The following is a 72,089-nucleotide window of genomic DNA, read 5'->3' on the forward strand; positions in this document are numbered from 1 at the left end:
TCCATATCAATTACATTACATGATGTCTATGTTTATAAAGGTCTTAGATAATTTCCCGAAACATTTAAATTCGCCGACATAGGATAAATAGACTTTTCTAGAACTATCTAAACATAAATGACTTCTAGAACTTTACAAACCTAAATATTAATTTGACCTAACCCTATTCAGTAATCCTCTTGGAATTTCTAGAATCCTCTATTATTCTTTTACAATTCATTTGAGGGGGGAATTACACATTCAACATTTTTTCAGACTATTATTTACCATTGAAATCAACACAAATTCACACTGATTTTTTAGTTGATAGGCTATTATAGGAGGGCATTTCATACTAAACTTGTCTATTCCTAGAAAACCACTTACCATTAATTGTATTCCATAAAAACTACTCATCGACAATATTAGTCCAACTTACTATGATATTTGAGATCTCCATCGATGGTATAATTGGCTAGCTCTCCACCTACCATATTAATTGATTTACTTAGATATGGAATTTTGGATATCTCCATATCTTTATATATTTGAAAAGATCTTGTACTGATCCTAAAATCTAGCTCATTCCCCATGAATAATATTTGATACGTTTCTGGCTGCTTGCATCTTCTATAAACATCCTTTGGAAATGGTGTAAACAATATTGTTACCACCATCATTATGAATAGCAAGTAGAATCTTGAAAAGCATAGTTGTTTTTTGAGCTGACATTTTCACGAAGAACTCCACAAATCAACCTCTCTTATATGTGAATACGTGAAGCAGTACTTCCAAGCCAAAGAAATATCAAAATTCTGTGGAATTGGGTCCCGACCAAGCAACTTGTCCCAATCTTCTTGCATTATGTCGAGGCAATATAGAGTCTGGATATTCCTCCTCTTTTGATGTGACTTCTTTCATCATACTGGAGATGGAGAAAGACGCTCTTTGAAGAAGCTTGATTCAAGCTCATGTGTACCACTGTAGTGAGTAATTCATTTCAGCAGCTTCTACCTAGTTCTATCATAAGAATATACACATTGATAATTTTCATAGGTGTTAGGTAGTTATATGGTGCACTGGCTCAAATTTATTTAAGTTGTGAGTACTGCAAGATGACTCATGTAAATTATATTTGAGTTTCATGCAAAACTTTGAACTTCAATTAGGATTATTCTTACCTCTTAGCAATCTAACATGTCGAGTGTCAGTTTTTGCACAAAATAATTTTAGATACATTCCTTAGCATATTCTTATATTTTCACCTTTCCTTAGATACATCGAATATTTTACACTCTTGGCTATTTGATAATATTTTATCTTTCATATCCATGAAAAAGTGCATGGATCTTACATTTACACATTTTTTAGAACCCAATACCAATCTGTATTTAAACATAACCATGGCTGGAAGAAGAAAGACACTAACAAAATTATTAAAACATGAAAAAACCCAAATCAAATCCAATTTTGATAGAGAGAATCAAATCTTATTTTGAATCATATCTTAGCAGATTTGGCAAATTAAAAAACCTTTAACCAAAACTAGTTTACGAGAACATGTTTTAGTGTCAGACAGGTTGTCAATATTTGTAAGTATTAGCGGAAGGATAGAAATGTAGTGGAAAAAATCCTTAGCTAATGGAATATGTTGAATGAATAATGATGGGATACATAAGAATGATCAATATTAAAATATTAAAATAGGACTTTGAATACATACATCAGTTGCCCACAATAGAAATTCCTACAACTGCCCAATATGCTGAAGTAAATCTCCTGCATTTTTTGAGACTTGTTCTATACTAGGAAAATTGCGTTGTAAAACAATAATAAGTAGAAGATATGTTTTACTAAAAGCATAGTGAGAAAGTACACATTATATTATCAGATAACTTTACCTCAATGTCAGTTTTTCCTGTACGATCGCTAGCAAATTTAAGAAATGTAGCCCTGCTCTGAAGAAAGGGAGCCCAGTTAGACAGCTTATCTATATTAGAGGAACTTGTGCTTGGAGTGTTCTGTGCATTATGTCAAGAGAATAAATAAAAGGTAATAAATAAGCAATAAAGATCTGTCATAGTTAAGATTGTTTGAAGAAAAAGGAAATGAAGTTTACAACCAATTACCAGTTGTTGTTGAATGGTGTTGATGAAATCGTCTACCTTATCAATGTTTGTATCTGCAAAGCTCTTGAAGACTTCTGCCAATGTTGGCGAGGTTGAGGATGTTCCACCTTCAAGCGAAGGATGTGAGGATGAAGATGATTGTTTTCCAATTTGAACTGATGGATCATCTGTTGTTGGTGGTGGAGGAGGGTCTGGATGCTTTGGCAGATGAGCAGCATCTGTCTTCTTCTTCTGCCAGTAGCAATAATAGCTCATTATTAATTACAGAAGTTTTCAATGCACAAAGTTTACTTGATATCCTCAAACAAGTTCACACTCTTGGAATATTATGGACTTTGAAATCCTAAAAAATCTCTATGCGAAGCATAAGACTTTAGATCCTAGTTGTTTTCGACTGCAGTTTTGAGTTTTTTTGTCAAATAGGAAAGAAACATAAGAATGATCAATATTAAAATATAAATATTACTCTTCATTAGGAAGAGATAAGATGAAGAATAGGATAAGGGTATAATACTAATGATAAAAAATAAGGATATATAATATATAATAACTAGAGCTCTTGAGATTCGAACGTGTGTTTAGTTTTAGATCTCAAAGTAAGTTACTACAATAAAATGGAGGGCTCTTAAAATTTTAATCTATAAGTTTGGTTGGGTGTAGTATTCAGCTAGTATTCAAATTGGTCTCAAATGCACTACCGTCATCATATTCCTCTTTGAAATACCATATCATGAATGCATCTTTGTCCTCATGCTCCATGTCTCACCCATGCTTTATAAACAAAAATAATAAAAACAAATTTAAATCTTTCAAACAACTCTAAATCTTCATAGATAATTTATTCATATCAGGCGAATCACTTAATTTTTAGCATATCTTGCTTTTCATATAAACCATAGCAAAATCAATAAACAAATTCCACGCACCTTACAATTTCCTTAATCCTTACAAAAATGGAAGCTGAACAAAAAATGTGTACCTTAGGCATCTTGATGCCAAATAACTATTTAGGGATTCTTTGTTAGGCATTCATTTGTGGTTAATATTTGTGGCAGATTTCTAACAGCATGGTATATTGGGGTCAATTTACTAGTTTCATGTATCGTTTGCCCCAAAAAATTATTACTCTTTGCACAGTATGACATGCACGACCAATAAATGTTTGAGGAAATTAGAGCAATTCAGCCAACATCTTTGACATTCATGACTCTCAATAAAACATGATGATGGACATGTAACTATAATCTTAAAGAAAAAATATAATAGAAATGTACAAAATTTAAATGTCTTAAATACATTATGACAATATCATATTTAAATATACATAGAAATATTTATATAGTTAAATAATATGTATTAGATATTTATTTCTTTTCTCAAAATGTTCTTATTCTTACATAATATGTACTTTATTTTTTATTTTTTATTATATTACAAAATAAAAAATTAACATACTAAAATATATACTTTTAAATAAATTTTATTCTATTTTATTTTTTCATTTAATATTTTTTTAAACATAATTTTTGAATTTTAATCTATTTTATTCTTGTTTCTATTTAGTAATAATTGTGATTGAACTATTGCACATTGTAAAAATAATTCAACTTTAAATCATTTGATTAATATACATTAAATTTTCAAAAGTACAGAATATACTACAACATAACAACAATAAATCAATGAACACCCATCTTTCACATTATCTTCTACTTTGAAATCTAGAGTCAAATAGCTTTTTGAAAATGGTATCATATTTTGATTGGGTGTTTGATTATCTTTAGGATTTTTCTATATGAATTCTCTTAAATCACTCTATAATTCCATGGTGTGAAATTTTGTAGTGAAAATAGAAGATACATCTACACAAGCTTAAAAGATCTACCAAGCAAACCACTAACTATAGTCAGTCATCTCGGCTCGAATTGGTTTGGCTAGTAGACACATGTAGAGCAATACTTTACATATTTATTCTATGCCATATGTCCAATAAGCATTACTTTGATCAAAGAGATTCCATGAAGCATTCCTAATATATTCTTAGTCGACATTTACTAATTAAGAATTTGGATGATCCCTATTGTAAATGGTTATGGATGGCTTGTAGTCCTCTTTTAAAATCTTAAATTTACTATAAATTCTCATGTTTTCCTATAAAATGTTTTTCTTTATAATGAATTTGATTTTCTATTTAGCACTAATTTCATAATTATATATGTTTTTGGTCAAAGAAGATTAAATGTAGTAAATTTGTATGAATCTTTTCCATGGTGAGCTTTCAAATATGATCAACTAGTTAAGATCCCTTACTGCACTATTCACACTTAGTGTCACGGATATTAAATGGGCACTATTTCAATGATTGTTCTCAAGTGACCTTCCAATTTAACTTTGTTTATATTTTTTTCATGTTTTACATTTCCCTTTATATTATACCAAAAACAATATATGTCTTGCAAACTATTTTATATAGACTCACTTTTTGTCACTATCGATGTACCCCTTGCTCCTCGGAATGCAAATGCTAGTTTGTAATAATTTTTTATATTTTTGATAATATATATACTATGAAAGGATGTCAATATCAAAAGTGATTACGAGCAATTTACCAGCTTCCCAAAAAAATAACGAGCTTTCATGCGGCCATTAACCACACACATCATTAATATTTTCTGTTCACAACATGCGATTCATTGAATATGTCGTACCAGAAAATAGGTGATCAATGCAAGGCAATAGTTGCTGTACGATCTGTAAATGATTTTCATAAGCAAACCTATCCTAAAAGGTTTGAGCTCATTGATTTCAAATATAATAAATAATAAATAAAAGAGGTATCCGGTTTGTGTATGTTAAATGATAATAACTATAGAAATGTAAGGGTAAAGATTTAATATGTATAGGTAACGGATGGGCTGTTAGTGTTTAAATGAATGTAGTTGATTTAATGTCTACTTTCTCATTTTTTATTTTGTAGTTATATTTATCAAAAATATTTATTATTGTTTGTTTAAGGTTTCTTATTTTTTCCTAATTTCTAACAAAAATATTTGAAGAAACTAAAATTCAGATAATTTTTTGTTGTTGACACAATCAAATTTTTTTTTAATATGATTAAATGAAAATTTTAAGAATAAGAAGTCAATTTTTACACAACTCATTAAGTCATATATGATATTGAAAATATAATAGAAAATAGATGTTTAGTGGAGTTAATTGAATTAATTTGGAGGGAAATGGAGTAATATAGATAAAGACATACTATCTATGCAATGTGAGAAAAAGACTTCTAAGAGTGAATATGATAATAGTTATTGATTTTAACATTCATACTTGTTGATTGAATATAATGCACTAATAGTTAGGACTTTGAAGGTGTTATAATACCTTTTTAGAAAAAAACTCCTTAAGAATAGAAAAATAGTTGATGAAGATTAAATTTAATAATATTTAGTTAATGCAATTGAGATATTTTATTCTATAATTATTAAAAGAGAATATAACATAAAAAGCTAATTTTAATACAACTATTTTGAACTCTTTTTTCCTTGATCTATAATAGGTCAGAGTAAAGATTAATCATTATCATTTGTGGAACTGAAAACTCACAAGTTGGCTAGTATTTTGATAATTTAATTTTTTAAATAAAATTTCAATATACTTTTAAAAGTTATTCTATACATATAATTTAGCATTATCATTTGTGAAACCCAAGACTCAAGATTGGCATTAAATACAACTATTTTGAACTCTCTCTTTTTCTTGATCTATAATAAGTCAAAGTAAAGATTAATCATTATCATTTACAGAACTGAAGACTCACAAGTTGGCTACTATTTTTGACAATTTGATTTTTTAAATAAAATTTCAATATACTTTAAAAAGTTACTCTACACATATAATTTAGCATTATCATTTGTGAAACCCAAGACTGAAGACTTACATTAAAGTTAAAATTTAATTTTTTAAATAAAATTTCAATATACTTTTAAAAGTTATTCTATACATATAATTTAACATCATCGTTTGTGAAATCAAGACTCATAACTTAAAAATATAATGAAAGCTGTTGCCTACTATTTTTTACAATTTAATTCTTCCATATATTTTTTAATAGAATTTTAATATACTTAAAAATGTTATTCTACATATATATTTTAATTGAACTCCATTAAACATCAAATCAAGATTCCTGTGATAAAACAAATTGAAATTAATTATCCATACTTTCTCATACCGACAAAATGCTTAAAATATAAAATATGTATCCTTAAAAAGGATTCCATTGTAAATAGTTTGAATCTATATTATAAGGGCTCATAATAAATTAAAAGTCACTCCTGCCATCCACAAAGAGCCTTGAGAATTGTTCAAATAAAAAACAAGAAGTTTGCTCAGCTGACATCATTAAATAATGTACCTCGTCAAAAGAAAGAAGCTGGCTTAGCATGCTCACACAGAAATAATCCATCCTAGAAATTATTAACAAATCTCTTACATGTTTACAAGTTGCACATTTAACCTGCAAAGGCACCAGCTCAATATTTTACCATATTCTTATCTGTAGATTATCAAATACAGTAGCCGTCAGAATTTGTTGTTTGGAATTGTAATCTATACAACCTTGACTTTAGTTCTAACTCATTTAGATAACAAATTGAATCATGAACAGTAGAATATATTATAAAATAGGATTCGAAAAATTGATCCTCAAAAAGCGTATCAAAATCATATTCTACACTGCCATCATCAGAAAGCTGAATGCAATCTAAACTGTTAAACCCAATCCAAACACCTTAAACGGACTCAATAACACAAGTTGAGAATTGTGGAGAAGTCAGAGAAAAGGAACGTTAAAGAGTTGACTTACATGCTAGTTTTGCAAGCTGTACTGTAGATAGATGGACACGCATTCCACTAATATAAATGCAACTGAGGACGAGTAATATGCAGAACTACTAGTTGTCCCAAGTGGAAGAAAAACTACGCGGAGAGATAGCGTAACAGAAAACTTGCTTCCAAAGATAAAGCCATAGAAAAGATGCACTCAATAGAACTGGGAACTATTATGATTACTAATGAAGTAATGGTAAAATTGTTTAAAGAGAGTGATTTGTTTTTGGATTTTATTGTGTTAAGAATTTTACCATCAATGTTTCGAACCACTTTATTTTTTATCTCTTGTTCTTCTCATCTTGATGATAGATCGGATAATATTAGAAACATTAATGATAAAAATCTTAAAACACAATCAAATCTAAAGCACTGTAGTAAAATTGCTTTTACGAAGAAGGCCATAATAATACTAAAGCTGTACATGAATGGTTCGAACGAGAAACAATGAACAAGAAGGATAACCAAATGAATTGAACGAGAACCTATCAAGTTACTCCAGAAATGAGCCTAATGAGAAGTGAAAAATATGGATAGTTATAAGCACCTTTTGAAAACATGAAATTTCCATCCAACAATGCAATTTCTTCTCAATACAAGCAAGAATAGTTTGTCAATGAGAAGTAGATGACTGGAAAGGATTCCAATAATCCTGATGATCTTCACCATGCTCAATCCATTTATAACCAAATAAGTTTTTGGTATGAAAGCTTGGGTAGGATAGATCAACAATAGCATTGGGTTTATTGTTGATGTACCTTAAATCTTAAAGCTAAATAAATCATCAACAAGCTGGCTATTAATATGTTGTTTGTTAGAATTGGAAAAGAAACCTTTGAAATATATTCAAGAAACAATTTTATCAAGTAAAGAGCCAGATCCTTCACAATAAGTACACAAGAAAGGCAAAAACATCAACCTTGTTAAACAAACTTTAGAAGGTCAATAGAGGAGGATTATTTTAAAAACATCAACCTTGTTAAACAAACTTTAGAAGGTCGATAGAGGAGGATTATTTAATATTAATGGTGACATAATTGAAGGCATCAACAAACAAATTAAAACAAAACAAAAGAAGCAAAAGACCAAACCATGGAACATGAAGCATAAACTAAAATGGACATATATTTAATATGATTACAAGCTTTGATAATATTATTGTTTATGCAAATGGCTTTGCTTATAAGAACAATGAGCCCACTCTATACCTTATCAAAATAACAATAGTATTATCCAAAAATATATGTTCTTGATAAATCTTACTTTCTCAAAGCAAATGATAAGAATCAAATATCATAAATATAAAGCAAAGTCTTTGTTAATAATTTTGTTAAAAATAATTCAGCAACACAAATATACATCAATGTAATATTTTTATATTATTTAATTTTTCCTCATTAATAATGCTACCCTTGAAAGAAAAACAATCATAAGCTTCCAAAAATACTTGGAAGATATCTAGACCAACATTATTGCATAAAGGTTAAAGAATTCCCAGATTAAGATACCCCAATCTAGACCTAGAGCTTTGTTTGTTGGTGAATAAAAACTACCTCTTAAATATCAACCTAATTTACAATTGGTTACAATAACCTACAATGAAGTTATATTCACATATGAAGAAAAGCCACCACTTCTATTACTAGGTTGATATCCCAAAAGGGAAACCTAATAGAGACCAATGATGAAAACTTAGAACAATGCAAAAGGCTAAAAACTTAAAAGATCATCCCATTTGCAAGACTACCAAGCATAAGCCATGTTAATCTTATAATAAAGAAGACTCGTCACTCATTATCAACCTATAATAAAACCAAAGGATCATAGCAAGAAAGAGGAACACATCCTTATATGTAATAATATGTTTATAATATAGAGAAGACACAAAATGAAGAAAAAGATGCATGTGCATGAGAAAGAGATACAAAGCTAGAAGTTAGATTAGCAAACGAATAAAATTATATGTGAGAGAAATATGAATAAAAAATGAGCAAGCATTAATATATTAATTAAATGGGTATATAATGATTTATACTAGCTACCATATAAGTATGATAAATGGTTAAATGTAGATATTTAAATTTGTTAGCCTTGTGTTCCACAACACTTCATGATCTTCCATCACACTAGTTCAGATGTTCCTTTGGACAATGATCATTGAAGTTTCCAATCACTATTTTCTTAGCTCTTCACTCTTTTCGTTCTTGCTATAGCAAATAATTAGATATGAAAATGTGAATACAAATGAATCTTGGAGGAGTTTTGCAAGCATGGAAGGGCATAGATGGGCCCCACATACTCTTAGGGTTTAAATAAAACAAAATAAATAATTTAAAATGTGTATTTTTAAGCATGTGCTACAAGTTGTCACCACAAGGGACACTTGGGCACCCCCTGAGACACTCAAGGGATGCATCTCAAGGCCCTCAAGATGTCCTAACACTCCTTATGTCAAGTGGAAAAATTTGTAGCACCATTGGGTACCTGGAAACACCATCCCCTTCTCGGAACACTTGGGACTTGGGGGCAAATGTATCCCCTTCTACTAAGTGGCCACACTTATGCATTGTTGAAGACATTCTCTTGCCTCCAAATATTTGAAGCCCTACTAGAAACAGTAGACAAAGGCCTAGATGATGTCAAGAAGCTCAATAATAAGTTAATGATCTCTAATATAATTTATTTTCTTGGAAGGATCATCACAAGCATATGAAGATTAAAAAATCCATCTCAAACAGTATCCTAAAATTTAAGCTAATGAAGGTGAGCTTCACGTTGAGGCCCTCAAAAAAATTCACTTATAATTTTGAATCCTAGTTAATCCTGGTTGTAGAATAAGTGAAAATAAATTCTCTTCTAGATCAACAAAGGTGTAGCCAAGTTCACAATAGGTGGCCCTACACAAACAAAGAAAAAACAATGGTTGATAACTATAGATGCAAAAACATTGAGTACAATCAACAACATCACCCCCCACCACTAAATTCAACCAATCTCATGCAAAGGACATGGTTTTGAGTTTATGTTGTATTTCAGCAAGAATGGACTAATGAATCAACAACAATTTGTTGATTAAAATATCCACCTTAAACATTGAGTACAATCCACAACATCACCCCTCACCACTAAATTCAACCAATCTCATACAAAGGACACGGATTTGAGTTTATGTTGCATTTGGGCAAGAATGGGCTAATTAATCAACAATAATTTGTTGATTAAAATATCCACCTTGGATGTAAAAACTTACCATTCAATACAAAAAAGGGGTAATTTCCAAAAAAGGTTGGATTAGAGACAATAAAGTAGTACTTAGCAGGTTAATCTAATTGCATAGGTTTTCCAAGTAACTTGAGAACATTCTCCACTCTAGGGCAAAGAATTATCCACTGTACAAAGAGAATTTAGGATAAAAATGGTTGCAAATGTGATTAAAATGCACCAATTTATTATGTGTGTAATATCAAGCTTCCCATTCACAAGTTATCTAGTGCATAGGGATTTTGTCATGTTCAATAGATGTTACCTCACTCATGAGTTAAAATAACTTACACAACCCCAGAAGTAATTGATAACAATCTTGTTGTCCAACTAAATATTAGATGCTTTAATGCCATCATTCGAAGAACATATGTTGATAACCCCAAAAAGAGGTTCTTAATGTTACAAACATATTTCCACTAAGAGACATAAATACCATCATTGCTACAAACTTACTTGTGATCATTATGAAATAGTAGCTAGGTCGTATGAATAATAATTTGACAGGAATGAAAACATCAAAAGTATATGTAATATTTTATTCTTGCAAATAAAGAAAATTGAATTTGGTAAGAATCTCATAAGATGTAATATCTTTTAAAGGCTATTAGACCACAGAAATTTGAAAGAAAAAACTCATGGAGGATGGAAATCATGTGACCTTATGTCATTGGCAAGCTTAATAAGAACTCAATAGTTTATTTTAACAAAAATCTTCCTCTTGTAATTCTTTCAAACAACTTATAGCTTCCTAGATAGAATGTTGGGTCATGGTATTAGCATGTGTCCCACTCAAAATCAACTTTCTTCACCCTATAAAACAAGACTACAAGACCTTCTAACATTTTCTCCTAGAGAAACTAGAGAAGAAACTCCCTAATTAACAATCTGAGAAGCCCAAACACTAGCTAGATAAGGTGATCTATTACAATATGGATTGTTCATCTCATTGATAGATCTATCAATATGTTATGAAACATGAACCTCTATATACTGTTTACAAGCTTAGACAATTTGAGAAGCTCAAACACTAGCTAGATAAGGTGATCTATTACAACAAGGCTTGTTTGCTGCTTTAATAGATCTATCAATATGTTACGAAGCATGAACCTCTATATATTATTTACAAGCTTGTAACCGATGAATTCATTTTGAAATCCACTTAAAAGCAAACTCTTCACTTTGTTGTTGTAATCCTAGTTAGAAAGCTCAATGGATTGACTACAGACTCATTAAGACTCGCAAAACATGTGGTTCAATGAGTCAACTCACCACAAACTCATAAGTCGAGTGCCTAGCAAGTCCAAGTCAAGGACTCATGGGTTTTAGAAAGGACTCCCAAGCTTTCAGGAAGTATTAGCAAAATTTTAAGAAACACGAAGAACAACCTTTTACCACATTTCATTTCATTTTGTTTCCAGTCTGAATTTTTTTATCCAGTCTCAAACCTGAATCCTTTTTAAACTATCAACATCCAAATTTTCAAAACTGTGATCCTCTCATCATAATAAAAAGATATAACTTCTCTCACCCTTTCGAAGAGCTTTTGAAAGATTCAAAACTGTGATCCTCTCATCATACATAAAATAAGATATAACTTCTCTCACTCTTTCGAAGAGCTTTTGAAAGACGTGGGATTGACTCAATGATTGACAAGATTTTCCCATATTTTTTCCCATTTAAAAAGATACCTATAGCATATGTTGCCTAGGTTGAGATACATGATTCTCTATCACCATTATGAGCAAGGTGAGATCCTTAAGATAGGCTGACCTCGACCAATCCATTTTCTTAAGCAAGCAAGCAAAGGGTAACCAGGAAACTCAATCTGGATTGGAAGTCGATGGTCGCGGTCTTAGGATCAAGAAAACCTAGAATCCAAATAAAACAACAAACAAAAATGTAAAACCTTTATAAATTTTACCAGCAAAACAAGAAATGGTTCTTGTTGAGTTCTTGAACAATTATATCCATACAAGCAAATACCATCAGAAACTCGGGTGAAATCAACCCAACTTGAATATAATTTCGAAAGAAGTTCAACTAACAAAATATCATACTGATGTAAAACTTTCAAAACTGTCTGCACGTATTGTCAGAATCAGCCAATGGCACTATAATTTAAGCATAGAAGATTTATCATACCTTATCGTCAAACCAGTAATCTCACTAACAGCTGATGGGCCACCATGTCTGATGACCATCTATGAAAGAAGAAATCACCTGAAGGCTGAAAGCAACAAAACAAAAAATTCATAAAGACCGAAACAAAATGGTCGACTTAAAAATAACATTTATACTGGTAACTTGTATCCCTGCAGTCAGAAAAAGTACGTGGGTAGCGAATAACTTGAGTAACCAATGATGACTGCAAACGCTCAGAAGCCCAAATGATATATCTGCATGAACAGCATTAACCTTGCAAGAGAAATATTCTATATCATAGCAGACAGTTTAACATTGTTGCAAAAAATAGCATATGTTCATCATGTTGTACAGCTGGAAAAAATGTACAGGAACCGAACTATGGTTGATTTGGACATATCTAAGACCCTGGTCCGTCCTTCATGGAAAGGCCAAAACACGTACTTAAATCTGGGAAAATAGTACTGTTCAAAATTCATCCTGCAGCAATGAAGCCAAATCAATCTTTGAAATTGATTAACAACATAATTAAGAGAATCTATCCAACTAAGAATGTAGAAAAAAAAAGCCATCAAGAAATCACGGTCAGAAACAAAGATTTTTGCCTCCGAAACAACTGTTGCAGCAACAACAAAGCTCAGTAGGAAACTTTTCTTTCGCCACTGTTGAAGCACCAACAAAAGCTCGAACCTAAAACCCATAACGACAGTTAAAACATGTTCAATGATCCTAAGAATCTAAAATATTTTTCAAAAGCTAGCAATTACAAAGGAATGGTCACCTTAGAAAGATCCTTCGTATACAGCACACCAGACTTTCTATTTTAGCCATTTATTGCCGATGCAGCATCATCAAGATTCTCTCCTTGAAGCTCAAGCAATTGGGTATTCAAAAACCAGAAACACATGTCAAGAATCTGAAAACCTATTTTATTTTCTCAAACTACTCCACCTCAAACAACATTAGTTGAATCAGTTCAGTACCTCATATTTTAAAAGTGAAAATACCCTTGGAGGGAAAAAGCGAACCAAAAAGAACCCTAGAAACAGTAATAATCGACCCCAGTTCGAATCCAAACACAAACTAAACATTCATTAAACAGAAAGAGATAAACCCATTTTGCAGAATCTAAGCTGTTTGCTTGCAGAGTGAATCTTGATGACGCCGCAGCTGCAACTACCGGCTGACATACCCACATTAACAAACACCATGATTGTGCTTTCAATTGCTTGAATGGGAGCATAACCAAGGAAAAGGGGTATTTGAGGAATCACTTCAGGGGAGATTTATATAATTTCCCGAGACCCTAAAAAAGCAAAGGAGTGTATAAAATATATGGCAGTGAGATGGGCCGGTGAATCTCGGATAAAAGCGAATGAGATGAATGATTCTTCTGGTGGAGAAACAACCCATCTGCAGAAAGTAGGTAACTCTCATGGTAAAGCAAAGAGTGTGGAGTCCATCTAGTGGCGGAATCCAAAAAAGAATGTGATGTGGTTGAGGAGAAGATGCGAGATATTCGATTTAAAAGGTTATGAAATGGAGGTCGGTCAATTTAGGTATCAAGAAGAGGAAACTATTGGAGGAACTCTGCCTGCACGAAAGATGTGCACCAGTAATCCAGTTCATCATGTGTCCTGAGCTGCTGCTGAGAATATTTGCACATGGAGGCTTTCCCATACGTACATCAGAGTTAGTGTGGAAATTCAATACTTTTCGTGTTTTGGGCCCATTTTTCCTTAAAGTATCTTTTTATGAAAGTGTTAGTTTGCTTGATGATAATACTTTATATACAATTTATGGAAAACTATTCTTAAATGATAATCATAATTTTAGGACTTTCGTTTTTGTACTAGGAGTAGATTTGTCGATTTAGACTTGATTGAAGGGTTTTCTTGTGGTCGTAGAGAGATAAATTTTGGAAAACTATTATTAAATGATCATAATTTTTTGGACTTTTGTTTTTGTACTAGGAGTAGATTTGTGAATTTAGACTTGATTGAAGGGTTTACTAATAGTCATATATACATAAATTTTCAATAAAATCATCATAGTCTATAGACTTTTTATTGTTCTTCTTAGTTTTGATTTGTGGATGTACACTTCACTAAAGAGTCATGTAGTCATAGGTTTAAATCTTAAGTTGATAATTAAATCTAGAATAAAATCATCATAGTCTTTAAACATTTTTTTTTTTTCTAGTTTTAAGTTGTGAATGTATACTTCACTAGAGATTCATGTAGACAAAGGTTTGAATCTTAGTTGATTATGTTATTTTTTAGTTAGAATTTATGAAAAAAAATCTTAAAGGATAATCATAACTCTTGGACTTTTTGCTTTTTTACTTCAATTAGATTTGTAGATATAATTATACTCCATTGAGGGGTTTGCGTAGTCATAGATTTAAGTCTTCAATAAAATCATCCTAGCCTTACATGTTTATTTTTATTCTTAGTTTTGATCTATGGATGTAGGCTTCACTAGAGATTCATGTAGACATTGGTTTAAATCTAAGTTGATAATTAAATCTTCCATAAAATCAACATAGCCTTTAGACATCTTATTTTTCGTTTTAGTTTTGATTTGTGGATGTACACTTCATTGGAGATTCATGTAGACATAGGTCCAAATCTTAGTTGATAATAGTATTGTTTATTGAGAATTTATGATTATTTTTCTTTTAAGGATAATTATAACTCTTGGTTTGCTTTTCTACTAGAAGTAGATTTGTAGATTTATACTTCATTGAGGGGGTTGTGTAGTCATAGATTTAAATCTATATTTTATTTGTTTTCTTAATTTTGATTTGTTGATGTATACTTCACTAGAGATTCATGTAGACATAAGTTTAAATCTTAGTTGATAATTAAATCTCCCATTAAATCATCATAGCCTTTAGATGTTTTCTTTTTCTTTTTAGTTTTGATTAGTGGATGTACAACTTCACTAGAGATCCGTGTAGACACAGATTTGAATCTTAGTTGATTATATTATTTTATTTAGAATTTATGACATTTTTTTCTTAAAGAATAATCATAACTCTTGGACTTTTTGCTTTTCTACTTGATTTAGATTTGTAGATTTAGACTTTATTGAGGGGTTTGTGTAGTCATAGATTTTGGTCTCCAATAAAATCATCATAGTCTTTAGACATTTTTAATTTTCTTCTTAGATTTGATTTGTCGATGTACACTTCACTCAAGGAGATTTCTCTATACATAGATTTAAATATTAGTTGTCATTATCATAATCTTACAATCTTTTATTTTTCTTTTTAGATTTCTTGTGGGGATGTAGACTGAAGGATTTGATTTTTAAAGAGAGCATCTTAGTTTGCTTTATCATTATATTTACACCATTTATTTATCTTTTTGAATTCAATGTATGGATGTAGACTTAAGAATTTAATTTTAGCAGGAGAGGAAAAGTGACTAGTGAGTTTGGGCACTTATACTCTAGGAACTACGAAGAAATACTTTGGCATAGAGAAAACTAATATATTGGGCTTCGTTAAGCTCCATGAGAACTTATATCAAAAAGAATTCAAAGCTATTCAGACTCTAAAAAAGTTGTAGTTGGGATTGGTTATTTTTGATGTATGGTTTGGTTTTGTATTTTGTTGTTTCATTGTAGGTAAAATTTATGTTGTTGGTTGGTTGTGATTATCCTATTAGACAATGTGTTGTCAGCTTTTGGGGTCCCTTCAAGATTTGCTTTACCTTTAATTAAAAAAACCCCAAGGCTCTCAATTTTATGTCAACTCTCTCATATTTATTTTTGTGAGCCAACTTAGCATAGATTTATGATGATTTATGTGAGATATTGTTGTATTTTGAAGACGTTTATTTTGAAACCATAAAAAAATCCTAAGATCATTGTCACATAATATTTTTTGTGAGATTATTACCAACAATATATCATCTTAGATCTATTGTTTGCTTGCTTATCTTCCTTGTAATCACCTATTTTTTATCTAGTAAAATTTAAGCCCCCAATCTAGAATAATCAAATTAAATTAAATACTAGACCCTATTATGTATCAAATCAAATTTTCATAATTAAATTAATCATTAAATCTTTAATCTTCTCATTGAATAATCATTAATTTGGTTATATCTAAAGTTTCATCGCCTAATCTTAAGTTGCTTTTAATTAAATAAATTAAATCCTATATTCTAAAGTGCACATCAAAATCAATTTCTAAATAAAAAGCCACTTAAGTGCACACTTTTGGGGAACTTCCAAAATGAAGAGTGCAGAGATCACCAAACATTAAATCTCCACTATTGCTCACTACTCCATCTCAACCTTTCATTCATTTCTACAATCTCTAAAAGGGGACATATTCCTCATTTCAAAGGATTCCAACTTTGTGCTACTGCTATGTTGCTATTTTTAATAGTGATTTTTATGAGCATCTTAGGGCTTTCTAGCATTTAGTTTGCTATGCATTTCTTGCATGCTAGATTAAACAACATAGATTAACTAGGATGAATTATAATACTTCATCTTTGTTAGTTTAGTCTTGCACATCTTGCTTAGATTTTTATCATTTTTCTCATGCATACATTTATAGAATTCATAGGGTTCTTGTTAGCCATTTTGCCCGCTACCCCACCACCCCCCACCTTGTTTTTTTCAATATTGCCAAATCTCATGAAAATCCAAGGTGACTAACATGTCTATTGTATACAAGAAAACCTAACCTATCAATAGCATGCATAAACAAGAAAAGTTAGTTGTACATGTATATCAAACATTTAAATGAGATTGAAATACAACTATCTATACTTGATTTTTACAACTTGATGCAACCAAAATGAAAAGTTCTCATGCAACCTCAAAGTAGCTCAACAAGGGCACCCATAAGAGGCCTTATTGGTGTGCTTTAGATTGGAGGGATGTGGATGTGCTCTCCCCAAACACAACTATGAATGAATCCCTTCAGATTGATACAATGAATGCAAGTATGCAAATGTGAAGCTACACTAAAATGTATGTGAAATGCCTTCAAGCAATGACTATAAGCAAGCCACCCTCAAAGGATTCCATGGATGTGAATGTGGATGGAATCTAATGGAGAAAGAAACCTAACAATATCTTACTACCATGAATCTAATGCAAAATCTAGAAATCTAACTAATGAATACAACTACCAAAGGTTAGCTCTAAGCATAAAATATCTAAAAACTCAAAAGCTAAACTAGCATGATATCAATGCAAATGAGGGAGATGTCAAATGCTTGGGACAAGGGCTTTATTTATAGGTTTGAGAGAGGCCTTGGGGAGGTGGCATCTATGTTCTATCCACATAGGTGCCACAAGGGAGACACATGGGCTAAAGGACAAGCAATGCAAAAGTCAAAAGGAGCCTTTATGGTTGAGAGGCTCAAGGTGTGTTCACACATGTGTGAGCAACCTTGGGGAGAGGAGTGGGGGGACAAAGGTGTAAGAGGTGCAAATAAAGTGGAAGCTTTATTGGATTATGAGCTTCTCACATGTGTGAGCAAACACTTGGAAGCTAAAAGGTGTTTACTTGATAAATAAGTAGGATTAAGTAGTGGGTAGGCTTAGAAGAATGAGAGTGATGGATGTAGACTAGATTTTAGGATGGGATTAGGATTAAATTAAATAAGATTTAACTTAATCACAGGATTAAAGAAATTAATTAAGTGGAGGGAATTAAATAAATTAGAATTTATTTAAAAGGGGATTTATGGAGCACTATGTATTCAATAAGTTTAATACATTAGAGGGGATGTATTCAAATTAATTTAAATACATTAGGGAAACGAACCTATTTAACTAAATAAATTTAATTAAATAAGTAAAAGAATATGACAAATGTAATTAATTAATTAATTAATAATTATAATGTCAAAAGAAATATTAAATCAATTAATATAGTGTTTAGGACAATTTTAAGTGTCTACATCTACATCCTTTGAATTATTCATTAATTGCCATGCAAGTCTAATAGGGATATGTAAAACTTTGAATTTTCTCCTTATATCCCTAAGTCTTATAAATTTTGATATCGAATAAAATTTCAAATTGCGATCATGCGACAACCTTTCATCACTTTATCACTTTGGTTTGTTACTTAACTATCAAGTACGTCGTGATTGTGCAATGCAGTCAGGTTCACAGTTGACACGACTTTGCAGCAGTTAAGTGCTAACATCAAGTTCTAGATTCGAAGGTCAAAAGGTACCTACAATTATTCCTCCCAATCGTCAGATCTTGGTAGATTTATGGTTGGCATATTACCACTTTCTTGAAATGCACAAAGTTTACCTAAAGTGGGAATATGAGCAATTGACACATGCCCCTACAGGCCCCTTTCTGGTTTTCAAACGATGTAGATTCCTCAACCATCGGCTCTTGTTAGATCAATGATTGGCATTTCCTCGCTTTTCAAAGGTGCAGGAGATTTAGCGAAAGAAAGCAAGCAACCAACTACCATGTGGAGCTAGTGGGTCTACGCCTATTTATGGGCCACAAGAAAGGAAGTAAGTCAACCTAGGGCCTAGGTGGCATGATTCTATTGGTTGTATGTACTAGGTCTGATGAAGAATTGATATTTTTCATGAAGCTGTTTGATCTTGTTTGATCTGTAGTTGACATTTTCTGGCATTTTGAAAGTGATCAAAGTTTAACGAATGCAAGGAAATGAGGTGATGACATGTAGACTTGGTGGGACCTGACACAACTATGGGTCGCAAAAGAAAGGTGTCAAAATGATTTGGCATAAAGGCATGCTCTAATTGTTTAGAGGTACTGACATGAAAATAGGTTTTTAGCTTCATGGTAGCCACCTGATCTTGTTTGATCAGTGATCGACATTTTCCTACATTTTAAAAGTGTTCAAGGTTTAACGAAAGTGGGCAAGCGAGTGCTCACCACATGGACGTATGGGACCAGATTTAATATGTAGGCCGCAAAAGGGATGTGTTAGATCAATGACAAATTAGCAACATCTGATTGGTCAAGGATGATGAGTATGCCAGAGGATTTCAATTATATATCGCAATCGTCAGATCTCGGTAGATCTATGGTTTGCATATTCTCGCTTTTCAAAAATGTACAAAATTTAACAAATGCAAGAAAGCGAGCATGCGACGTGTGTCAAGGTCAAACAGTCACAGTCAAGTTCATGGTTATCACAATATCTCAATAGTTAGTAAGCTGAGGAGATATTAGGTTGTAAAGCAACGATAAAACATAAAGTGGGAGGTTGCAGTTTCGCAAGACCAAGCAGCTAGATAAGAAAATAAATTACAAAACTACGAACAAAGGTAGTTAGCATGTCATCCTAATAGAAAGAATGTTGGGAAAGGTGATAGAATGTTTAAATCATATTGGGCCACATAGCGAGGGTGAATGGTCAAATTTAGTTGACTTGCTAACTTGGTTGATTTGGCATTTATGAACGCGGTATTAAGCAACTCCTTAAATCACAAATTGATTCTTTGATCATTTGCAATGACCTTTTGGTGTTCTTTATGCTTGTTAAATGTAGATTTATTCATTTCATTGCCTTGGGTTATCCATTTATCTAGCCATGCAATTATGACTGTTGTTTTTGTCTCTTCAAGGCTAGAATCACACATAAGATCTAATTTCTGCATATGGAAGTGTACCCTGATCAAATCTTTTTGGGATTGGTAATGATTGTTCTCTACAAACTTAATGGCAGTAGTTGAGTTTTGGCTTTCATTATAAATTTTCTCAATTATGCTTGAGCTATAAAAAGCAAGTTTTGTAACCCTTCTAAGTGTTGGTCTTTTCTTTGATTCTATAGCAGTTGTATTGCATGCTTTGCTACTATAATTTCCTTTTTCCTTTGAATGAATGTATTTCTCTATTGTACCTCTTTCTCCATTAATATATTGTGCAATATCTTCTTGCCTTATGTTGATGTATTGCCTCCATTCTTCAACTATATGATTGTACCTATTTGGCCTATGAATGATATAGAGTGAAGTTCCTTCCTTATAGAATCTTATTGGTCTCTAGTCTTCATATGGTGTTGAGTTAAGAAAGGATTGAATCAATGCTTTTTGAGATTATATTGATGAACTGTGCATTTCTAGGCAGAGATAAGATTGAACATACTATTTTGGTGTATCACCCCCCTCTATATTAGATTAGGTAGTTTGATTTTAATGCATTTCCTTCTCGTTTTTCCTCTCAAGAAGTAGTTAGGTGCACCTTGATAGTAAGGAATTTGGCCTTCTCTAGAGACTCAATCTTATTGTTCAAGTCCCACAACTTGGAGATTGTTTCCATATTTCACAAGGTTGCCTTTAGGTCAAATTTTAAGCAAGGGTGCAAACTTTTGTGACAATAGTTTTTGGCATGCAAGGTGGGAGAGATATTAAAGCATTTCTTAAGTCTATTGGTTCACTGGTGTCAAGAAAGAACTTCAAAACTTGTGTTGAGGGAATAATGTTGTCTTATTATTTCAAGCCTTCAAGAGGCTCTCATTCAAGCACTTGGTGACTCCAATCTCTATATTTTGGTTTCAGACTAGTATTGTTTTAATTCATGCCCAAGGCTCAAATAAGGGCATCTTCTAAAGGTACTTTTTAGTTACCAAACTTTCATTTTCAAATCCTAGAAGAAAAATAAATAGACTATATCTATCACCAGTTAGGAGTTCAAGACTAGTGCATACACCTTCTAGATCTCTTTCTACTTCCCATGTTGATAGATCACAACCTAGGGTACCATCTTTTCATCTGAATAGACCATTATTTCACATGGTCGTCCCCACAACTCAAGTATTTGCTACCTTTAATGGTAGCAGTCCTCTCGTCTTGGCCCAAAGAAATGATATCCCAATATTTGCTCTTAAGAGTATACTTGATTTTACTAGTGAAACTTCTATTTCTCCTATAGAGCATATTCAAGAAATCTCAAATATCTATAATATACATGGTATTACAAAAGATGATATTGTTGTTAGACTTTTAGCTTCATCTCTAAAGGGAAAAGCCTTACAATGGTATAGGGGATTACCATATAATTCTATTACTAACTGGGATGAACTAGGACAGAGATTATGCAAACATTTTGAAGATAAAAGTGATCACCTATCACTTCTAAAGTAGCCAACTGCCATTAAAAGAACACACCATGAGTGTATGATAGATTTTAATTACATATTCCAAAAGACATGGGATAGAATACCTATTGCACTAAAACCTTCCCTTGGTAATGCTTTCCTACATTACCTAAGAGATTTCAATAGTGATATTACTACTACCTTTCAAGCCATATGAGGGGATACTTTACCAACTACATATGAAATTGCCATAAAAGCTAAAAATATTTCGATTCAAGGAGGGAAGTTGGCTCCAAGGCCTCTAATGTCTTTCTTCCTAGATATGCCTACTCAGCCTCTTACCATAACCCCAATAGCCTCTACATCCTCCAATGAGCTAAGAGAGTTGAATGTCATGATGCAGGCCCTAATGCAAAATATAGATGAGAAGTTGCAAGATCAAGAAAAGAAGCTAGAAGACAACTTCTTAGTGGTGCAAAAGATGAGCAACAAGGTGGTGGCCTTAGAGAGGCAACAAGCCTAAAATAGTAGGCCTTTCCAGTCTCATTTTCAACCTCCCTCATATAGGCCACCAAATTAAGGTTAGGGTTATGCTCCACACAACCAAAATAGACCTATGGGTAATGCCTCTACTGCAAATACAAGTACAAATCTGAGCAGTGCATCAGTTCCTCAGAATAACCTTGCTTATGAGGAAAATTTTTGTCCTTCTTGCAATTACTCCTATGGGTATTGCAATTGTTATAAGGAAGAATCATCCCAAGTATTAGTCGCATAGGATCAAGCAGCAGGACAACAATATAGTGCTAGTCAACCCACTAAGGTTTCTAATCCACAACAATAGGGAAATTGTTCTTTTATGAACCATCAACCAAAAGAATATTTTCATGCCAACCATGATAACTATGATGCTATAGCTCATAATACCAGAAGAAAAAGAAGAGTCATTGAGGATGCTACATCTCCTCCACCAAATCAAGCTTCAACTTTAGGTGTTGCTCCTCGGGTTCTAGTTACAAATGCACAATCAAATGTTGCTTCTCAACAAAAGAAAAACATAAACAACAAGAAGTCTATTGAACCTCAATCTACTCAATTTTAGTTAGAAGTTCCTATAGCTCCCAAGGCTATAGTCAAAACAGTTAGTAGCCCTCTCGACATGGTGGATCAAATAAAAAAGACTATGATTAATATCTCCATGTGGGATGTTGTTGCCACTATGCCATCACAGAAGGAGCTACTAGAACAAGAGTTAGAGAGCATCAGGGTGTCAAATCGATCAACCACCTTAGGTAATGCAACAAGTTTGGTGTAGCCAACAAAAGGAGATACAAGTAAGAAAAATGTGCCTCCTCCTTTTTATGTCTCTTTGATTATAGGGGACAAACTAGTCCATAATTGCATGATTGATTCGAGAGCTAGTAGTTATATGATGTCAAAATGTATCTAACCTCCTTGATAATAAGTATGAGCCAATGGTTAGAAATGTTCTCTAGTTGGATGGTAGCTTTGTTAAAATTCCAGGGATCCTTAAAAATGTAGAAATGGCATTTCATACATTCCCTAGTTGTATTGTCACTCATGACGTATCAGTAGCTAAGGTTGAGCCACATTTTGCCATCTATCTTTCTAGAGATTTCACTACATAGATAGGTGGTCATATTGTAGCAGATTGGTCCTATATGTTCTTTAGGACAAGATATGGGACAAGAGCTTCTTTAAGGGTAGAACATCTGACCCTTAATCACATAGAGACTTATACACCTAGTTTTTTGAACATGAATTGTACAATTCATGAGATGGATGACGATGGCATGACCCATGAACTTGCTACTTTCCTAACAGAGGTGCCTGGTTATTTTTTGGATGAATGAGCCACTAAATTTCAGTTTGATCTAGCACAAGAAGCTTTAGAGATAGGCCTTGGAATATATTATATATTGGAGAAAGATACTCCTATTCCTAGTGTCATGAAAGAAAAGGAGGACATTGATGGAATATGGAGCATGTTCCTTGGTGGTTCAAGAAACAAGAATGGCTCAGGGGCTGGTGTGAAGTTAGTCTCCCCTAGTTTGGAGAAGTTTTACTTCTCTTATAGATTCCAATTGAGTTGCACTAATAATGTTGTGGAATATGAAGCATTGATTCAAGGCCTCTAACTTGCACAAAAGAGGGGAATCAAAGCTTTAAAGGAGCTTGGAGAGAGTGAGCTGGTGGTTAACCAAGTAAGGAGCCAAAATAATTCAAAGTATAATCTTCTCAAATCATGCAAGTACAAAGTTTGGGACCTTCTTGAGGGATTCCAAGCATTTAATATCCAAGATGTCCATAGAAGAGATAACAAACATGTTGATAGACTTATAAGAATAGGAGCTCATTATGATGTGCCAAAGCATGTCGAGGACAAAAAAGAGCAATACATCATAATGGTTGTAAGACCTCCAATTTTAGATAACCATGCTAATTGGTAGGTGTTTGATTCTGATGTGCAAATTGTTAATTTTTTGCAAAGTGAGGCAAAATTCTCTGATAGGAATCAGACCAATATAGTGTTCATATCATGAACCTCAACTCCAACAAGTTGCCTAAAGGTCTAATCACCTTAGAAATCATTTTTAATCCCAATGATCAAGCAAGGAGTAGGGGTCTGAACCTAGCTACAAATAAGGATGATCACATACCAGTTGCCATTGTTGATGGAAAGGTTCTTAGTTTGGGAAAGGTATGCTCTGAAGTTGAACAAGAAAATTTTGTTCATTTATATCAAGAATTCAATGTTGTATTTTCATGGACATATGATGATTTAAAGGGTTTTGACCCAAGTTTGTTTCAACATACCATATATTTAGATAATGATGCAAAGCCTGTTAGATAAAAGCAAAGATCCACCAATCCTAAGATCGAAGCTATGATGAGGAAGGAGTTATCCAAGTTGATAGAGGCCAATATTATTTTTCCTATTAAGCATTCCTCTTGGGTAGCCAACCTTGTTCCTCTTAGGAAGCAGAGTTGAGAAATCAGATTATGTGTGGATTTTAGGGACCTCAATAGGGCTTCTCTCAAAAATCGCCATCCTCTCCCTTCCATGGAGAAGATCTTATCCAAGGTCAGTAGTTCTAAAAAAAAAATTTCTTATATTTTTTTTCTAGTTACAACCAAGTGTTAGTCCAAGAGTCTGATAGATACAAGACAACCTTCACCACTAAATGGGGCACTTATGCCTACAACAAAATGCCTTTTGGACTAATCAATGCAAGTGCTACCTTTCAAAAAATAATGGAGATGGCTTTCAAGAGTACGCTTGAGAAGTTTTAGCTAGTCCACCTTGATGACATAACAGTCCACTCAAAGAATGAAGCAAACCACTTTGGTCATTTCAGGCTGGTGTTCATCAACTATAGAGAGCATGTGTGTCCTTGAATCCAAACAAGTGTGTGTTTACCACTAGTTAGGGAATTTTTTTGGGAGATATTGTGTCCAAGGATGGTTTAACCATTGATCTAGAAAGAACAAAGATAATCCTTGCCCTCCCACTTCCTAGTCATAAGAAAGGGTTTCAAAGCTTCCTTGGTAGAAGAAGGTTCATTCCTAATCTTGCTACCATGGTGAAACCTCTTATAGCTATGTTAAAGAAAAATATGATGTTCATTTGGACAAAGGAAGGGAGAGTCAGTTTTGAAGATATCAAAGTAGCAATAGCATCAACTCTTACCCTTATCAACCCCAACTTTGCTAAGAATTTTATTCTCTATACCCTTGGGGGTGATTCAAGCATATCAGTTGTCTTAACATAGTTGAATGACGTAGATGAAGAACAACCTATAGCATTTTTTAGTGAAGGGCTAAAGGATTATGAAGATAAATATAGTTATGTGGAATAACAAGTTCTTGTTGTCATAAGAGCTTTAAAGAAATTCAAACATCTATTATCACATAACAAGGTCCAACTCCTGGTTCTTCATGCAAGTGCAAAGGAGTTCCTTTTGAATAAAGATATCAATGAGAAAAGAGTTGGATGGATCACGAATATCATGGAATATGATGTTGACATAAAGATCACAAAGCTTGTGAGAGGTAAAGAATTATGTGAGCAGATGATTCCATCCCAGGAGATGACTAAGGAGGTTGCCCTGGTGTTGATATATGAGCAACTAGCAGGGGATGAAAATCTAAATAATTGGATGCATTACATGATAACCTTCTTGTTGGGAGGAGGATATCTACAAGGACAAGAGAGATCCAAAAGAAGACAATTTAGATTGCAGTATGTTCCTTTTGTCCTAGTGGATGGGATTATTTTTAGGAAGGATCTCAATGGAGCCCTATTGAGATGTATTAACTAGGATCAAACAAATAGAATGATCAAAGAGTTTCAAGATGGCCTTGATGGTGATCACTTCTCAGCTAGAAAAACAATTATGAAGGTCATGAGAACTGGTTATTATTGGCCAAATCTATTCCATGACTGTCATAAATATGTGAGGAAATGTAAGAAGTGTGCTTTCTTCTCAAGAAAACAAAGGTTAGCATCTCCTCCTCTTAATTCTATTCAATTTGATCAACCTTCTGCCTAGTGGGGGCTAGATTTTATTGGTCTAATCAATCCACCTTCCAGCTTTGGTCATAAGAGGATCTTAGCTGCAATAGATTACTTTATAAGGTGGATAGAAGCAATAGCCTTGAAGGATTCCATAGAGGCTTCAGCAGTGGAATTCCTTGATGGAATTGTTACTAGGTTGGGTGTTCCTTCAAAAATAGTATCAAATAATGCCAAATCCTTTGTTGGGACTCAAATTTTCTCCTAGGCAGTTGATCATGGTATCTATTTGAGCACTTCCTCAAATTACTATCCTTAAGGGAATGACTTGGCTGAGTCCTCCAACAAGAACCTAATTAGAATTATCAAGAGGACAATTGAGGACAATCAGAGGTGTTGGCATTCAAAGTCAAGGATAATTCTTTGGGCTGATAAGATTATACCTAAGAGAGAAATTCAGAACATACCTTTCATGCTAGTATATGGAAGGGAAGCAATACTTCCTATTTTAGTGGAGTTCCCCTCTTTTGAATTACCTTATCAATTGGAGCTAATTGAAGATAATGCTATGACAGTCAGGATGGCAGAATTAATGGAACTAGAAGAAAAAAGACAACAAGCTATGTAGACACTTGAGACACATTAGTAAGAGGTGAAAAAGAGTTTTGACAAGAAAGATAAGGCTAAGGTATTCATAGAGGGAGATCTTATTCTCAAGTGGGGTGCAGAAAGAGCCAAACTTGGCAGGCATTCCAAATTTGATGCTATGTGGAGTGGCTCGTATATTATCACAAGTTGTAAGGAGGCCAATGCTTTTTGGTTATCCAAACCTAATGGTGATATTCTGCCAATTCCAATTAATGAATTTACCTTAAACCTTACTTCTATTGAAGGTTGAAGATTTTCTATACATAATAGAGTACTTTCCTATTTCCAATAAGTGCACGAGCAAGGCTATTTTCTCTGTGAAATAGTAGGTTTCAATTTTTGCTAGATGCAAGGATTGTAGTTTTGTATTTTGTTACAAAGAAGGATTCATTTTGTGTGACTCTATAGCCCAATGGATTGCTTAAGGCCACTAGTCCATGCTTAGTAAGCAAGCATTCCATTTGAGTCACCAAAAATGTTAGCCATTTTTCCTCCCCCTCATTATTTTTTTCACTATTACCAAATCTCATGAAAATTCAAGGTGACTACCATGTCTACATCCTTTGAATTATTCATTAATTACCATCCAAGCCTAATAGGGATACATAAAACTTTGACTTTTTTTTCCTTATATTCCTAAGTCTTAAAAATTTTCATCTCAAATAAAATTTCAAGTCGCAATCATGCAACAAACTTTCATTGCTTTATCACTCTAGTTTGTTACTTAACTATCTAGCAAGCCATGATTGTGTGATGCGGTTAGGTTCATGGTTGAATTGAATTTGCAGCAATTAAGTGCTAACAACAAGTTCCAAATCTGAAGGTTAAAGGGTACCTATACTTATTCCTCTCAATTGTTAGATCTTGATAGATCTACAGTTGGCATATTACTGCTTTCTATAAATGTGCAAAGTTTACCTAAAGTAGGAATATGAGTAGTTGAAACATGCCCCTATGGGCCCCTTTCTTATTTCTGAATGATGTAGATTCCCCAACCATTAGATCTTGTTAGATCGATGACTAGTGTTTCCCCGCTTTGTAAAGGTGTAGGAGATTTAGCAAAACCAGGCAAGCGACCAACTACCACGTGGAGTTGGTGGGTCCACACATGTTTATGGGCCATGAGAAAGGAAGTATGTTAGCCAAGGGCCCAAGTGACATGATTATATTAGCTATATATACCAGGTCTAATGAAGAACATATATTTTCATGAATTTGTTTGATTTTGTTTGATCTACAGTCGACATTTTCACGCATTCTTAAAGTGTTCAAAGTTTAATGAATTTGGGGAAGTGAGGTGATGAAAAATGGACTTGGTGGAACCTAACTTAGCCATGAGCCACAAAAGAAAGGTGTCAAAGTGATTTGGCATAAAGGCATGCTTTAATTGGTACAAGGTACTGATATGACAAAAGATTTTTAGGTTCACGGTAGTCGCTTGATCTTGTTTGATTAGCGGTTGACATTTTCTTGCATTTTGAAAGTGCTCAAGGTTTAATGAAAGAGGGAAAGTGAGTGCTCTCCATGTGGACATTTGGGACCAGACTTAGTATGTGGGCCACAAAATGGATGTGTCTAAGCTATGACAAATTGGCGACATTTGATTGGTTGAGGATGTTGACTATGCAAAAGGTTTTCAATTATATCGCAAACATCAGATCTTGGTAGATCTATTATTGATGTATTCCCACTTTTCAAAAATGTGCAAGATTTAATGAATGCAAGAAAGCAAGCATACGATGTGTGTCAACATCAAATAGTTGTAGTCAAGTTCACAGTTATCATAAAGTCATGATAGTTATCAAGCTGAGGAGACATTAGGCTATGAAGAAATGATAAAACATAAAATGGGAGGTTGTAGTTTTGCAAGACCAAGCAGTTAAATAAGAAAATGGGTCATGAAACAATGAACAGAGGCAATCAGCAAGTCATCCTAATAGAAAGAATGTTGGGCAAGGTGGTAGAATATTTAAATAATATTGGGCCACATGGCGAGGGCGGATGGTAAAATTCTGTTGACTTGCTAACTTGGTTGATTTGACATTCACAAACATGGTACTAAGTAGCTTCTTTAATAGAAAATTGATTCTTTGATCATTTGCAACCACCTTTTGGTATTATCTATTCTTGTCAAATGCAGATTTCTTTATTTTGTTGCCTTGGTTTATCCTTCTATCCAGCCATGCAGTTATGACTGTCATTTATGTCTCTTCAAGGTTATAATTGCACATAAGATCTAATTTTTGCTTATAGAAGTGAACCCTGATCAAATCTTTCTGGGATTGGCAATGATTGTTCTCTATGAACTTAATGTAAATAGTTGAGTTTTGGCTTTTGTTAGAACTTTTCTTAGTTATGCTTGAGCTATAAAAGAAAGTTTTGTAACCCTTCCAAGGGTCGGTCTTTTCTTTGATTCTATAGCAGTTGTATTGCATACTCTACTACTGAAATTTCGTTTTGCCTTTGAATGAATGTATTTCTCTATTGTACCTCTTTCTTCATTAATATATTGTACAATTGTGCAATGTCTTCTTAACTTATGTTGATGTATTGCCTTCATTCTTTGACTATATGATTCTATCTATTTGGCTTCTGAATGATATAGAGTGAGGTTCCTTCCTTATAACATCTTATTGGTCTTTGGTCTTTATGTGGTGTTGAGTTAACAAAGGATTGAATTTGTGTTTTTTGAGATTATATTGATGAGTTGTGTATTTCTAGGCAAAGACAAGACTGAACATAATATTTTGGTGTATCACCCCTCTCTTGATTAGAGTAGGTAGTTTGATTTTCATGCATTTCCTTCTCTCTACCCTCTCAAGAAGTAGTTAGGTGTGCATTAATAGTAAGGAAGTCAGCTTTCTCCAAAGAATCAATCTCATTGTTCAACTCCCACAAGTTGGAGATTGTTTCCATGTTTCACAAGGTTTCCTTTAGGTCAAACTTTAGGCAAGGGTACAAACTTTTGTGACAATAGTTCTTACAAATTTATTGCACACAACCTCTTTGAATCTTCCATTTCATAGTGCACCAAGTTGCAAACTTCTCATTGCTCCATCTAAGAATCATCAAACAAAATAGGCTTTTTCATGTTATCAATAGGAAGTTGAAGATCAATTTTCAAGGGTTTATTTCATTCAAATATTTGAATATAATGATTTGCAAAAGTATCAAAAGTTTATGATACATTTTTTATGCCCACCATGGGGCTAGAACTAGTTTCTAGCTCTACAATCTTGCATTTTTATTTTATGTTCGGATGCACATGTACGACATATCATACGATATAGTTTTTTGTTGGGTGCAATAAACCTTTCCCATAGTTCATCATACTACTTCTGGAGTTATTTCATCTGTTTCATAGGGTTTGATCGTATACATGCCAGGCTTATGTTACCTATGTGAGTTTGATTGCATGACTTAAAGAGTGTTTTCGCACGGTATCTTTCTGAACTTTATTTTATCATATTGATAACATAAAGTATTTTTCATACATTGAAATGAATTTTTTTGAATTTCCCATAACATATTTTGGTTTCCAATAGTTTGTAGCATCTTTCAACATATTGACAATCTTTTTTCGTAGGGCTTTTACTCTATTTTTGAGATTTTTTCTATCTAGCTTATATCTTTTGCATGTCAAAGAGCTATTTAAAATTTTGATCTATACGTTCAAATAATCAAAGAAAAAGTATGATAAACTACTGATGTATCTATTTTGCAAGTTGCTTGATTGTCTCACCCACACATTATGTCTTGATTAAAAATAAATCATAAGAAGTTAGTCATATCATAAAGTGCATCATAATATTAAGTGTAGTTTGAGTCAGAATGAACATATCTTCTATGTCTAGAGTGATGTGGTCTAGTAGGAGAGTGTTCTCTTCTCATTTTAAGAATATCAATAATCTTTATCTATTTCATGAATCTCATTTTCTTTTATACTTGTAGAGGGTGTGCCTGTTCGAGGAAAAAATCTCCCAAGAACGACCCAAGTGAGGACATCCTTTTCATTGGTGATTTCATGACCTCGCTCTAAAAAATATACTTTCATGAGCTCAAAGGCTCAAAAGACTCATTAACTTTATCCTCTAGATTCATGACTTGAACCATGTCTTGAGGATGTTTTGTTTTTTGTACCGAGTGATGTCATTCCTAGCCTTTCTTGCAATGGTGTATACTTTTAGGAATTTGTGGGAATAAGAGGCCTCAATATCATTTATGAGACCACTGGGGGTTTGCGTGAATGAAAAAACATACTAAACACTTCTAGTTAGGTGCTACATGGTTCACCTTTGAATGAAGACATAATCTTTATGCAAAGAGGAGGAATAATCTCTCTTGAAGAATAACTCACCATAGGTGTCTACTTGGACATTTGAAGATAGGCATGACATTGACCCCTATTGTAGGGTAACGTTTGAACATGTTTTTATTGAGTCCTTGGAAACAAAAAAAATATAGGCATCCTCTAGAGGGTAATACATATAAGTTGTGGGAAAAGGTTCTATGTTCTTAATCAATTTTCTGTTCTATGGATAGTCTTATTTGTTATTTCATTAATGAAAAGTCTCCCCATCATCATCTAGTACTACCATGTTGCTTTGTCCCTTGTAGGATTGTCTATGACTATTGTCTTCTTTGTGTTCTCAAGCCATAGGAAGCCCAGTGAAACTAAATGAGGGAAAATAATAATGTCAAACCTAGGTTATACCATGTCCCTTCTTTCAACTATTTAGCACAATTGGTAGGATTAGTTGTCTACAAATATAGTTAAAACTTGAAAATAAACTATCTCTGACAGGATTAGTTATCTACACCTATATTTAAAACTTGAAAATAAACTATCTCTGACAAGTGAGTAAACATCTTTGTGTCTTATGTGAGTATTTTTCAAAAATAATCTCTCTGCAAACTATTCTATCAAACTAATCTAAATGTTGTCAAACTATCCAAAACTATCAACTAACTAAAAACAACAAATCAAATGTGCTTGTTTGGGTCAAAAAATTTACAAATTTATCACATACTATATCTTTTTATGGCACATGGTCCAAAACTTTATCATACAACACATGATTTAAACTAGTTCCATTGTACCTTGTCCAATGTTCTATCTAACAATTTTTGTAGTTGTAACATTCTACCTCTAGACTTTTATCATCCTACAATTTTTTAATCATTCTACTTCTTGGGTTCTATCATGTTTTGTGAGGTTTATTACACTCTTTACAATTTATTATCATACAATTGAACTCTCTACTAAAACACTCTTTTAGGTCCTATAAAATGTTTAAATTTTTTTTTACTATCCAATCTTTGTTGTATTTTTCCACCTAGTCTATCATAGTTGGTTAGGACTATCTGTAAACCTGAGTCTATGGGTCCTACAAGTCTTAGTCATCAAGTTGTATCACTTGTCCATTCTTTTTTCATCTAACTTTCCCTTATCTTTTCTTATTCATGAGTGTCACATGTCAGACATTCAAGCCTCAACTTAGACATTACATAGTAGGTAATTATCTATTTTACATCATCACTTAGACAAGTGTACATTTTTTTGCCAAATAAGTAACCAAAGAAAATTCTAGTTATCTAGTCATCTTTTGGTAGTCTTTTACATGTTGGTGCAAACTAGGAATAAAATAAGTCTAGGAGGGAAATCTAAAGATACTAACAGTACATTCTCTAATGCTCTCAACTCTTGGGTTCTCAATCCTCTAGTTGGTCTCTTTTTGACTCATAGTCTTCATCTTCACCTAAATGTGAGGCATTTTTTCTCCAACATCACCTATGGCAAGAAAAGGGATGGATGACCTTATGAATAAATTGAAAGAAAGTCAAAGACTTCAAAGAGAGGGAGAGCTAGCTTCTCTTGGACAAATAGAATCCCAATAGAACTCCCACCAATTATCTCATCATGCATCTTAGTGCACATCATAACATATTTCATAATACACATCCCAAATGGTTGACTTGTCCTCTAATAGTGATGAATAAATTACTAAATAGGATATTTTATGGTTTCAGTAAGATAAAATACTATAGAAATGCAAGGACCTAACTCTTGACTGAGAGAAAGACAAATATTTCATTCACCTGGCATCTTAGGAATCCAAACTCCTACTTGATTTTGACGTAGATGTTTAATATAGAAAGAGGAACATTTTGGTTGACACGTAAGTAGATAAACTAGTGGTGGGGGGTGAATTAGTATATCCTAGATAGATATACTGGGGGTGGGGGGTGAATTAGTATATCCTAGATGATTGTAACTTTTCTTACATGTCTAACTTTGCAATAGTCTATAGGGTAATTCTAGCTATAACTTAACCAACTAGGATTAAGAAAAAATGGTAAAGAAAAATATAGCATCACACAACACAATATTTATCTCATAGAAACCTAGCTAGGGTAAAATCCACATTGTGCAAGTCAATCCTTTCAAACCTTGCACTCTCCTAAAGTGTACTCGATCAAGGGCTCATTTGTGTTAGAATATTACAAAGACACTGTTAGGTGCCACTAGGTTAAGAGATTTAGATAAGACTTCTAAGAGTCTTCCCCAATTAAGAGAGGTTTGGTTAAAAGGCTTCTAAATGCAAGTTAATGTGTCATCCTATTAGGGGATTTAATACAAAGAACCTGTTAGGGTCCCCCTTGACAAGATTTTTGTTATGGTGATTAGAAAATAATTAAGGGTATGGCCTAAGAAAAATATCTACGACACTTAGGGGCAAGTGCACCAAGATGGTGTGCAAAATGGGGTGTAAGTTGACACTTTATTTTTTCTAAAATGAGCTAAACTTGATCTTGGAAGAGCCATTGGAGGGTTATGCAGTCAAAATGAGAAATGTGTAACACATGAAAATTGTAGTACTTTGAATCTAGTTTATAAGATACTAAGCATTTTTAAAAATAGATGAGATTAAGAGGGTCAAACCCTACATGCATAGAAAATTATTCCTATTTTTTTGTTGAAAAATGTAATATAGTTGTTTCTGTGTACTCCACAAAACATAAAGTTATATTTAGTATTTTGCAATACCCTTTGGTAGGATGATAGGTAAGAGTGAGATCTAGAAGTTGTGTATTTTTTTATAATTTTGTGACAAGTAGTTGTTTTTATGGTTTTTTGAAATGATATCATCTTGAAATTTTGGTACTTCTTTGTGTGGTGGGCATAATTTGCATCAAAACAATATAAAATCAACACTTCTTTTTTTAAAAAATTGTATAGAATCAAGTGCAAAACAATAATATATAATCTATTTTCCATTTGGTTAAGTAGCACAAAAGTTGTTAAAAAAATAGTAGACATATGTCTGAGAGGGCTATCAAGACACTAATATATAAAAGTTAACTTCACAATGCTAATGTTGTCCAAAAATAAATAAAAAATATGGTTAGAGAGGTAAGAAAATGTGTGACATTATGGTCATAATTCCAGAGATACTCATTTTACCAAGATGAAAAAATGTCTAAAGCAATTCAAATGGAGGGAAAGCATCAAACCAAGCCTTTGGAGTGTTTAACATGTCTAATACCAAGCCTAAACATGATCACACTTTTATTTTTAACAAAATGTGATTACAACATGCATAGTAAAACTAAGTTGTCTTGTTGGTCATAAATCGATCGCATTATGACTAAAACTAAACTAGCCATAATGTGATTGTGTTATATTTATAAAAATTATAAAGTCAATTGTAACTTGCCATTAATATTATATATAATGACATATATATATTATCTTTAAATATATATATATATATATATATATATATATATATATATATATATTATCTTTAAATATATATAAATATACTTGTATATATGGAATCTCTCTATCTCTCCATCTTATCCCCTCTCTCTTTCTCTTTCCCTCTCTCTCCATCCCTCCATAATTTCCCCCCTCTCTCTCCTCATCCTATCCCCCCTCTCTCTCTCCCCATTTTATCCCCTCCCTCTTCCTATCTCATTCTCTCCATCACTCTCTCTCTCACTTTCTTACTCTCTTTCACTTTCAATCTCTCTCACCCAATGAGGTTATCGAGAACTAGATGCACTTCTTTTAGTTCTTCATAATGTGACCACATTATCAGTAAGTAAAAACTTGATGGAGCTATTTTTACTGGGAAAAATATCCTCATGTTATGGTTGGGTTGATGTTTTTTAAAATTATTTTCTTGGCTTGTTACTGATCCAAGTCCCATTTTGAATTTTTGCGAAAATTACACATAACTTGATTGTGCTATGTGTGCTTTTGACTTTTTTTCATGGTGTCCATTTTCTTGCACACTGGTGTGGTGCACTCACCCTTGACTTATATATAGTTCTCTTTGATGCTCTTTGGACTTGTCTACAACTTTTCTTTGCTCACTCTTAGCATTGTAACTTAAACATGATCACTTACATTCTTGACACTACTGGCTCTTGCATACCTCCTCACCTATGTTGATCAAAAACATTGGCTTCTCCTTAACAAGGTCACTCTTCACACTCTATTCATAAATTTTCATTTCACACCCCTTTTTGAGATTACACTTTAGCTCAACTCTCTTGGCTCTTTCTCTATTCACTCTGCAATCTAAAAATTTTCCTTGAAGCAACATTATCTTTTATAGTCTTCACATGCTCTTCTTTGAAACTCTAATCTGCAATTTCAAATTTTGAATTATCAAGCCTGTACCTAACTTGCCTTCCTATTACTACCATGTGTCATTCTTGTCAGATGTAGCATGTATGAACACAAGTCACAAATGTTCTATGATCATGATGGCTTGCACTATTGTAAGGAATCTAAACTTAATTTCTCTTGTATGTCCTTGATGTAACAACATCATCACCAATAAATTTAAGGACGTGTGCACTTCTACCTATTTTGCGATGTGGTAGTCATGGGTATCTTTCTACTTGCTTCCTCTTGCTAACTCGGCCTAACCATTCTGTAAGACCACTAGTCACACTATCTTGCCTACATACTTGGCATCTTCTTTCACATCCTTACTTAGCATGAAACCATCTAAGTGGTTTTCCTTTATCATTTCCTCTACAAGGCTTTTCCTTTTTCTTTCTTCAATCACCTTTGTGAACTAGACTTGCACATATATGCTTAATGTGCCTCATAGATCATGATCTCATACAAGTTGTGTTAGCATGAATGTTTAAGGTATTCCTTTAGGGCATTATCCTAAGTATTGCAAGAATATTTGGGAGATTGACATGTTGCATTCATGATTGTGTTTGTCATTGATGTCAACATAGTATTATTTATGTAAAGACTAGCAGAGTAGACGACTAAGAATAAGGTCATACAGACCATGTATCGATAATGAGGTCAAGTGTGGTTGAGGATATGTTTTGTAATGTGTCCTAGTGATGTGGACAAGTGTGTGTGTGTGTGTGTGTGTGTAGAACAACAAAGACATGTTAAAGCTATTTTTTATTTACATAATACAGTGGACAACCAAAGTACCCAAGAAGTAGTTTTTGGTGTTTGGATTATATCTCTTGATAGGGATAGAATCATGATGAGCATGTTGAGATAATGGTCAAATTATTTGTCAATTAGTGGCTTAACACTTAGTTAGTTGTTTTCAATTGCTACTGAGATCCATATATAGATAGCAATATTTTTTGAGCATAGTAGAGTCTATCAAGCTCTAGAAGCAGATATTAGTTGCTACTGAGTTTATAAATGTAATCGATGAAGGTTTTAGTGTTAACTGGGCTCTGCAGTGTCTACTAAATCTATCAATGGCTGAGTTGGAGTGTGTTAACAAAGCAAAATGAAGGTAGTGTTGACTAAGATTTAGTATAAATCGAGTCTACCAAGTTCTTCAGTATTCGTCGAGTCACCCACTGCTAATCGAGTTCCTGCTACTCTAGAGTGATCAACATGGAACAAGCACCAATGTCAAATGAATTCCAGAGTTTTCTGAGTTGACAATGTTGTTGAGTGTTAGAATATCATCCGAGTGGTCTTCAGAACTCGAGTTACACTAGTAAGCCAACTTAGTGAAGATTGTTTGAGTTAGGTATTGTAGATGACTCCAGAAGGTAATTTATTGGAGTAATATATATGTAATACATCTTATCATATCCAAGAAGCATCAAAGTGAATCACGCAAGAAGTAGTATGAGTGTGGATTAAGAAGGCTACAAGAAGTATAAGGAAAAGAAAAGTCTTATCTATCATAGCTAGGCAATCATTGTATTTCAAAGGAATTGCATTCAGAAAATTGAGTTCAGATTAGAGATCAACCATTGATTCATTCTAATAGGTGCATCGACCAAATCCTCTAACAAGGTGGACTTAACAGCCTTTTCCAAATCTCCTAATAGAGTGCATACTTCATTGCATGTTGTAAATCATTTCACAAGGTGAACCTAATAGTCCTTATTGCTCCTAATGGGATAGATCACCAGATTTGATCATTTGTAAGCTTTAATAGGCTAACTTTATACAACAATAATAAAGCTTTTAGGTATCATTCCCACCCTAGTTTTACTTTCTATTTGGAAGGTTTATGGGTTACCAATATTGTGTCAAGTGTTATGAATGTTTTATTACCTTTAGTCTTTCATGCATGCAATTAGATCATATTAATTTGTGAAGGTTTAATTGGTGAATTAAAGTACAAGTTTTATTGGTTCTTGATTCACCCCTCACCTAGTCTATACTATATTTCCAATAGTTGGTATCAGAGCTTTGGTTCTCACATCAGAAGTTTAGTAGCTTGAGAAAAAATCAGAGGCAATAAAAGTATATAGACTAGAGAAACATATTGAAAATGAAAAGTTGGATCTACAATTGGCCATGGAACAATTCAAGAAAATGAAGGAACAACTATCTCAATTCCTAAAAAGAAGAAAAAATCTTGTAGCACAGATGATGACAATCTCTACATTGAAGAAAGAATTGAAGAAATTTGTCAAGATAAAAGTTCAGATGAAGCCAATGCAATAAACATAGATCTACTTGAAAAAAGTCTTACTCTCCATGAAGAAGTCAAAAAGCTAAAAAGAGAACAAGAAATTCAATCAGTCAGAATGTATGAAGTCATAGAACAAAAGGACAAAGCCAAAGAAGAAATAGAAGAAATGGACAATAAAATTCAACAACTATCTCTTTAGCAAACATATCTGATTGATCAACTCAATGATGAAAATCAAGAGCTTATCAACTTGAGAACAATGAATAAAAGATTGTAGAATGATCTTAGCATAAAAAAGAAAACCAATGAGAGAATGATTAAATCTCAAGAAAGCATGAACTAGTTGAATGAGAAAACTCAATTTAGACAAAACAGAAAAGCTAGATTAGGATACATAGAAGAAGGTGAATCATCTCAACAAGGAGCTCAAAAGATCAATAGGCCTACATGTAATCATTGTGGAAAGATAGAGCACACATCAAACAAGTGTTGGAGCAATGGTAAATCAAAGTTTAATGGAAAGTGTTACAACTGTAAAAAACCAGGAGATAGAGCAAGTGAATGCACAAAGAAACCTAAGTTTGAAGGAAAGTGTTTCAATTGCAACAAACAAGGACATAAATATTTAAAATGCAAGACCAAGAAATGGAACCTAGTAGAAAAAATTATCAAATATATATTTGGTTGGGATTAGAACACATGGTACAAATGTCACTATTGTGGTGAGTATGGGCACATTGGAGAAAATTGCATAAAACATGACACAAGGAAGAGAGACACTACAAAGAGATGTTTTGTATGTACTGAACTTGGACATCTTACTAATAATTGTATGAACTAAGAAAGAGTTGAAGATGAAAAGAAATCAAAGGCTAACAATATCAAAAGTCAAAAGAGGCAACAATGGGTAAAGAAGTCTCTAGAGGATGCAAGCCAGAGTAATGAAAGTGTTGACACCCAAGTCAATGAGTTGGGTGACTCAACCATTTCAAAATTGTTACTTATGGAGATCACTAGAACTATGATTCAGGGTAAGATATCTCACATCAGCTCTAGTCAACAAGTAGAAGATCCATATCAGCATTTCAGATGCACAAGGATCACCAAGTTAAGATGATAGATGAAGTAATGTCTTAGACCTTACCAAGCAAGATTGGATCCCAAGATCTTATCAAGCAAGGTCGGGTTGCAAGACCTAACCAAGATTAGATCTAGATTGCAAGATCAAAGTTCTTATTGAGTTGAAGACTCTATTGAGTTGAAGGCTCTATCGAGTTGAAGACTCTACCAAGTTGAAGACTTAGTCGACTTGGACAACCTATCACCCAGCTAACTATTGTATGACACATTAATGATGAATTAAAGACAAACATAATTTCATTAAAAAAGAGAAAACAAAGGTTATTATTTCACCACAAATTTTCAGAGCAAAGTGTGAAGAGTATTCCAGAGCCTCCAAGTGATTCAAAGAAATTTAATTGAAGTTTATTATTGCATTTGAATTATTACCTAGCATTATGGAATGTTCCAACAGTAAAGTGAAGAACAGTTCAGAGATGTTGGTCCAAGTTGTGGACTGTATAAACCCTATATTCAAATTGAGTCTGACAGTTGCAGGAGAACTTGATCCAGCTGGAGCTCAATCGTAGATTCCTCCTAAGGTACTATTGTCACAAAACTTTGTACCCTTGCCTAAATTTTTACCTAAGGACAACCTTGTGAAACATGGAAACAATCTCCAAGTTCTGGGACTTGAACAATGAGATTGAGTCCTTGGAGAAGGCCAACTTTCTTACTATTAGGATGCATGTATCTACTTCTTGAGAGGAAAAAGGAGAAGGAAATGCATGAAAAACAAACTACCTAATCTAATCTAGAGGGGTGATACACCAAATAGTATGTTAAGTCTTATATTTGCCTAAGAAAGCACAGTTCATCAATATAATCCCAAAAAAATAGATTTCATCCTTGCTTAACTCAACAACCATATGTAGATCATAAACATATGAAGATCATAAACCAAAAGAATTCTATACGGAAGGAGCTTCACTCTATATCATTCAAAGGCCAAGTAGATACAATCATACATATGAAGAATGGAAGCAATACATCAACATGAGGCAAGAAGATATTGCACAATATATTAATGGAAGAAAGAAATACAACAAAAAATTATATTCACTTAGAGGCAAAGGGAATTATAGTAGCAAATATACAATACACTACTATAGAATCAGAGAAAAGATCAACCCCTAAGAGAGTGACAATTTTTTCTTTTTTAGCTTAAGAATAACTGAGAAGACTTCCCCTAAAAGCCAAAAATCAACTACTACCTTCAAGTTGCAGAGAGCAATAACTATTGATCCCAGAAAGATTTGATTGGGGTATGTGTCCATATGTAGAAATCAGATCTGGCATGCAAATTTTAGCCTTGAAGAGACATATATGGTGACCATAACTGCTCTGGATGGGTAGATGGATAAACAAGGCAATGAAAGGATGAAAACTACATTTACCAGGCATAGAGAACACCAAAAGGTGGTTGCAAACAATCAAAAGAATATGTTTTCCATCAAAGAGCTACTTGGTTCTATGTTCACAACCATACTAGGTCAACCATGTCATCAAGTAAACCAAATTCAAACATCTAACCTGCCATGTGGCCCTATAGCTTTTAAACATTCTACCACCTCACCTAGTAGTTTAACTGTAATGCTGATTTGTGCTTGCACTTATTTACAGTTTCACAACTTAAAACCTTTCTTGACTATATGGCCCTGTGAAACCGCGAATACTTCATATTATGCCCTATCATTACTTCACATTATGCCCTATATGGCTTAGCACACTAACTACAATGACCTTGTGAACCTCATAAAATTGATTGCTTCACACCTTCACAACAATTAGGACCTAACGCTTCTTTAATCATGCGATGTTGTGCACACTGCTCTAATTGACCACTATGAAAAAGTGATAACTATTCATTTGACTATTGTTGCACCCTTGCAACCTGAATTATTAACTCAACAACTAACCCTGCGATGGTATGAATAATGGACTTTCATAGCTTCATGACTTTAACTCTGAGGTACTCTTAACCATGTGCAATGGTGTGAACAAAGCATTCGTGCAATTTCACCACCCTAATCTCGGGTTAACCCTAACTGTATGTGATGATGTAAAGACCATTTAAACCTGATTGCTATCTTTCATCGTGACTTCACAACTTAAAGTTTCATAGTGCATAAATGATCTACGATCATGTGACTAGTGTCCTTCACAAATTTGTGACCTAAATCTGAATATCAGCCCAAACAACAATAAGATTGTGCTAACAGTGAATTTGACTATTTTGCACCCTTGCATCCCATATGATGGTTAAGACCTAAATTGGAGCTACAGGGAGATGAAAGGGAATTTTAGGAAGGGGGCTAAAATGGCTAACATTTTTAGCAACTTAGAGGGGATGCTTGCTTGCTAAGCATAGGATCAATAGCTTTAAGCAATCCATTGGGCTATAGAGTCACAAAAAATGAGACCTCTTCTACAAAACGAATTGTAACTTCAAAAAAAACCTTCTATCTCATCGAGAAATAGCCTATGCTTATGCACTTCTTCAAAAGAAGAAAATGCCTAATCTACTATTTGTAAACATTTACAGAGATGGAAGGTCAAACAAACCCATTAATTAGTTTGTTGAAGTAGTTGTGCTTCCTCACTAGCTAATTTCTCGTTCCATGCATAAAGGTAGCTGAAAATGGTAGCAAGCATAACAAACATGTTGTTGCATGGAATACTTTCTCCCCAGTGCTAAAAATGATGAAGCTTTCCTGCACTAGCGTATTACCTTGTGGAGCAAAATGTGTTTGCTCTTCTTTGTAGAATTTTCCCTCATGCTTATGAATAAGCATGACTGGGAGCAACTTGTTGTTTTGTTGTAGAGATAAATGTCTGATAGTGCATCCTTTGGATGGAACTTGGTCTAGGAAATCAGTCTTGATGATATTTTTGTACTCTATAACCTCCAAATTCTTATGACCAACAGGGGTTGACTCTGGTGGTATGGATGGTGGTGTGCGTGTTCCCTTATGTTATGGTTGTAACATGTATTCCTCCTAAAGCCAATGTGAATCCTTGTAAACAAGAGATTGCACCTCTTGCACTTGTATAGGCTCTTGTGATGTAGAAGAAAGAGCTAGATGTGCCTCCTTTGGTGTCTCTGTTGTAGCAAACAACATTCTCATCACTTGTAGTTATTTCTCACACCTTTCTTTTTATGCATCCAACTCCCTCATAAGAATTGCTTCATGCTCTTACTGTTGGGCATCTAGCCTCTTTGCAAACTCTGCCTTAAGTTGTACTAATTCTACTTCTATCTGCTACAATAAGGTTTCTCCCTTTGGAGTGTGTGATAGTTCATGAGCAATAACTAATACCTCTTGAACCTAGGGCAGCAGAGGCAAGGCCTCATCCTCCATCATACCATGGGGAAACCTCCTACTACAACACATGGTCTAGCTTTTCTTCCTTTTGCAGTAGGCCTTTAAGTTCTAGCCTAGGCTCAAAAGCCAATTTTTTTCCTTTAAGAATAGGATCAAGATGCACCTAACTACTTCTTGAGAGGAAAAGGGAGAAGGAAATGCATGAAAATCAAACTACCTAATCTAATCTAGTGGGGTGATACACCAAATAGTATGTTTAGTCTTTTCTCTTCCTAAGAAAACACAATTCATCAATATAATCTCAAAATATATAGATTTGATCCTTGCTTAACTCAACAACCATATGTAGATTAGAAACCAAAAGAATTCTATAAGGAAGGAGCTTCACTCTATATCATTCAAAGGCCAAGTAGATACAATCATACATATGAAGAATGGGAGTAATATATCAACATAAGGCAAGAAGATATTGCACAATATATTAATAGAAGAAAGAGATACAATGGAGAATTATATTCACTCAGAGGAAAAGGAAATTATAGTATTAGAGTATGAAGCACAAGTTCTATAGAATCAAAGAAAAGATCAACCCCTAAATGAGTGACAAAATTTTCTTTTATAGCTTAAGCATAACTTAGAAGACTTCCTATGAAAGCCAAAACTCAACTACTACCTTCAAGTTGCAGAGAGCAATAACAACTGATCCTAGAAAGATTTGATTGAGGTACACGTCCATATGTAGAAATCAGATCTTGCATGCAAATTTTGGCCTTGAAGAGATAGAAATTGTGACCATAACTTCTCTTGTTGGGTAGATGAATAATTAACAAGGTGGCGAAAGGATGAAAATTGCATTTACTAGGCATGGAGAACACCAAAAGGTGGTTGTAGATGATTAAAATAATTTGTTTACTATCAAAGAGCTACTTGGTTCCATGTTCATGACCATTCCAGGTCAGCTATGTCATCAAGTCAACCAAATTCAAACATCTAACCCATCACATGGCCCTATATCATTTAAATATTCTACCACCTCACCTAATATTTTAACTGTAATGTTGATCTATGCTTGCACTTGTCAATGGCTTTGCAACTTAAAACCTTTGTTGACTATATGGCCCTACAAAACCATGACTATTCATATTATGCCCTATCACTGCTTCACATCTTGAAATCACTTTAGAAAACTAACTGCAGTGACCATGTGAACCTCATAAAATTGATTGCTTTTCACCTTCACAATAGTTAGGACCTAACACTTCCTTAATTGTGCAATGTTGCACATATTGTTCTACTTGATCATTATGAAACAATGATAACCATTCATTTGACTACTATTGTACCCTCGCAACCCAAATTATTAACTCAACAACTAAACTTGTGATGGTGCAAACAATTGGCTTTTACAACTTCCTGACTTTAACTCTAGGGCACTCTTAACCATGTGTGATAGTGTGAATAAAGCATTCTCGCAACTTTGCTACCCTAATCTCGATTTAACCCTAACTGTATGTGAAGATGCAAAGACCATTTAAACCTGGCTGCTATCTTTCATTGTGAATTCAAAACTTAAAGTTTGATATTGAATAAATAATCTATGATCATGCGATTGGTGGCCTTCATAACTTTGTGACCCAAATCTAAATGTTAGCCCAAACAAAAGTGAAACTACACTAATGGTGAATTTGATTGTTTTGCACCCTCACAGCCCATTTGATGGTTAAGACCTAAACTGAAGTGATAGGATGATGAAGATGAATCACATCATCATAACTTGAAGTGCTTATGGGATGGTCATACGATGCATAAAAACTCATAAGGATTAGGGATATAAAAAGGAAGGAACAAGGTTTTTTACGTATGCCTTATATGCTTACATGAGAATTAATGAATAATTCAAAGAACATGATCATGACTATCACCTTGGTTGTTCACAAAGATGACAACAAGGAACTTTAGGAAGGGGGCTAAAATGGCTAGTAGGTACTTCTAATTCATGATATTCGATCATATTATCACTATTCTATCCAAGAATTAGGAACCCTAGAAATTAACCAAGCATATAATGAGTTGTGTGTAGATGGGAATTTGAAACCCAAGTAGAAATATTTAGAAATGAAAGGTTTAGCACATATCCTGCATATGCCAAGATATTTTTAAGGGAAATGGATCAAATTCTTCTAAGCTAAGTTCATGACATGCATCTATGGTTGGATCAACCCATTTAGATCACCAAGAAAATTATTCATAGAATCATAGGGTTGCCTATGCTTAACAAGGCAAAAACCACTAAAACCCTAGGTCGGGTTGAGCTGGCTAAAAGGACTCTTTTCAAGTGGGATTGTAGAGGGATGAAATTGAATGTTGTAACTGACATGAAGATCAAATTTGACATCCGTGTTATTGCCCACAAGATCTATAGCTCAAGCCATTTGAATAATGTTCTGTATGAAGCTAGTGATCTATCATACAAAGTTGTGAAGAAAAACTTATCTTTCAACCCTGTTGAGTTGTTGTTGAGCTAATTGAGTAAAAACATGGAGAACATCCAAGTTTCAAAGAATAATCTGTGTAATTTTGGATCTCTTTTGACTTGCTTATTGTTTTATGTACACAAGTTGTTTTTCTTCCAAAGGAAATGTGGCATGGAAGAAAGATACACCCATTATATATCATATCAATGAGTTCATAGTAGAAATGGGAGATAATTTTGAAGGCATCATGGATGGATACTTTGAAACTTTTAAGGAGAAAATAAAAAGTGGATACATAACTCCCAACAAACTAGTGGAAGACTATGAACAAGATATTTGTTTTCTTGTGGATTGTGAAAAAGTACATATCTAGGCAGTAAGGCCAAGAGTGGCATCTGTTAAGCCTCTAGGATATGAGGTTAACATTAATGATACAAGGGATATAATTGAGGCTCTTTTGACTGAGCTAATGGACCCCAAGGCACCATATTTTGGTAGAAGCCAAGGCTAGGATTTCATCGGAGATCAAGACTCCTCAAAAAGAGAGGAAGAAAGAAAGTTGAGAAAATCTTGAAGGAAACTAAGAAGACCAATTCTCCTCTTCTACTAACATAAGGAGAATAAGATGACATTGAGGAAGAGGAAGGAGAAGAAGAGCATGCAAAGGAAGAAGAATCTGAAGAGGAGGATCCTCCCACAAAGAAAGGGAAGGTTATCATAACCAAGCCAACAAAGTCCTCCTTTGCTATATTCACCAGGTGATCTGTAAAATCTAAGAAGAAACTCAAATTGGGTGATGATGATGATGATAAAGAAGAAGATCAACAAGTGACATTCAAAAGATCAACACCCACCTTTAAACAAAGATTGCAAAGAATTCAAGATGGTGGAGGTATGTGTGATTTCAAGTTTTTGAAGTATGAAACTTGGTAGCATAGAAACTATTTGAAGAAGCCTTAGTGGCTAAAATGGAAAAATGGAAGTACTCTCTAGAGGAATTGACTAGGCAAGTTCCTAATATCCTACTGAAGACAGTAACACATCATTGGGAGAATGCATTAAATTTTGTTAGGGACATCATAGAACAAACCTTTAGACAACTTATGCCAAATCTTTTTGACAAGGAAGTGAAGGAGAATGAAAAAAAGTTGACCCCCAGATTCAATGCATTCTTGATTCTATCAAAAAAGATATTGAATCTGTTGTGAAATATAACACAATTGCATGGAAGAACATCTATAGATGACACAAGCCTAGTGAGGAGATTATGAAAATATAAGATGTTGAGAAAGATGATGAGGAGATAAGTGATGATGAGATTGATAATGTGCATGAAGAGGATGAAGAGGATCAGACAACAGGAGGGTATCTTCTTGAAATTTCGAGTATTCAAGAGTTAGACCCAGAGATGATAGCATAAGAGGTAATGACCTTCCTTCCACTATCTCTGAGCAAAGCCTTAGTATAATCTAGCTCAGAGAAGGCCACTACCGAGTCAATTGTGATAAACACTATTCCATCAAGCACCCAGTGATAGTTGGACCCATCCTACTAAGTGCAATGATGAGTGATATTTCTATCACGTCATCTACTAAGCAACAAGTTCCATTTGTTATAGAAAAGGATCAAACTGAGTCACAACCAACATTCGTAAGTTTTCCTATTATAACTATTATTTCTTCATTCAACAATATTCCTTCTTTACCAAGTGTATCTACAAAAAGTGCAATGATAATTGAGGTTAAGCCTGAACCAATCATAGAGGAATTAAGAAAAGTAAAAGACATTATTCCTTCTACTAAAAAGAGTAAAGAGGTAGAAGCCTCTATTAAAGAAATTGATCTAGAGGAAGATATTATAATACTAGATTTGGATCTTTCTTATCTAACCCTAGATAAAATGGATACCCTTGATGAGTTGTGGAAGAAAAGGGCTAGACAAAAAAAGCTTAAAGAAGAGAAGAAAAAGAAAAACAAGTTCTTGAAGACATCAAGGGCACATATATTGGTGTACTGAACATAGAGGTTGATGAAAAACAACCAATTTTGGATCAACTTGTTGACATTGTTCACAAGTATAACGAGGAAGTAAATGGACAAGAAAAACTTCTATAGAGGGCAGAAAGGAAATTTGAAAATAATTTTTTGGAGAAGGTGGCTCATAAAATGGCCATTGATCAAGTTGAATTATCTACCATCCTTGCTACATTTGAAGATTTTGTAAATAATGTTGCTACTTTATTTGTAAAATTAAGTGATACATCAAATTTTACTAAGGAAGTGAAGGATAAGCTATTTAAGATAGATGTTGAATGAAGGCATGTGCACATTAGTTGTCACTTGATCCTAGCAGTAGTTCAACATATTTTGCAGAAATTAGATATTTGACAGATCTACAGTCAGAATTGTTGAGGGAAGAAGCTAGGATAAGGGTCACACTAGCATAAATACATGGCATGATACTTCCTAACATGGATGCAATGCAAAAAATTATTGCACATGCAAAAACATTGATCCATGACAACAATTTCTCTAAAGTTGGTCACATGATGGAATTATCAGCAGAGGTGTAGATAGCTTTGCACAATTCAAAAGTTTTGCAAGACAATTGGGACAAGACAATTTCATTACTTTTGAAGGTACATAGTGATTTCCTTTCACATTTTGGCATTACCTTGTAGTTATGCAATCTTGCCATTTGTGTCAAAAAAAGGGGGAAAATAGGTTATGGGAATGTATATCATATAAATTGGAATGTATATATTCAAGAAGGAAATACATGTATCATATGAGAGACATTTATACATAGAAAAAAATGTGTTTGGAATTTTTTTTGTGAAAAATTAAAAAAAAAATAGAGTTAGAGGTCATCGAGCAACAACAACAATCAAAATCGAGTTATAGACCCAGACATGTTGAAAGGGGGAGTTTTGACTTGTATTTTAGTATTCATATTTTTGGTATGATAAGTGTTTTTGTCACTAATGTCAAATGGGGAGATTGTTGATATTATGGTCAAATCATTTGTCAATTAGTGACTTAACACTTAGTCAGTTGTTTATAGTTTCTATCGAGCTTCGTATACAGATAGCAGTATCTATTGAGCGTAGAAGAGTCTACCAAGTTCTAGAAGTAGATATTACTTGTTGCTGAGTTCATTAGTGTAATTGATGAAGGTTTTAGTGTTAACCGAGCTCTATAGTGTCTACCAAGTCTATCAATGACTATTGAGCTACAATGTGTTAATGAAGCAAAATGAAGGTAGTGTTGACTGAGCTTCAATGTCAACCAAGTCTATTGAGTTCTTCTGTATTTACTAAGTCACCCAATCTTAACCATGTTCCTTCTACACTAGAGTGATCAATGTGGACAGAGGACCAATGTCAAACAAATGTCCCAATTTTATGAGTTTATAGTGTTGCCGAGTGTCAAAATATTACTCGAGTGGTCTTTAGAACCTGAGTTACATCAGTAAGACAACTTAGTGAAGATTGTTTGAATTAGGTGTTGTATCTGACTCCAGAAGGTAATATATTGGATTGGTATATATGTAATACATCTTATCATATCCAAGAAGCATCAAAGTGAATCAAGAAAGAAGTAGTATGAGTGTGAATTAAGAAGGCTACAAGAAGTATAAGGAAAGATAGAGTCTTATCTATCACATTTAGGTGATCATTGTATTTCAAACAAATCTCATTTTACAAATTGAGTTGTAGATCAAAGATTAGCCATTGATTCATCCTAACAGGTGCATTAGCCAAATCCTCTAACAAGGTGGACTTAATAGTCTTTTCCAAATACTTTGAGACTTCAATGGTTGGCACTCTAAGTGTTTTTGAATTGGTTGGCTCTTTGTTAGGTAGGAAATTGGAAGGAGAGAATCTTGTGGGAGGTATTGATCCTAGTGGGATAGAAGATCAAAATGAGGAAAATTTGGCAAATTCTACAATAATTATAGATGCTTGTACCACTAGTTGTGGGGTCCAAGACCTTTCTTTGGATTCTTTTACTACAAATCACGTGTTTGGCTAGGTACTCGAGAATGAGAAGAATCCTTTGGAGAATGTGGAGGTCAATAGCGAGAGGAAAGGATAAAGCTCATGGCAAGGGTTAGGCAATCAAAAGAAATGGTCTTCCCTGTTTGGTAGGAAACTTGGTGGAAAATCATCTTTCCCTCCAATTATGTCAAAATCTTGTTAGGAGAAAGGTGAATTTCAAATATTTATTTCAAACCCAGTCATTGATTTTTCTGTATCTTCTATGGAATTTACTCTTGTGGGAAAATTCATGGGGGCTAGATCAAATATAGAAACTTTGAAAAATATGATTAAAAGGAAATGGGTTATCCATGGTCAAGTTGATATAGCTCCTACGTTGAATGGATTCCTTTCATTTGTTTTTAATTGCAAAGAAGATATGAATATGGTTCTTTGTGGAGGTCCATGGTCGTTTGGCAAAAGTATTCTCACTATTAAAACATGGAAGCCAAATATGGATTTATCTGATGGCTTCTTAACTACTCCAATCTAGGTTAGACTTCCTGGCCTTCCTTTGTAATTTTGGCATGAAGATATCTTTAAGGGAATAGTTGGTTCCTTTGGGGAACTAATTTTAGTGGATCATGCAACGACTTTGAAATATTAAATTTAGAGTGCAAGATTATATGTAAAAGTGGCAAACTTGAATCACCTCCCTATAAAAGTAGAACTAATTTCAAAACTTGGGAAAAGAATATAGGAAATTATATATGAAGGTCTTCCAAATACCTATTTTCCCTGTAAAAAATAGGGTCACAGGGTGAAATTTTTTCCTAAAAAAGGCAAGAACAATCTTAAGATTGATAAGGAAGATAAAAATAAAGAAGTAAAAACCCAAAAGAAAGTTTGAAACCCTAAAGTTACTCATGCAAAGGGTGTGAAGGATAACTTGAATCAAGAACTTCAAGAAACTGGTATAATGCCAAATTCTTCCTTGAAGGAAAACTTGAGTAGTGAAAATCAGGAGATTGGGGTGATGTTAGACTCTACCCCACTTGAGAAAAATATAGAGAATATGGTGGACATGACAAAGCAATTAGTTATTTATCAAAAGAATGATACAAACTAGGAAGATCTAGTTGAGATGGAAGAATTAGAGGAGGGTGAAATTTTGTTGGATAGAAGTAAATTGATGGTGCTAGAAGAATCCCAGAATATCTAGTTAATTGAATACCAAAAGGTTATTCCTAAGCCTCTTAAGACACCCTTGTGCAAAGAAATTGTTCCCTTTAGGAATGATTTTGAATTTGAAGAGAAGAATTTGGAAGATAAGGATTTGAAACATAAACCAAGTCAAAGGAAAAAGATGGAAAAGAAAATTAACATAGTTCCTAAAGGAGTAGATACTCGTAGTAGTAAATTGGAGCAACAAGTCAAATTGAAACCAAATGTTGGAACTTCGGAGAAACCTAGAAGGAAATCTTCTAGGAAAACTAGAGAAATGGAAGACAGACAACTATTTTGGATTTTACCCCTAAAAAAAAAACATGAAAATAATTACTTGGAATATTAGGGGATTGAATAGTAGTCATAAACTCAACATTGTTAGGAATTTTGTTAGGAAGCATAAGCCAAAATTTCTTTTGTTGCAAAAAATAGAGATGGAGAAGGAGAGAGCTAAACAAATTAAGTCTTTTAAAGATTATTGTTTAAAAGCAAGTAGTTTAGAAGAAGCTTCAGGGGAAACTCTGATGTTATGGAAGAAATCCCACTACTCAGGAACTCTTTTAAATACTAGTAAACATTTCATGGTGGCTAAAATTACTAATGGTATATTGTTAATATGTATGCTCCAAATATAAAGAACTCTAGGAAAAAGGTATGGGAAAATCTTTCTCATATAAAGAGTAAAGACTACTTTGGTATATGGATCTTCATGGGGGATTTTGTAAGAATCTGCCTTAGGGCAGAATTTACCCAAGACCAAAGAAATCAAAACACAAGCACATATTAGACTAGAGTATGATCAGAATAAGTGTATAGTATTCAATTCTATGTACAAGTACACTAGGAGTGCCTCAATATAAAGGCCTCTGAGATGCATCTAGAATGCCTCATAATCAGCATCATGATAAGTCCAACAACCAGGCACATGTCCACCAGATATGGGTTATCCTCCATTATGCACGAAAGTAAGTGCGATGATGAGAGGATAAGCCTACAAAGGTGAAACACGCACATCAGTGTTGTAGACAACATGTGCAAAATTAGGAGTGCAAAAAACTATGTTTTCTACATGACAACTCAGTAAATGATGCAAACTTCTATGGTGTAGACACCATGTGCATAATTAGAGTTGCGTACTTCTGTGTTGTCTACATGACAACTCTAGAAGTTGCACAAACTCCAAAGTGTCTCATAAAGAGAAATAATAAAATAATACAAAATAATAAAATAATGCACTAACCTAAGTAAACTTAAGTAAAGTGTAAATAGTAAATACCTATTTACACCAACACCCCCACTTAAGTGCAACTTAGGGGAGTGCACTTAAGCTCACTAATGCATAATGGGTCTCGGCTATGAGGCCATGTTAGGTACCCATGTACAAAAGCAATACTAAAATGATGCAATGCAATGTCTCATAAAGCAGAGAAAGAGAGAAAACCTCATGGGAAAAACCCTCCTCCAAAAAGAGAGATAAGTACAATAGAGAAAAAGGGAGAGAAGAAGACCTCATAAGAGGAGAAAATCCCTCCCAGAAGAAGAAGAAGAGAGAAGTCAAGGGACTCCCCTATCTACAACATCCCGCACCCCTAAGAGATCCTACAAATGAGTATACTTGACCTCGGTGAAGGGTTTGATGAAAATATCAGTGACTTGCTTTGCTGTAGGATAGTACTTAAGTGCAATGATTTGCTCATGGATAAGCTCTCTAATATAGTGCATATGAACCTCAATGTGCTTTGTTTGTTGATGGTGAACTGGATGCTTAGAGATTTCAATGGCACTTTGGTTGTCACAATGAATAATTTTTGGCTTAGGTAGATCGAATCCAAACTCCTCCAGGATGTGCTGTAACCAAAGAGCCTCTATAGTTGCATTGACAACCCCTCGATACTTAGCCTCTGTGGAAGAAAGAGCAACATTGTTCTTCTTCTTACTTTGTTCAACAAAATCCTTCAGATGTGCCCTATACATTTCTACTTGGGTAAGATAGTCTTTAATTGTGTCAAAATTTCTAGGATCCAACTTGAGAAGTTTATCCTCTATGGTGTAAGTCATCTCTTCATCTACTGTCCCGTACAAAGCTTCTAGTTTATCCCAAATGTCTATTGAATCTGTAAGCTTCCTAATGTGAAATTTGACAGGATCAAAGATATTTTTCAACAAGGTTCCTAAGGCCATCTCTTGTTTGGATTCCCAGTCTTCTTTACGATCAACAAGAGGTTTCTTAGCTGCGCTAGTGACATAACGCCATAAACCTTTTTCTACCAATGGCTCTTTAATGTTTTCTTTCCAAGTAGAATAATTATGTGGAGTTAACTTTGAAAAAGAACCCATAATTCAAGAACACAAGATAAAGGAGACACAGTACATAGTACACACCCCCCCTTTTCACTCAATCAAAAAATCCCTCCCCCCCCCCAAAATAAATGATTTTGGCCCTTTATATATAATGTGTTTACAATGGGCCACTTGCCAAAATGGACAAAGTGGGCTTTCTAATTTTTATTGATTACAACCTCTGTATAGAGTACAAATCTAGACTATTACAATGTAGCTCAAAATTACATCAATTGTGAAGCATTACAATGCAAAACAAGACCTATCTCTGAAAGTGATACTTTTGTCCAAATATGACTACAATCTGACTGCAGATCTAAAAACTAGACGAAAAATAATACACTTTCAAAAAAAAAGAAACTTGAAAAGGAGTCCAGATAAGCCTGTATGATGCCTTTGAAGTTGCAAAAAGTAGGATTAGCCAGGTATAGTCACCAAAAAATGCCTATACTGAGCAATCCATTCACCAAAACCAAAAACTAGTTGCACCACTAAAAAATTTAGGAAATTTTACCCAAAATTAAAAAAATGCACCTGATTTGGAGTCTAAATGACTGAGTTATGGCTGTTTGAAGTTGGGCTGCCAAATCAAAAATGCATCTGAAGAGGGGTCTACAGAGGAAAAAATTGTATTAAATTTGACGTCCATCTCAACAGTTCAAAAATGCCCAATAATGATGGTCATATGGCCGTCAATTTTAGAATATCAATTTGTTGACGTCAACGTCTACGTAGGCTTATGATGGCATCCCTCTGTATGGTCAATGATGTGTTATTGTACAAACTATTTGATTGGGCACTGGTGTGTTTTGCTGACATGTAATTGCCACGTGTTTGTGTGAATGGGCCCCAAATTCAGTACACTGGCAAATGACAGGGCTTATGCGTCAGATTTGATGTGTCTCGATAGATGGGTATGTTCTTGCCACATGTACGAGTTAGAGGACACCACGTGTCTGTGTTGGCAGGAGTGGTCACTGCTGACGTGTTCCTATCAAAATTCGATTTGGTGGTTGTTGTTGTAGGTGCGGATGCCACTGGGAGGATTCTCATCGTCGCGAGTAAAAAATGGGTGAAATGCTGCATTTTTAGTCCCACATTGGTAATGTGTGGCCTTTCAAACGATTTTAAAACCTAAGAGCCATGACAGTGAGAAAGAAAGAGAGTGACATCATAGGCTTCCTTGCAAGTGGGTAGGAGGGTTTTCTGAGTGTCAAAAAATATGTTGTGATCGACAAGTTTTGTTGTATGACTCGCGACCTGTCGAAGTGAGATTAAATGCCTACAAAATATAAAAATATATTCTGCAGTCTACGAAATATTCTGCACTAGTTCAAGGCCAGGATTTGATTGCCCGGTACTTGGGCCTGAAAATTTTTCTCTGTATGCCCAACAAAAATAATTTTGATTTTTTTTCAAAATTGCAAAAAAAATTATAGAATCTCAGATTCGAAAATAAATTAATCAGACTGATAAAAGACCATACCCAACTTTGCAAATCGGGCCTTCCAGTTTCAATTTGCAAAATTTTTTTGCCTTCTAGTTGACTATGGCCTAAAATAGGAAAATTTATGGTCAATCTTCACCGAATCATCCGGATGCAATGGCAAGGTCTGCTTCAGCTCTAGACGCTTCCAATTGCAGTTGATGCTCCAGATCTTAATCGGATTCCTTAAAGAGATGAAGCAATGAGGTCTCTAATGGCTATGTGATGAGTATCTCCCTTAGCTCTGATACCATGTAAGAATCTACCTTAGGGCAGAATTTACCCAAGACCAAGGAACTCAAGACACAAGCACAAATTAGACTAGAGTATAATCAGAATAACTGTATAGTATTCAATTCTATATACAAGTACACTAGGAGTGCCTCGATATAAAGGCCTCTGAGATGCATCTAGAATGCCTTGGAATCAACATCATGATAAGTCCAACAACTAGGCACATGTCCACCAGATATGGGTTATCCTCCATTATGCACGAAAGTAAGTGCGATGATGAGAGGATAAGCCTACAAAGGTGAAACATGCACATCAGTGTTGTAGACAACATGTGCAAAATTAGGAGTGCAAAAAATTGTGTTGTCCACATGAAAACTCTATAAATGATGCAAACTCCTATGGTTTAGACACCATGTGCATAATTAGAGTTGTGTACTTCTATATTGTCTACATGACAACTCTAGAAGTTGCACAAACTCCAAAGTGTCTCATAAAATAATAAAATAATAAAATAATGCACTAACCTAAGTAAACTTAAGTAAAGTGCAAATAGTAAATACCTATTTACACCAATAGAAATAATAAAATAATGCACTAACCTAAGTAAACTTAAGTAAAGTGCAAATAGTAAATACCTATTTACACCAATAGATTTTAATGTTCCTCTTTATGACCATGAAAAAAAGGGAGGTAATGTGAGCCAACTGGATGGGAGAATGGATCTTATGGATTTCATTAATAAGGAGGGTTTAATGGACCTGGATCTTAATGGAATTGAGTTTACTTAGAGTAACAAAAGGCCAAGTACTGATTGTATTCAGGCTTGATTGGATAGAGCTCTTATTTCTCCTGATTGGACTAAAGAGTTTGTATGTAAATTGGAGGAATTATAGAAAAATTGGGTTGGATCATTTCCCTTTGATTTTTTCTATTGAAAAGGTTAATACCAAAAAAAACTTTCCTCTTAGGTTTGAAAAAATGTGGATGCAACACCCACAGTTTGAGAATAAATTGGTTGAATGGTGGAACATAGATGCTGAAGGAACTGCTCTTTCTAGAGTGGCTTCAAAATTAAGAAATGTTAAAAAGGAGGTTAAAAATTGGAATAAAAGATGTTTTGGTAATATTTTTGAGAGTAAAGAAAGTATTAAGGAAGAGTTGCAAAATATTCAAGGCAAGATATAGAAGGAAGGTTACACTCTTGACCTTGTTAGAGAAGAGAATGAAAAATTGGTAGAGTATCATGACATTATTACTAAAGAGGAAATTTATTGGAGGCAAAGATCCAGATTGGTCTAGCTGAATGAAGGAGATAAGAATACCAAGTTTTTTCATCTTTTTACTCTGAAGCATAGAGCTAAAACTCATATCTCATATCTTAAGAAGGGTAATTTGAAGATTACCGAGGAAAAGGATATTTTGAAAGAGATGGTCTCTTTTTTTCCTTCTTTGATGACATATTACTATAACATTGATTCTACTCATTAAGTTGAACTTTTAAAGTTGATTCCTTCTCTAATTACTAAGGAAAAAAATAAGTTGTTAGGTGCCATTCTTAAGGAAGAAGAAATTTTAAAAGTTGTTTTTGCTCCTTAGGAGGGGATACGTCTCTAGGACTAGATGGTTTTCCAATGTTCTTTTTCTAGAAGGCATGGAAACTGGTTGGAAGAGATGTATGTGATGTTGTTAAAGAATTTTTTGGGGCTAAAAGAATGCTAAAGGAGATCAATTCCACCTTCCTATGCCTTATTCCTAAAATGATTGGGGCTGATTCTCCAAACCAATTCAGGCCTATTAGTCTATGTAATTCTTTTTACAAGATTATCTTGAAAGTCCTCACATCCAAGTTGCTTTTGGTGCTTTTGTCTTTTATTGTTGTTCAGCAAAATGATTTTGTCCCAAGTAGGCAAGTTGTAAACTCTGTTATTGCTGCTCATGAGAATATTCATTCTTAATCTTTCTCTAACAATTGGGGTTTTATCATGAAAGTTGATATTACAAAAGCCAGCTATGATAGAGTTGAATGAGCTTTTCTTCTTAAGATTTTATTAGCTTTTGGCTTTAATCATAGGATTGTGAGGGTTATTTGTTAGTTGATCTCTACTACTATTGTTGTTCTAGTGAATGGGTGCTCTATCAAATTCTTTAGTCCCTCTAGGGGTTTGAGATAGGGGGACCCTTTATCCCCTATTCTATTTACTATTATGGCCAATTGTTTGGGGAGATATATTGGGAAACTAGTTTTGCATGGGGATATTAAAGGTTTGCAACTTTCTTCTTAGCCTCTTACTTGTTCTCATGGAGAATTTTTTGATGACACTATTTTCATGGGCAAAGTTGAAGTCAAGGAAGCTAGAAATCTCAAGAAAGCCCTTAGTTTGTACTCTTTTGCTTCAGGTTAGTTGATAAACTAGAATAAGAGCTCTTTGTTTATTTATTAATATCCCTGCTCTAAGATAGAACAAAATTGCTAAAATTATAGGGTGTTCAAAAGGATCTTTTCCTTGTATTTACTTGGGTCTCCCTTTGGGACCTAAAGCTCTAGATTCTTTTTGGGAAGATCTCATTAAGAAGTCCAATAAGAAATTGGTGGGTTGGAAGGGTAACCTTTTGAGTCAAGCTGGTAAAATTACCCTCCTTAAAGCTTGTCTTCAAAGCATTCGCACTTATGCTTTGAGTCTTTTTAGAATTCCAACAAAATTTGCAAATCCTATTGATAAAATCCAAAGAATTTTTCTCTGGTCTGGAACCGAGGAAAGGAAGAGAATGGCTCTGATAGCTTGGGATCAAATTTTTAAGCCTATCAGGGAAGGTGGATCGGGAATCAGGTCAATGCAAAGTATGAATAGAGCTCTTTTAGCCAAATAGGGATGGAGAGTTTATCATGATGATAAGGAATGGAGTACTATATGGAAACATAAGTATTATTTTAATGCTCCTTCATTATCTGATTTTCTATCATCTCCTAATGTTCTTTCCCCTTCTAGTATTTGGGGGGCTATGCAGGGAACTAAGAATACCTTAAGTAAAGAATGTTCATGGAAAGTAGGAAATGGGTAGAAGGTTAGATTTTGAGAAGATATTTGGATAATGGATTATCCCCTGATTGAGGAATTTGAGGATAGGACCCATATTGACAAATGCAAACAATTGTATGAGATTCTTGTGGGACATTATTGGCATAATAACAATTGGGTTAACCTTGTTTATGTTAACCAGGCTTTTCATAAAATTTAGATTATGTTGAATGTTTTTTCTTTGTATCCCCTTGAGGAGGATAATATGATATGGAGTGCTGATGCTAGTGGCCATTTCAAAGTTTCCTCTGTTTTCAAATCTAAGGAGAAAGGTAACTACCCTTTATGGACACAAGCTTGGATAAAAGGTCTTATACCAAAAATAAATATCTTTTATTCAATCTTGCTTCAGAATAAAATTCTTACTTAGGACAGTTTGCAAAAGAGAGGCATTAATATGGTTAATAGGCGCAGTCTATGTAAAGAAGGTTATGAAGACAGAGATCACTTGTTTTTAAATTGTACTTATAGTCAACAAGTATGGAGCTCTATTCTCAACTTTTGGAATATTACTTGGGTTCATCAAAATAATATGGAACATTGTTTTAAGAGATGGACCTACCCATCTAAGGATATTGATGTTAATTTCCTATAGAAAATTACTCTTCCCCATCTCTAGTGGGGAATCTAGAAAGAAAGAAATAACAAAATCTTTAGAAATAAAGAAATGCCAGAGTGGGTGCTTGGCCAAAACATTGTCAAGGCTCTAAAGAAAAATTTCAAGTCCCAGAGAAAGTGTAATAAAAAATTTCAAATTGAAAATCCAATGTTTTCCAATGGCTCTAATATGAAGAAAGAAGATCCAAGAATGAATACTAGATGGAAGACTCCTCCTGTGGGATGGATTAAAGGGAATTTTGATGGTGTAGCTAAGGGAAACTTGGGCAAAGCAAGTTGTGGAGGAGTTTTGAGAGATCACACGGGTAATATAATAGATGCAATTGCTATACCTATTGGTATTTCTAATACCCATAAAGCCGAGGCTACTGTAGCTCTATATACAATGAGGTTAGCAGTGGAAACTGGTTTCTAATACCTTTGGATGGAAGGAGATTCCTTGAACATTATGAATATTCTTAATGGTAAAATTTTGATCACTTGGTCTATCGAAGCTAGTGTAATGGAAATTAAATCTTTAATGGATAAATTTGAGAAAGTCTTTATATCTCATTCTTTCCGTGAAGGTAATGTTGTGGCTGACTGGATCGCTAACTAGGCTGTCCAATGGGAATATAAGATGACATGGAATGATGAGTTAAGAAAGAGTGTGGATTTGAAAGCTCTTATTAATTATGATAGAACTCACACAATGGAGGGAAAGATTTTCTAAGATTAGCAATTTAATGATATATGGAAGTGGGGTTACGGAAGCCAGTGTTATTTTCCTAATAAAGTACATAGATGGGATTATTATCCTAGCTTGGCACGTATGTGTTTTTATGAGCGCCTTAGTTTTTTTCATGAATACCTTGGCTTCACTTAATACTTTATGTCTACCTATCTACTCGACTTTGGCATTTCGCAGTGAAACGAAGTCTTCAAAAATGGGCGAGCAACCAAGAAAACAAGAACCTAAGAACTGTAAATCATGGAAGGCTAAAGCCTCTAGTTGGTAGATTATTTAGAAGGGTAATGTCACCACTTATCTAGAGCACCTTCATGGCTATAAACCACATGTCCTAGAGGCATTCTAAAAAATTGGATCGAGGATAGGGTTTCTATGCATAGGGTGATGGTGCATTTGTCTAAAGATTTCATAATCGAGGTGACGGGCTTGCCTAAGGAGGGCATAAAATTTAGTAAGGAAATAAGTATTTCAAATGCTACATTTAAGAAATTTCCAAAAATGGATGAGAAGGAAAATAATCTAGAGAAGAATGGTGATTTTTATGAGCTAGATCAAATTAAGGTTATATGGCAAGATGTTCTCTCTTGCATCTGTGAGTATTTTATTTTAGATGGTAGGGCTAAGCGTGTTCATAAACTTCACTTTGTGTTCCTGAATCATTTTCAGTATAAGGATAGGATCTCATTTCCTTTTGAACTGAGATTTTCTTTGCTCCAAAGTCTTCAAGCTCATAGGAAAAAAGAGTCCCGTCCGATTTTACATGAAGGGTTAATCCTATTAATTGAGAATTATTGTAAGAACAAGGCTATTGTGTCTTCCCCTCCCTCTGAGAAAAAGAAGGGCTATGTCAGCAAAACCTACTCTAGGAAGAGTAAGGGTGAGGAAGGGGTTAGTGGAAGAAGGAGGAGTCTGAAGCAAGAAACTCCTCAAAAAAATGTAGAGGAGATTACTGAGTCTAAGAATTCAGATAATAATGATGAAAAGAATATAGAGGAGGGGGAGAATATGGATGTGGAATATTTTAGTTCAAACTTGGAGGGTTACCCTGGTAGTAAGGGTGAGACTAGTAAGGATGAGGCTGATGAAAGCAATGATAAAAGCACAGGGTCAGATAATGTTGGAGAAGAGGAAATAAATCAGAGTGAGCATACCCAAGGAGTGAGGGATGAAAAAGAAGAAATGGAAAAGGAAAAGGAGGACCTCATTGGAAAGGATGCTATGAATGTAGAGGAAGATACAAGGCAAGAGAAGGATGAGTCTACTAGTAAGGAAGAAATGGGGAAGGAGAAGGATGAATCTACTAGTAAGGACACTATGCCTTCTTTCTTACATATTGCTAAGCTTAAGGGTGATTCCTCTCTTCAAGCTGACTCTTGGATGTATAATGAGTTAATGAATTTGAAAAGGAAAGTGGGAAAGATGCAGCAGGACCAGGAAGCTGACCATGCAAAGATCATTTAGATGGAAGTTCAGGTTGGCAATATACCGGATAAATTAAAGGAATATGAACACAAACTTTGTCTTTTGATCAAAGAGAGTGGCAATAAGATGGAGTAGGTTACTTCCAGCATTTGTGCAGCTACTGCAAGCTTAGGGAAGATAAATAATGAAGAAATCATGTCTCCTGGTGGCCCAAGTAAAAGAACAAGACAGAGTTCAAGAAAGAAGGTGGTTGAGGTAACTGGGGCATCTGTTGCTGATACCATCCAAAGCATTGTAGAGGCAAGCAAAGAGGTGGTGAAAATGATCAAAGAGTTGCAATAGCAACTAGTGGTGTCCCTGGTAATTGGTCTCTATTTTGGTGGTGCTCTTGGTAATTGGTCTTTGGTCTAGGTTTTTTATTTGGTTTTTGTTCATTTTGTTAAAAACTAGGTTCCTGGTCCTTGTAAAACCTAGTTTCATTTTATGGTCTTATTTTGTGGTTTTAGGTCCCTGTAAAACCTAATTTTGTAACTTTTAAATTGCAGGTTTTAGGTCCTTGTAAAACCTGGTTGTACTTTCTGGTTTATCTTTTGCTTTTATATTAAGGGTTTTGGGTACCCTTCAAAACTTGTTTTTACCTTAATCTAAAAAAACAATCTTTTCCAAATCTCTTAACAGAGTACATACTTCATTTTATTTTTTAAATCCTTTCACAAGGTAGATCCAATAGTCCTTATTTCTCCTAATAGGGTAGATCACTATAAGTGATCAATTAGAAGCTTTAACATGCTAACTTTATGCTAGAGTAATAAAGCTTGTGGATATCGTCCCCACCCTAGTTTTAATTTCTATTTGGAAGGTTTCTAGGTTACTTTTATCATGTGGGACTCTCAACCCCTCCCTTTAGACTTGTGTGGTCTTTGGCTAACCTCTTTAGTGGTACCCTCACTAAAAGTTTGAGCTTTTGGTGTAGTGGTAGCCAGTCTATGTTAATAAACTTGCAACTCTACTATGGAGGGGTTTGAATTCCACCAATGTTATTTACTCACCTTGTGGTTGCCTATGTCCCATTTGGACCTGTCAACTTGAGGGCTAAATTGTTATCACATGGGACCCTCAAACCCTCTCTTCGGACTTGTGCGGTCTTTGGCTAATCTCTTTGGTGGCACTCCCACTAATAGTTTGAGATTTTGGTGTAGTGGTAGCTAGTTTATGTTAACAGTTAGGATTGATGACTATAACACTCTACACATGTACTAGAGATATGATTTAATGTCCCCTTAGTTAAGATTGATGATTGCATCAATCTACACATGTACTAAAGATATAAAAAAGGATGCACATAGAGGGCCCTCTTATACATCAACCAAGTTAGTGACTTATAATATATACAATCACTTCTCCAAACCCTTTCTCAATTTATAGTAAGCCTAGTTACCTATTTGAATACACTAAAACACAAGCACCCTTCATAGCAGTATTGACATGTAACGTTAGAGAATATGTCCATTGATGCAACATGCAATTTTATGCCTAAGTAGATATATGGAGAAAGCCAAATTGGTACCAAGGAATACCTTTGAAACATGCATTTGGCTTTTGAACATGAGAACAACAACCATCTACAAAAGAACCTTGAAATAAAATTAGCTCTCACACAATAGTTTCACATGAACTTGACTAAAAGAAAATAAAAAAATAATCTATCATTGTATTATATACTAGGTAGATAACAACCGAAAGGAGTTGGATCCCTATAAATGATTCTTAGTTTGAATTTTAGAGGATAAGAAGATACAAACAGAAAAATCATAATTTTTAAAATTTGTTACAAATTAAATGACATTGTATTCCATTTTGTTTAACTTTCCCATGGTACTTTGAATGCCTTTTTAAAGGAAGATAATTTTAGTTATCGTCATGCAAGGGTCTAAAGATGGCTATCATCAAGGAATAATATCATAGTACAAGCATCCATTCAAACATTCAAGAATTGTTTTACATGATAGTAAAAGGTGAACTATAGAACTATAGAGGCTTATAAATATTAAAAGATAATTTTTTACATACAAGAACAATCACAAATGTTTCCTTTTGGCATCACCGTGATAATGAGCTGATAGTAACATACAATGATACTATCACAGTGTAATGGAAAACATGACAAAATCATAAATATTACATAATAATAATGAAAGGAACATCAACTAATGGTATCTATTTAGAACTATTAATGGTTCTGCAATTTCAATGGTGTGAGAAAATGATGAAAGGAACCAAAAAGCAACATGACTATTATAAAATATGATTAATTTCCATTGTTTCAAAAATATTGTAAGTTCATAGTCCCAAAAAATAGGAGCTCCCATATCAAATATAAACCACTCCATAGATGTGATTGTTCTTACAATAAACAAAACCTTCTTAAAGCAAAGTGTTGGAAAATCACTGAAATCCTCCAAACTTAAATCTAACATTTTCTTCCTTATACTTTGCACTCATCTCTAACAACCCCCATGCTTTTGTAGCTTTAGAAGTAAAAGATTCATATGCCATAATCAATGTCTCCTGACTAAGATTGGGTATGGCTCTAAGAGATGCATAGACAACTGCTATATCTTTCTTAGTTTCTCCTTAATCAACTTTGACAATGTGAGCTTCCATCATGCCCAAATGTATATTTTTGATACTTTCACATATGACATCCAAAGAAGCAACCATGTGTGTCTTCCTCTTCTTTGGCCTCCTTAATGATGGTGTGGAAGGATAGTGTCTAAAAAATGTACTAGAATTATTTGAATAAATAATATCTTCATCAAATTTAGGAGTGTCATCCATAGGCATATCGAAGGCCTCATCATCCTCAAGATCAACCACCTCATCAAAAAGGTGCCCATCTTCGATCTTTTGGGGTGTTCCAATTGGAGTTTTGTCAACCATGTCATTCCCAACAATGATTGCTAAGTCATTGAAATAGAGGAATGCCCCATCATCCTCAAGATCAACCATCTCATCAAAAAGGTGCCCATCTTCGATCTTTTGGGGTGTTCCAATGCAGTTTTGTCAACCATGTCATTCCCTACAATGACTGCTAAGTCATTGAAATAGAGGAATGGTTTCCTCTTGTACACTCTACCATTTTTGAAATCCTTTCTCTAAATGAAGGAAAAATTAAGGACTTGGACATTTGTCTTTCATTATGATTGATTAAGAGATATTTTACTTACATAAAAACATTGTCTAAAGTACATTACCTACAAAAATTGATCCCATAAACTATCATCAGTGTCAACACATTGAGCACTCTCATTCTATGTGAAACCACTCATATTTTTCAAGTCTTTCATCATTCAATAACCTTGGTTCCATGTTTTTAACTTGTTCTTGAAGTTACCTCTTACTAGATTCATCTTCATTTCTTTATTTAACATCTTTTCGATGATGGTCCAAGCTTCTTTCTGAAACCCCCCTTCACCTTTTCTTCCTAACATGACTTGCTCAAGGAGTATATCAAGCATTTTTTTCTCTATTACTCATGTCCAAACAATTGTCACATGTCTAGGTGAATAAGCAACAATAGTCACATGAGCCTCCTCATCAATACTCATCAAGAGATTGGTGAATGACATTTTTCACAAGAAATTGGTAGCCGTAAAACTTCCAAGAAACTATCAACATGTCAACTTCACGTTCAATATATTAATTTGAGCATGATGAAAATAAATTACTTTTTTTACACATGTTAACTTCACAATATATCAACATGTCAACAAGAACAAGTATAGTGTTGTAGTTATCAATCCTATCTACACATGGGTTGTTCAGAACTTCTTCAATAGGGGGTACTAAAAATGTATGAATAGTGTGAAGCGCAATGTAAACAATGTACTGAAGTAGACAATAGTAATAGTATTGTAACAATAGCTTCAAATTTATGAGTTTCTAAAACATTTTTGGTAATCATATTGAGAGTTTTGCACAGTTCAAGAGGTAATTTTTTATTTCCTTGAGTTTCTTCTTGAGAAATATATTAAATATGATAAGCTTGGTCTTTAAGATAATGTTTCACAAATTTGTGTTCAACTGTTAAAATATGTAGATATTGCTCAAGCAGAAGCTAGTTATTTGAAGCTAGTAATGTGTAGTAAACTATAAAATTTAAGTAGTTTTTGACCCAAAGGGAGGCAAAGTTAAACTAAGGTTAGAGTACTTGTAAATTAGGTATCAACTATATATGCCTCCACTGACATACTTCTCACAACAAATAAACAAAATGTAGTATCAAGTGATGCACACCAAAAAAATAGTCATTTTCTTTAATATAAAAATGTTATACAAACTACAAGCAGAGAGGAGAAATGAGAACATATTAACCATTTAAAAACCAAGAGCATAAAGAAGTATTAAAGAACCCCTATCACAGTATTTGGTAGAATTTTTTTTAGCTCTCCCCTCGAGATTCATGACAAGGGCTTAACCACCTCCTATGTACTATAAGTTGAGTGGTTGTAATGGGCATTGACAAATTGGTCTTTTGGTGCAACAACAACCCCACTCTAACAATTGGTATCAAAGCATAGTTACTCTGAAGAGGCTTAAAAACTTGAGTAAGATTCCTATAGATATGGAACAATTAAAGAGAAATCTTGAAGAAGCTCTTGAACAAATTGATCTTCTTACAAAAGAAAGAGACAACCTGAAAGATAGATATGACGATGCAAAAGTCTACATTGGTAAACTAAAAGACAAGATAGATGATCTAAAATCTGGTAAGGAATTAAATGTGCAAACTAGTGACAATGATGAAGTAGGAAATCTCAAGAAAGAAAATGAGATCTTGAAGCATGAGTTGAAAATTGTGGAACTTAAGTTGAGACTTATGAAAAATGACAATAAGAATGAATCTAATCTGAAATTTGAGAATACAAACCTTAGATCCTAGTTAAGTCAAGTAACATCTAGATTAGATTCTATTAAGATTGAGCATGCAAAATTAGAAAAGTATAATACCATTATGAAAGGAGAATTGATACAAGCTAAGAAACAGTTAGAGAAACTTTATTCTATTAGTGAGAAAATTGATGAACAAATATTTCATCAAAGACCTTCATATGATAAGATAGGTCTTGGTTACCTTATTGGAGAGAAATCAACCAAGAAAGTTAAAATTAGAAAAGAATCGGATCCAGTTGTTGAATCCCCTTAAGAATATGATCTGAGTAAGATTGAATCTAGCATTACTACTGAAGTATCTAAAGAGATTGAACTAGTTGACTTGTTTGTGAAACATGATGAGCCTAAGAAAATAGAGCAAGTTGATAAACCTAAGCAAGATGAACCACCCAAGGTAGTCAAACATGAATTCAGAGGTAGATTTTTAATATGAAATCAATTTGGTCATATGAAAAGAGATTGCACAGGTAAGTTTTTCAAACCTATTACTAATTTTTATTATTATAATTGCCATGGTTATAGACATAAAGCAATATATTATAATAAACCTAAGTTTGATAGTAATAATACAAATAGTAGAATGTTTAGGAACATTAACCCTATAGGTAATGAAAGAGGAAGAGCACTAAGAAGATCTAATGATGGAGAAAGGAAATAGTTTGTATGTTATAAGTGTAACAATCTTGGACATATTGCAAGGAATTATAGAGTACCTGATAGTCAGAATGGAACCAATCAAAGAAGAAATGCAACTGTGTGTTCGTTATGCAATAACTTTGGACACACAATAAGATTTTGTAGAATGAATAGAAGAAACTTCAACAGGAATCCCAATCATAGAAGGAACGATAGCAGGAGTGACAGAAGGAATGATAACATCAATGATAAGAGTCAAAAGGAAGCAATCAAGGAACACATTAATGAATTCAAGGAAGCATTTGTGAAAGTTAAGGATCTAGAAAGTTCTTATACATTTCGAAGGAACAATAATTTGATGCACCTGATGAGAGATTGAAGTTAGAAATTGTTTTTGACTCATCCTATTTGAATTAAGCGTTTGCAATAGAGGCAGAGTGTTAGTAAATCATAATCAATCTTAAAGAGTGAATTAGAAGTTGGGCAATTAACAAAAGGTAGAAGACATAGAGAGGAAGCTATGGTCAAGTGCACAAGATTAGATATGATCACATGAAGATATAAGATAGAAAACAAGTTTACTATTAGTGACATTTTTTGAATTGATGGTAGATGCACATTTAACGTGGAATCTGATTTGAAGTGATTAATCCATAACTAATTTTATATCAAGTCAAGTGTGTGAAGACATGAAGGTTGACTGAGCAAAGATTTGTTAATTTGCGAGATATAAGTAAAGATCTTATCTTAGTCAAATAATGTGTAAGATGTGTGACATGTGAACTATTATGAAGATAGCTTGAAAGCTATGTGAGCCTTATGTGATACAAAATCTAATGTATGATTAGATCAAGTGTGAGTTTCAATAGTGAGAAAGTATTGTATGTATACCTATACTTGTGAAGAACTTTATTGCTTATTGCATGTTAGGGTAGTGGGCTCTCCTTGCATACATTGTATTTGATCTACCAACTCCTAACAAGGTTTGATGGCCTGATTTTCAATCTAGTAAAAAAATTTGTGATATCCTATGAAAATTAGGAAAAAAGTTTGTTTCAGTTGCTTAGGGTTTCTAAAAATATGTTTTTCCTCATGAAAAACCCTAAGGCAATGGCCATGTCTTGTAATTTGTTGAAATTTCTCATAATTTGACATGCAAGTATAAATATGGATATGTACAAAACTTTGGTTATACGTTGTTTTCTTTTATATCCATAACTCTTTTAACCATTTGCTATATTTTATGTCAATATCTTTAAAAGTGTTTAAGTTACAATGTTGAAAAACCATTTCAATCGCTTTATCGCTCTAGTTTGGGACCTAACTATTTGAGAAGTTCTGAAGCAGTGAAACAGTCTTTAGCATAGTCATCACAACATCACAATTGTTAAGGTTAACCTCCCAGTTTAAGTTGTGAAGAGGTGCTAAACTGTAAATCATAAGGACATGACTTGAATTAAGCCTTAGACATTTCAAGATATGATGATGTGGGGAATAACCACTATAGTTAAAATAAAGACTATCACATCTTCACAAGAAGTTAAGGTTAACCTATTGTTAAGGTGGCAAAGTAGTGAAAGACTCATAATCATGGCTTCACAAGGTTAAATGATGAGTCAAAGTTTTAATTTGTGACAATATGTGCAAGATAAAGTAAAATCTAAATGGAAGAATGATGACAAAGACAAGACCGAGTGAAAAGGTATGTTGTTCAAAGGTATTTAGTTGTGTATCCCTAGAAGTTCTATGAGAGTTAATCTAATTAAGGAAAAAAATTGTGGTGGATTGGCTAGACATTTTGGAATTGATAAGACGTTGAATTTTCTAAAAAAGAAGTATTATTGGCCATAGATGTACAAGGATGTTTAGAAGTTTGTAAGGAGTTGTTGAGTTTGTCAAGTTGCAAAAGGAGTAAGTCAAAATATTGAATTGTATACACCTATTTTTATTCCTGATAAACCTTGGAGTGACATTAGTATGTATTTTTTTCTTGGATTACCTAAGATAGCAAAGAGGTATGATTCTATATTTGTTGATTTGGATAGATTTTATAAAATGGCTCATTTTATACCATGTAAGAAGACATCAGATGTTGAGCATGTTGCTGAACCTTTTTTGCAAGGGATTGCTAGATTGCTTGGATTACCAAGAAATATTATTTTTGATAGAGATAGTAAGTTTGTTGGTTATTTTTGGAGAACTTTGTGGAAGAAGATGGGTATTGAGTTGAAGTTCTACATTCCATCCACAGAGTGATGGATAGATAAAGGTTGTGAATAGAATCTTGGGTAATTTTCTAAGATGCTTAGTTGGAGATGAAACACATAATTGGGAGTTAGTATTGTCACAAGAAAAGTTTGCATATAATAATTCTATGAATATAAGTATAGGGAAGACACCTTTTGAGATTGTTGCTGGAATGAAACCTAGAGGAATATTAGATTTAAAGGATGTTGCTAGTGAAGAGAAGAGAAGTGTTGCAAGAGAAGAATTTGTTGATCTTATGGAGTCTTTGTACAAGGAAGTGAAGTTGAAGTTGGAAAAAAGTGATCAGAAGTACAAGAAGAATACTAATAAGTTTAGAAGACATCATGTTTTTAAAATTGGTGATGAGGTGATGGTTCATTTGAAGAAAGGAAAATTTCTAGTTGGAACATATAGTAAGCTGAAGATGAAGAAGTTTGGACCTTGTGAGATCTTGAAGAAGTTTTATAGTGGAAATGCTTATGAAGTTGAGATACTTGATGACGAATGATATTTTAATATTCATTAATCTTACTAAGGAAGAACATCTTGAGCATGTTAGACAAGTATTATAGAGATTGAAAGAGGAAAAGTTGATGATTAACCTGGAAAAGTGTTCTTTTATACAAAAAGAGATTGTGTATTTGGGATTTGTTATTTCAATTGATGGTTTGAGAATGGATTCTAAGAAGGTTAAAGAAATTTTGGAATGGCCTACACCTAATAATGTGGGTGAGGTAAGATCATTTCATGGTTTGGCTAGTTTTTACAGAAAGTTTATAAAGAAATTTATTGTTGTATGTAATGCTATGACCGAGACAATGAGAGAAGATAAAAAGGAATTCAAGTGGATACATGGAACTGATGAGAGTTTTGAGACTTTGAAAGAAAAGATTGTTGATTTACCTATATTGGATTTTCCTAATTTCAATAAGGTATTTCAAGTTTAATGTGATGCAAGTAGTAGTGCAATTGGAGTTGTATTGAGTCAAGAAGGTAAACCTATTGCTTTCTTTAGTGACAAGTTGTATGATGCTAGAAGGAATTATTTTGTGTATCATTGTGGGTGATATGGAAATTGGTTCTTGAAGTGGTATTGAGCTGTAAGGGATTACATATTGTAATCAGGTTGTAATCACTCAATCATTGTAATATTGGACTTGTTTGGTGGACATAGCCCAAGGATTGGGTGAACCCTGTTGAATCTTAGTGTCTTGTGTTCTTTTCTATGTGATCTATTATTTTATGATATTTTTTATATTTGCATATAATTTTTATTTCTATTCGTGGTTTAATCCTAACAAGTGGTATTAGAGCAAGGTTGTTTTGCAATTATCCTTTGCAGGAAAGTTTCACGGTTGAGTGGGAGTCTCACGGTTAAGTGGGATTGATGGTAGACAAGGATAAGCTAAGGTTTGACAAGTTTAATGGGCAAAAATTTCAGTTATGGAAGATGCAAATGGAAGACTATCTTTACCATAAGGATTTATGGAAGCTGTTGGAAGGAAAAACCAAGAATCAAGGATTTGTGTCAAATGACGACTAGGATCTTTTAGACAAAAAGGCACTTAGAAGCATTTGATTATGCCTGGCACCATTAGTTGCATTTAATATTATAAAAGCAAAGACAACAGAAGAGTTGATGCAAACCCTAGCGAAACTGTATGAAACACCCTCTGCTTCAAACAAGATATTTCTCATGAAGCATTTAGTTAATATGAAAATGATAAAAATTGGATCTATTGCAAATTATTTAAATGAGTTTAATACTATTACTAGTCAGTTATCTTCTATGGGTATCAATTTTGATGAAGAAATTAGGGCTTTCTTGATTTTGTGTTCTTTGCCTGAAAATTGGAATGGCTTGGTAATGGCTATGAGTAATTCTATTTTTAAAGCTAGTACCCTAAAATATGATGATGTGATTGGTGTTATTTCAAGCAAGGAAACTCACAAGAAATCCTCAGGAGGATTTACTTCTGGAAGTGCTTTCAATGTATAAAGTTGAGGCGAAACAACTAAGAGAGGAAGTGATTCTAGAAATCATGGGAAATCAAGAGAAAAGTCAAGGGGGAAGAGGTCTCAATTGAGAGGATCGAATGAATGTTGGTACTGTGGGAACCCAAGGCATAAAAAGAAAGATGTTTGGACTCAAAAGAAAAATGAAGAAGATAAACCAGACGGAGACAAGGAAGAAAATGTGGTAAGTAACAAATCTAAAGAGGATGCTTTACTTCTGTCTTTAGAAAGTGTTGATGATTCATGGGTCTTAGATTCTGGTGCTTCATTTCATGCTACACCTCATAGAGGTTATTTCATTGATTATGTCCAAGGGGATTTTGGACTTGTTTATTTGGGGGATAATGAACCCTGTTAGATTGTTGGAAAGGGAAAAGTTAAGATTAAACTATGGAATGAGAATCTTCTCTTGGAGGCTCTCATTATTATGTTACATTCATTGATGATGCAACTAGAAAAGTATGAGTTTATTTTCTTAGACATAAATATGATGTATTTCAAACTTTTAAGAAATGGAAATGCTTGGTTGAAAATGAGACTGGTAAGAAATTAAAATGTCTCAAATCTGATAATGGTGGTGAGTATTGTAGTCATGACTTTGAAGATTATTGCTCCCATAATGGTATTCATAGACAAAAAATTGTTTCAAGGACTCCATAGGAAAATGGAGTAGCTGAACACATGAACAAGACTATAATGGAGCATACAAGGAGCATGAGGTTACATGCTAGGTTGTCGTTACACATGTGGGTGAAGGCTATCAATACTATTGTATATTTGATTAATAGAGGTCCCTCTACTCCTTTGGGTTGTGGTATTCCAAAGGAGACATGGACTAGTAAGAAGGTGAGTTATTCTTTTCTCAAAACCTTCGGTTGTGAAGCATTTTATCATATAGATTTTGAAAATAGAACCAAGCTGAAAGCTAAGTCAAAGAAATGTGTATTTATTGGATATGGAACTAATGAATTTGGTTATAAGCTTTGGGATTTTGAAAATCGTAAAATTATAAGAAGCAGGGATGTCATATTCAATGAGAAAGTGTTGTACAAAGATCTATTGTAGCAACATGAGAAAAAAGAAGATGATTATTTAGTGCTAGAAGATACTCCAAAAGTTGATGTTCTAGCCATTCCTTATGATGTGCAACAACCACAACAATAGATACCACACACACTAGTGAATGTTAGATGGCCAACAAGGCTAACTAGACCTCTAGAAAGTTTTTCTCCTTCTTTGTATTCTATTTTACTAATAGATACTGGTGAACCTAAATGTTATGATGAAGCTATGCAGGTGGATACTAAGATTCAGTGGGAATTTGCAATGAAGGATTAAATGGACTATTTGTTGAAAAATAAGACATGGGATTTATTCAAGTTGACTGTAGGTAAAAAGGCTTTACAAAATAAGTGGGGTTACTGGTTTAAAGAAGAGGATGGAGGTAAGGAAATATTTAAAGCTAGGTTAGTGGTAAAAGGATTTGCATAGAAAAAAGGCATTGATTTTGATGAGATATTCTCTCTTGTTGTTAAAATGACTTCTATCCATATTGTTTTAAGTATTGTGAATACTAAACATTTTTATTTGGAGTAGCTTGATATTTAAACAACCTTTCTTCATGGTGATTTGGATGAATAGATATATATGGCTCAGCCATAGGGATTTGAGGTCAAAGGTAAGGAGAACTTAGTGTGCAGATTGAGGAAAAGTTTGTATGGCTTGAAGCAAGCACCCTGACAATGGTATTTGGAATTTGATAGTTTTATGCATAAGCATGTATATAGTAGGTGTCATTCAAATAATTGTTTATATTTTAAGAGGTTGGATGATGACAACTACATTATTTTATGTTTATATGTTCATGATATTCTTGTTCTTGAGTCTAACATGGATCATATTAAGGGGTTGAAATGCCAGTTAGCACATGCATTTTGTATGAAGGATTTGGGGGCAGCAAAACAAATCCTTGGTATGAAGATTTACAAAGATAGAAAGAATAGAAAATTGACGCTATCTCAGGCTAATTATGTTAAGAAGATGTTGCAATTTTTCTCTATGGAGAATGCTAAAGTTGTCAGCACACCTTTACTTGGTCATTTGAAGTTGACTAATAAGATGTATCCCAAGACACAAGAAGAGGAGGATAAGATGTCCAAGGTACCCTATGTGTCCACTATAGTAAGCTTGATGTATGCTATGGTATGCACAAGGCCAGATATTTCACATGTAGTGGGAGTCGTTAGTTGGTATATGAGTCATACAAGAATTGAGCATTGAAATGTAGTTAAATGGATTCTCAGATATTTGAGAGGAACATCCAGTAAATGTTTATACTTTGGGGGCTCTACTATTGACTTATAGGGCTATGTTGACTTAGATTTGGCAGGGGATATTGATACTAGGTGAAGTACTATAGGTTATGTATTTATTATTGGTGGGGAAGTTGTGAGCTGGGTTTCTCGGTTACAAAAGGTTAATGTTTTATCCACTACAGAGTCAGAGTATGTTGCTACTATAGAGGTAGTTAAGGAGATGATATGGCTTTAGTTTTTCTTGAAAAAATTGGGACACCCTCATAAGGATAATTATTTGTTTACATA

At 33.8% G+C, this 72,089-nt stretch overlaps 1 long non-coding RNA gene across 4 annotated transcripts; it reads right to left on the reverse strand.

Moving 5' to 3' along the window:
• Positions 1-1,807: 1,807 nt before the first annotated feature.
• Positions 1,808-13,667, reverse strand: LOC149562255 (uncharacterized). Of its 4 annotated transcripts, XR_016363907.1 has the most exons (6): positions 13,189-13,667; positions 13,013-13,097; positions 12,597-12,887; positions 12,408-12,492; positions 2,109-2,339; positions 1,808-2,000 (listed from the first exon to the last, which is right to left on the reverse strand). It is a non-coding gene; the product is annotated as an uncharacterized LOC149562255 (long non-coding RNA). The 4 variants fall into 4 exon arrangements; XR_016363906.1 differs by having other exon boundaries at positions 12,408-12,887; XR_016363905.1 differs by having other exon boundaries at positions 12,597-13,097.
• Positions 13,668-72,089: the final 58,422 nt, after the last annotated feature.

Source organism: Cupressus sempervirens, chromosome 4 (genome assembly GCF_028749045.1).
Source record: "Cupressus sempervirens isolate cs-2001-9-10 chromosome 4, ASM2874904v1, whole genome shotgun sequence".
Lineage (NCBI taxonomy): Eukaryota > Viridiplantae > Streptophyta > Pinopsida > Cupressales > Cupressaceae > Cupressus > Cupressus sempervirens.